Below are 72089 nucleotides of genomic sequence, written 5' to 3'. Positions count from 1 at the left end.
CCATCAGGTTCTGGTGGGCAACCAAGAACCAGAGGCAAGGGCCTTACTGCTTAAAACAAAATCTTTATGGCCCAGTTTTCTAAGAAACTCCTTTTTAATATGTTCTGCCTCGGTGTCAGACCATATTTTAAACAAGTGCTGCTATCAGAATTATGCCCTGGGAAATTTACAGCAGGCTACCGAGCAGGCCTGGACTAATTTTATATATAAGGTAAGCAGGGCTTGCAAGTCCCTAATGGGAATTTTCTGGAGAGTTATCCAACAGTGATTCATTCTGAGGGAATAAAAGGCATGGAGTGAGGGAAGAGCTGAGAAGACATTTAAAGTTCTACCGAAAGGAGAGTTTTCATGAGCAAACATTAGCAGGTTTACCTACTGTAGCCACAGGGGGGTGGGGGGTGGGTTCCACATCTGGAGCAACTCAGTCTGTAGACACCCTGTCCCCCCCCCCCCCACACACACACAGTGGCTGGTCACACTGTGGTGGAGGACAGAAAGCAATGAGCTCAGGCAGGAAAGGAGGCAGGCATAATCCTCAAAGTCCCGTTCTTACCCTCCTCTGCCAACCATGCATCCCGCCCCAAATACTCGGCAACCTTTCCCTAATTGAGCCTGGAACCAAGAAGTGTCCAAATGCGATGAACCTGGGGTGAATGTGATTTCATAATTCAAACTCCAACAGGCAGCACACTTTGTAATTTGATTAAAAAAATAATTTTGACAATTCCTATTCCAGTGTGATTAGAATGACAAAGAAACTAATTAAGTAAGAATCATAGGAATTATGCACTTGTTATTTTAGGCATCTTTATTTCTACCCTACCTACACCCCTTATTTTAATTAAAAAAAAGTTATTTTCTGTTTAAGTGGTAAATCCCATGGCTCAAAATTCAGAAGCACAAAGGCTAGCCGTGACAGATTTTTCTCTCCTAACTCTTTTCCTTTGGCTAAGCAACTGACAATGTAATAAGATAATGCTTTTGGCATCTTATGTTTCCTTTGCTTATTCTTGGGTGTCTTAGTCAGTTTTGGGTTGTAGCAAGTCTCACAGCTGAGCTCATGTTTGAACAGCAGAGATTCACTTCTCACAGTGCTTGAGATTGGAAGTCACATGGGTTATGGTGAGGCTTTCTGGTTTCAGAGCTCTAGAGTTCTGATGAGGCAAGACGGTAGCTAGCTCTTTGTCTCTTCTTTAAGAAATCCCACTCATGAGGTACTTAATTATCTCTTGACAGAAGTTAAGGTCATCTGGAAAGAGTGGTCCACAATTAAGTAAATGCCTCCTTAAGAATAGCCTCTAAGAAAGTCTGTGGGGGATATTTTCTTGCTTAATGATTGATGGGGGTAGACCCAGGACACTGTGGGTGGTTCTGTCCCTAGGCAGGTAATATGGGTTGTGTAAAATAGTAAGAAATTGAACAAGCCATGTAGGCCAGCAAGAAAAGTTACTCTCTGACTCTGCTTTAGCTCCTGCCTCCAGGTCTTTGGTTGTGTGCCCCAAAAATGGACTTTAATTTGGAAGCCAAATAAATCATTTTCTAAGTTGCATTTGATTTGATTGTGTTTTTATCACACAATAAAACAAATTAGAACACCTCTCAAAGGTTTCTTGTTCAAGTACTACCACAGTGGAAATCAGAGATGAACATGTGAATTTTAGAGAGCAGAGTAGGGGACCACAAGAATCCAGACCACTACCTTGAATATATTTGCAATCAAATCCCTCTTATTTAGACAAACATTTGCATCTCTTACTATGCATAATGGCTTTAGGCTGACAGGACATATTGAAAATGGACATATTTTAAAATGGTAAGAGTGTCTTTCACTCTTTAAAAAAAATGCCTGCATAGAATTTTCAGTATGTTTCTTGATATATCCAGCAAACCTACATCTGTGAACATTTTGGCTGTTTGTTCACTTAAAAATCTTATAATGCTTTTTTCTAAGATGACTGAATATATAGAATAGAGTTCTAATAGTAGAATTTCTCCATTCTTTATGTTTATTTGTAAGTTTCCTGCACAGAAGGTCTTGTTCTGAAGTGTCCCTATAGTATGTTAGCAAGCCTCAAGGCTGTGCTGCTCTACTAACAAGTTCGGCCATTTTGCTACCACTGTGCTTCTATTCTGAGTGATTTTGAGCATCATTTCAGTCGGCTAGCTCCCTAACTTTTTATGTAGACCATGTGTTCATACTCTTGGCTATTTTCTGAGTGTGTTGCTAGACTTTGAAGTCTTTATATATTGTGAAAACTGTCAGCTTGCCTGGACTGAGATACTAAGGGATGAGGAGAGCCCACCTTCTGGTGTCTCCATGAGGGTGTTTCTAGATACAAATGCTATGTGACAGCAGCAAGGGAAGACTCTCATGAAAATGGCCTCAGTAGGCTGGGGACAGAGGCAGGACCAAGGGATAAAGGAAAGAAAGCCAGCTGACGTGTGCAAGGTCCCTTCTTCTTGACTCACCAGTGAATCGAATGCTGCTTCTATGGTTTTCTTTGAACTTGCTATGTAGGTCACATTGGTTGTAATGTTTCTGCTGCAGCTTCTCAGCCTGGCACTGTAGGTATGTGTTACTATGTGTGCAGACCTACATACATTGTCTGTGCTTAATTTCTGAATCTCTCTCTCTCTGTCTCTCTGTCTCTGTCTCTGTCTCTCTGTCTCTCTCTGTCTGTCTCTGTCTCTCTCTCTCTGTCTCTGTCTCTGTCTGTCTGTCTGTCTCTGTCTGTCTCTGTCTCTCTGCCTCTCTGTCTCTGTCTCTGTTTCTGTCTCTGTCTCTCTGTCTGTCTGTCTGTCTGTCTGTCTGTCTGTCTGTCTCTCTCTCTCTCTCTCTCTCTCTCTCTCTCTCTCTCTCTCACACACACACACACACACACACACACACACTCATGATGGAGTCCAGGCCTTTCCTTGAAAATATTGAACATGTGTTCTGCCACCAAGTTGTACCCAACTCAGTTTTCTGTCTCTCTCTCTTTTTTTTTTTAAATAAGAGAAAGGCCTTTCTCTTTTGGAATGATGACAAATTCTAAAGTGTTCTAGCATGTATATACTTTGTTTCTCCCTTAAAAATCACCCAAACAATCCTACCTTATCTTTCTATAGAATCATATCTACCTGCCGCACTTAAGATGTATATTCTTGGGGTAAAAGTAGACTAGTAATTGACATGACCATGATTTGATCAACTAAATATTAACTTGTATACCTTACTTACACTAAATAGCCTGTAATAGCACTTTCAAAGTATTGGAAGTAAACCTTGTATTATAATTGAGTTATATGGGTACAATACCTCATATTAGAGTGTATATATAGTGTGTGTGTGTGTGAAAAATAATCTTACATTTGAATTCTATACTACTGTGTCTAGAACTAAACTTATTTTGCATCTATATACAAAATTCCACACCAGTGTATTAAAAATAACCTTGTGAGTGACAACTGAGGCATTAAGTTGAGGAGTAGACCACTAATCTACTTTTTGTTCTATCTTCCCTATATATGTCTATATTTCCCATTCTTTCTTTTCAACCCCTATCTCTAAGGGGTAAGCTAGAGGAAAAGAGAGACACCACTGAGTCTAACCTTGTTTTCTCTCTAAATAAGATCAATAATAACTTGTAACCCACTGCCATTGATAATAACCCTCTATAGCCCAAGAAAGCAACCAAAAACCTACCCAACTCCCCTTAAAGGCAAGGGGCATCATTCTCTTAAGGTTTCTTCTGGTTGATTTGGGCTGAATAGTACCTTTGTAGGGGCCCAAATAAAATTGGGGAAATGGTAGTCCAGCATTTGCGATCCAGTTTCTAAATGTTGAGAAAGTACAGGCTTAGTTAGAGTCCTGTGTGGGATAGTTTGGAATGCTGGACCAATTGTTCTGATGTGGAACAGCAATTGAAGAACTTGGTGCTGGAACATGAAGGCTACAGGATTTCAGTATAGTTAGATAAGGTCTTCAAAAACCTCAGAGACATGCAGAATATGGCATTTAGATTTAAAAATAAATTATTTTAAAGATTCATTGACAATGAGACAGGTTAATTCCTGACATCACCTCAAAAAGGATAATGAGCATCAAAGAACCTCCTTAAGGAGATGGCTTCAAATGGCAAACAAGCTACTGGGAAAAATGTCCTCATTTGTACCACAGACAGAATTCTGGCTAAAAAAGGGCAAGCTTGGATGCAGGCCGAGTCAACAGCCAAACTCTTCCTAGACAGGGTAAGCAAGTCCTCAACAGTTCCTGTCCCACAAAGATGTCTGTCAGATATATTGGGCCAGAAGGCTGAAGATGATGCTCAAACATTATAGAGAGTTTTGGGTGACTATTCAGGTAGCAAACTGTCTTTGTCATCTTCTCATTTGGAAAGCTACTAACTTGCACTCTTGGCATACTAAGGTAATCAAGTATATTCCTTCTCAAATCTCTGATGGAGTTGAAGATCAGGTAACTTAGTTTTACACTGAAGCTTATTTGTTTAGAGGCTATGATGTTTTTAGGTCTAGATAGATGTTTTAAGTTGATAATGAGAAGATATGATGGAGATTGATTTACATTCAGAATTTTACACACACCAAGATAAGAAAGATGTTTTCTTCAAGGCTGTCAAATACAAATAGCCAAAACACTAAGAATGTAACATTTATATAATGCCTAATAGTGTCATGGTTCTGCTTGCTATAGATAATCTATTGTATATATGTGTAATAATATAAATGTATATGTAAAAAAAGGAAGAAAGAAAAAACCATCCAAACAGACCTATAATTATATCAAAGATGGTCAAGGCATAAATATTTAACAGTTAAGATCTATCTGGACTGAACATGCTTAAAAGAGATGTTCGTGCTCCGTGCCATGAAGGTTTCTCCTTGAATCTAGCTTCAGAGGTCATCTGTGGTGGACTGAGTCCTCCCCCTTTCCTGCTTCCTCTTCTACTGCTCTTGGACTGGAAAGCATCTGAAGTTGACAAAGTTGTTAGGTAGATATAATTGAGGATAATGTCTCCCTCCTGCCTACGAATATTACTAAAATGAGAACTTAATATTAGTTTGTGCAGCGCCGTAGAAAGCAATTGAAGGCACATGTACTAGAATAGATCTGATATCATTAACTTTAAGGTTAAATGCCTTCTCAGTGAGCTACCTGCACAAGTAAATGAAATCAAACGTTTAATGTTAGCGATGCAGGTTACTTCACTTATGAAGGTTAAATAGCTGAATTTCAATTTAATTTAATTTTTTTTTTTTTTAGCTCTGCAATGGTGGAAGAATTCCTGTTGTAAACACCCTTCTAAATTGCAAAAGGAAAACATCTATGAATATTAATGATTTATTTTCTCACCTTTTCAGTGTGGTAATGAAATGATGACAGGTGGCACGTACTATAAATTAACTACATGAGTGTTAAAATATATAAAACAAAAGTTAATGTGGGAATAGCATAAGCGACACAAAGAATCCTAAATGGATTGCCTATTAGCAATCGCCAAGATTCACATGGTTGGGATTTTACACTGTAGGGAAACACTCAGTATTTCAAGATGTGGAGAAGACCAGATTGCAGAGAGGGCTTTTCTGTCTGGGCTCAGGGTTTCAGCCCAGGGTTTGTTATGTGCTGCTTTGCCTGTGATGAAGCTGAGTGTCAGGATGGGGCCGGTGTATGTGTGTGTGTCGGAACAGCAGAGCAAAGTTGCTTGGCTCATAGTTGCTATATGTGCTTGGTTTCTAATAGCCTCTTACTCTTTGGTGAACTGACTTCCTTTTCTAGGCTCCACCTTCTAAAGATTCCTTTGTCTCTCAAATTCATTGGTTAGAAATCAAATCTTCAACACGTGAACTACAGGGAACATTTAAAGTCCAACCCATACAGCCAAAATGTATGAAAAAGATGGGCTAGCAATATGGCTGTCTGCCAAAGGCTCTCACTTCCAAGCCTGATGAGCAGTTTGTTCTCAACCACATGGTAGAAGGAAAAATAAAATGGTCTTTAGGTAAATTGTCCTCTGATTTCTGTAAGTGTGAATACCACTTGAGGTCTCTCTCGCTGTCTCTCTCTGTCTCTCTGTCTCTGTCTCTCTCTGTCTGTCTCTCTGTCTCTGTCTCTCTCTCTCTTTCTCTCTCTCTCTCTCTCACACACACACACTGCAAAGAATGATTTTTCAAACAATGAAGATTTTCAGAGAAAAGCATATTTAAATTTTAGCTGGTGTTAAATATTTACATCAGTTAGGTTTAAATAGTCATTATTAAGACGGTCATGATCATATGATAATAAGTTTAAGGTTGTATTTTTCTTTTTAAAAGAGTTTTGGGCAGATGGCTCAACTGTTTAGCATATTTGTTGAGGCCTGGGGTTATCACGTGGTGGTTAAGAATGCTGGCTGCTCTTCCAGAGCACCAGGATTCAATTCCCAGCACCCACATGGTGGTGCACAACAATCTAGCCTCCAGTCCCAGGCAATCTGTTGCTCTTTTCTGGCTTTGGAAGGCCCTGCACACATGTGGTGCATAGACATTCATGCAGGCAAAAAGCACCCATATGCACAAAATAATAACTGTGTTTATAAATGACGAAAAATGCACTTGCTGCTCTTGCAGAATACTGGGTTTGGTCCTGGGACTCACATGGTGGCTCATAACCATCTCTAACTCCAGTTCTTTTCTGATCTCCACAGGCACCAGGCATGTGCGTACATGCAGACAAACAGATCCACATGTAAGATAAATAACCTTCTACATAAATTTTTATTAGCATGAATTAATTATACAAAATAGGTTTCACTGTATTATTATATGTGTGTGATGTATTTTTATTTATTTACTTATTCTCTAATATAAAACAATATGTAATATGTGTTGCTCATAGTCACATGGTCATTGTTTTCTCATGCTCCTCCCACTCCTGATGACCCCATTCTTTTTTCCAATTGGTCCTGATTTTACTTTCATGTTCTTTTTGTGGTTAACTAGAGGAATTTAGTTAGGGTTCCTTGTAGGAGAATGGATGAGAGCTTATTTACAGGAGGAGTGACTACATCACTAAAGAAAATACATTTTTTCCCCAGCATCCATTGTCTATTGATCCCTGGGAAGGGATGAGGGCATATGTAGACCCCTCCAACAACCAGAACTTCCTACAAATATCCAGGGAAGAGTGAGCCTTTGTGAACAGCATGTATCTTTATGACAAAAGGTTGGGCCAGTCTTGTACAGCTCTTGACTAGGTAACTAACCACTATTAGGTAACCACTTAAGCTATTGAGAGCTCAAGACTGAAGTAGCTGTGCTAGGCCCATAGGATAGCATCCTGCAACACTCCACTCCTTCTTCCAGATCTTATGGTCTTCCCAGTCCCTTTTCTGCAATTTCACCCTAGCCATAGAGGAAGTGACATAGGTGTTGTGTTTATGGCTGAGCATTTAACAGTACTTATTCTCAGCATTCTGACAAGTTACAAGCCCCTAGAATATTTGCCCACCAATAGCAAAAACAAGCTTCTCTGCATAAAGTGGAGAGAAGCACTGATCTATGGGTAAAACCATAAGTATTTAGAAGGCAGTTTGACAGAAACATCATGTCTATTTAGCAGCATAACAGCAGTAGCTTCCCCCTTGACAGATTCACTATACCAGATATGAATTCTGTCCCATGGAGTGGGCTTCAAATTCAACCCAAAAGTGGTTGGTTATCCCCAAATTAGTCATGCTGCTATTGTACCAGTGAAAATATCTTGCCTGGCAGATTCATACTATGTCACTTATGGTACACAGGTGAGAATGGATGTTCTGAAGCAGTTTGAAAAGCACCTCTGGCACTAGGTAAGCTAGCCACGAGGGGGAGTGTGTTCAGTTCAGTTCTAGCAATGGTTTCTTCAAGTCCTGCAACTAAAGTATGTGGTGTCATCAGCACTATGATCTAATCATGGAGTTCCAGACAGCAAAGGTGCCAGTATTATACAGCAGTGCTAAGATTCAACACCACACTCAGTGAAATTCAGCAATGTCTTGCTGGCAAGTATTAACCTGGCTTAGCATGAGACATAAAATGTCATCATAATACACCAGATCAGCCCAGGGGTATCGGTCTGCCTGTGTGAAAAATTGGTGGGTTACTGAGAATGCATATATGGTGTGTGTAACTCAGGTGGTGCCTGTATGAGGGTAGAATTCTCTTTTCTATAGAGCTCTTATAGGACAACTTTAAATTAAAAAGAACAGAATTCTCTCTCTCTCTCTCTCTCTCTCTCTCTCTCTCTCTCTCTCTCTCTCTCTCTTGTGTGTGTGTCTGTCTGTCTGTCTGTCTCCGTCTCTCTCTCTCCCTCTCTCTCTCCCTCTCCCTCTCTCTCTCCCTCTCCCTCTCCCTCTCCCTCTCTCTCTCTCTCTCTCTCTCTCTCTCTGTGTGTGTGTGTGTGTGTGTCTGTCTGTCTGTCTGTCTCCGTCTCTCTCTCTCTCTCTCTCTCTCTCTCTCTCTCTCTCTCTCTCACACACACACACACACACACTGTTCTTAGCTATTGCTTTTTAAAAGGTATGTGGGCAGACATATGCAGGAAATACTATTCACAGCTCCATAAATTGAACCGCTTTCTAGATATTGAGAAATTAAAGTTGGTACAAAACCATTCCAACCTCCAGATAACAGGAGAACTAAGGAGAGAAGATGATCTGAAGTGGGACCGTGTTAATAGTGCGGGTGGAGATTAGATTGGAGTAAAGCAGTGGAGAGAGACAAGCGGAGAGCCAAGACAAGCCTGTTGAGCATGGGTGTGTGCCTGTGCTCAGGTTTCTCACTGAAGGCAGAAAGAACTAGAAGGTAGTCTTTATGGCTTGCTGAAAAACTTAGCATCATCTCTGCCTAGTACTTGGCAAGTAATGGCTTACAAGCTCCCCGAGAGCACTGGGGTACAGCCCAGGAAATTTAACTACAGTATTTTCAGCTCACACATCATAGAAGCTATCTTTGTAGTGTAAGGTCTGTGCCATGGGATTTCGCCCATAACTGTGGGCTCTGCACTTTGGAGTCATTCAAAGTTGTTGAGGAGGCTTGGAGAGGTACAGGAGGTAGGCAGGAACAGTTGGGCAGTGGTAGATATGACAAGGAAGCCTCCGTAGTCTCTTCTCTAGTTCCAGCCTTCAGGTTCCTGCTTTGAGTTCTTGTCCTGACTTTCCTCCCCCCCATGGAGGGAGCTAAAACAAGCTTTTTTCTTCCTAAGTTGCTTTTGGTCCCTGTCTTGACATAGCAACAAAGAGCAAACTAGAACAGGTGGAAGCAATGCGGAATGTGTATAAACCATCTGATTTAATAGTGAATAGGTTCAACTGTGCTCATAGAAATGAAAGTTAACTTGGAAGAGCTTGGGTTCATCTATAGGACAGGTGTAGTCTCATCATTGACATGCCTTGTGCAAAGCTTTTAACCACGGATCTCGAATTTCTTGCTAGTATGGTCTTCCTGAACAGTCTTACTTGCTATAAGTGAGTAAAGCATTTAATTCCTTTCCTCTGACCTCTTCAGGGAAAAGTCTCCTGATTAACATGTCACAATCCTTACAAGGTCCAACCCAACCATCTTTAAAAGTAATAGGCCTGAGCAAGGACTTACTGTTAGAAGAGAAGAGATGAAGTGAAGTTTCTACACTCAGTGCATTAAAACAGGGTCAAACTTTCATCAATGTCTTAAATTCAAGAGTTAACTTACTATTAACATTTTGTAGTCACCTTAAATTACACACGTACGTTATTGCCACATGTTAAATAAGCATATAAATAACTTTTAATGTGTGCAAAAACCTTTTATTAAGTCATCTAGCGACAGGAACAAGCTTTTTCTTGAAAGGGCAAAAGAGTCGGCTAGGTTTTATGTGGCTTAATCAGCCATATTCTGGATGTGATTTTAAAGATGCATTTCATTATCCCAGCCGAATGTGATTCTGGGTCCCCCACTTGATGTAGGAGAGGACTAGGGGCATTCCTTCCCACCGCAGTGTGGACAGAGTGAAAACGTGCTCTTTATTCCTTATAATTTCATTCTTCACGATGTCTAAGACTCACCAACGGAAAAAAATTAAGTCCTAGATTTGAATTTTTTTAAATTAATGCAGCAGAAAAATCTGGAATAAAGAGTGTCCATTGGACTCAGTGTACGGACACTGACTTCAGGCACACCCAAATTCTCAGTCACTCTGGTGAAACCTCCATGACAAGGTTTGTCTAGAGTTAGTCTTTGGCTGTGTGGTGCATATGCAGGTTGGATGTTTGTTTTTGATGTGTGATAACTTAAGTTAGAAAAATGACTATTCTTCGAGGACTAGGCTCTACCTTCCAGGCCATAGTATAGGCTACACAAGCCATTTTAAGATTTGTGTGGTTGCTTTCACCTGTAAAAGTACTGCACGTCAGTGGGACACAGCAAAGCTATGTGGTCCAGTCACACTCACTCTTAGAGAAACATTAGATTGTCGAGAGACAAACTGGAGGGCAAGGTGCTGGAGAGATGGTTTCTTGGGTAAGAGCACTTGCTGCACAATCATGAGGAGCAGAGTTTGGATGCCAGCATTCGTGTGACAAGACAGACAGATGTCCTAAGAATGTCTGCAACTCTAGCTCCAAGGGATGCGATGTCCTTTTTTGTTCTCCATCTTCACACATTCCATGTTGCAGCCCACTCCATACATGCGTACGGACAGAAGTGGACATAGACACATCAAACAAAGAGACAAACAAACAAATGCATGAATGAATGTATGTGAAAATCCGGGAGGGCAATAGTTTGCTTTCTGACACTTCTTCAGAGGTCTTTGATTTAGTTTGTCACGAGGTTTGATTATACTTAAATCCTTTTGTATTATTCCTCCTTTATGACTGAGCTGTTCGGTGGCTTTCTGTTCCTCACAACCAAGAGAAACTTGAGCAGAGGAATGATGACAGTGTTTACACTGGGCCTTTTTAGTGATTTTTCCTTCCTCCTTATCCAGGCCCAGCATCCATGGTAAGAGAACAGGGTGTGTTGCTGGGTTGTTTCTAGAAGACTTCCTGATGCAGTCTTTCTACACCAGTGTTCCTATGATGAAAACCTTACAGGAAAGGGATATCCCAGCAGATTTCCAAGGGGTGTTTGGCTCTGATGGGGCCTAAGACACGTTAGCCAACAAACATCACCTTGGCATTGAGAAAATCACACAATGAACAGAAATAAGTTCCTTGCCTCCCCCACTCCACAAGGCACACAGTAAAAATGTAAAACTACATTACTGAACAGCACAGCTAAGAAGAGGCCAGAAAGATCTTTTTTGCAAAGTAGTACCCCTGCCTCCTGCCCATCCCCCCCAATAAAGGAAGCACAGGGTTTCTCAGGAAACCCATACATGGTCAGCGAGTGAAGCACTTTAGGGGCAGCCACCTTTCTGAGCATGCTGTTTGTGGCCATTGTGTAAGCAAAAAGAAGACACATTTTGAGCATACTTAGCTCTAAGTAGACAGAATGCCTCTGCAAATTCTCAACCTACGTCATCAAGTTTTAACTGAAAATAAAAGGAAAGGACACCAGTTTGCCCCTGAATGTGCCTGCTTTGCCCAGCAGGTAACACATCCTCCAATGTAGATAATAAACTTTTATTCTAAGGAGATCCTCTCTGGTCACGCGCGAAAGAGTGTCCATCTTCAAAGACACAGAGGCCCCAAGAAGAATCTGGACTAACTGCCCTTGTAAATTCCTCCCCTTTGTACAGTCAGTCCTGGGATACCCAAAAAGGTCTCATTGCCTGACGTGCACAGAGTATTAAAGAACCATTTTTAAAAATGATTTATTTATTTATTATTTATTGTGCATTGGTGTTTTGTCTGCATGTATGTCTGTGTGAGGGTGTTGAATTCCCTGGAACTGGATTTACAGATAGTTGTGAGCTGCCATATAGGTGCTGGAAGTTGAAGCCAGTTCCTCTAGAAGATCAGGCTGTGTTTGTTTGTTTGTTTTTTTTTGGTTTTTTCAAGACAGGTTTTCTCTCTGTGTAGCCTCAGCTGTCCTGGACTTGCTTTGTCGACCAGACTGGCCTCGAACTCATAAAGATCTGCCTGCCTCTGCCTCCCAAGTGCTGGGATTACAAGTGTACGTCATCACTCCCCGCCAGCCAGTGCTCTTAACCACTGAGCCATCTCTCTAGCCCCAGCACAAAGGATTTGTAAAAACAAATTATATCTGATTGAAAGTGACTGACAAGGTTATAAAAGTCTTTCTTAGATTTATCTCCCATATTAGTAGACTGGGAAGAATTCACAGGGATAAGTGAGAGGTGTCATGGGTGGTGAGAAGGCAGTTTCGGGTTGTTTTGTGTGCAGGTGGTATTTATGTCTCTCTTCAGGGCTTTTTGGGGGGTGGGTGGGATTACCATGTTCTGCTGTTCTGTGGTGGAGAATTTGAACTTGTGACACTGGCATGTCATTTACAGGTGTCAGGAGCAGTACTTTCTGAACGGTATTTGCAATGCTACTGTTAAACCATCATTGTTTAGGTTCAAGAGCCATTTTCAGAAAACACTTACATGGTATGTTCTTCATTGAATTTAGGTCCCTGTGTGCCCCAGTCTTAACATTTTTACCTTTAACAGTTTTCCCTAATTCTTTAGTCTTTATTTTCTTAAAAAGATTCCCAAGCCAGATTAAACACATCAAATAATTTAACATTCTTCTCTCTGCTTAATCTGCTTTTTGACATATGGGTCTCATATATGAACCTAGCTATGAATGAGAAAAGAAATAAAACATATTTACATACTTTAATCCTTTTTCATTTTCAGGTTTTTACTAATTAAATTTGTTTTTAGACATAAGTACCAACCACTCTAATCTCCCGTCTTCCTACAACTTCTGTCAACTCCCCGTCTTTCCCGCAAATCTCTCCCTTATACTCATCACTATTTGCTTTGTTTCTGGCCCATTGGGCTTAACCAGGGTCTCCTATGTGCCATGGAGCTATGCACTGGAACCCAGCGGGCTCAGCAGTGGGTATACACCTAACAGCAGTGATTCTGTCTTTTCCAGAGCCTATCTCTAGTCAATATTTCAGAGGCTAAGTCCTATAAGGGCCTTTGCTTTCCTTGACGTGTTGTGCTAATGATCAGTTTTGTATGGGCCCAAGACCTTGTCTTAGTCTGGTACTGTCTATGCAGTTGAATGTCTAGTTCTCCTTATCTTTGAAGACAGAATGCCCAAAGATGAGAAGTCTCTTTTTAGTTGGTTGGCTGCCAGAATGGCAAAGAGACAGCTTCTAATTTGATTATAAACTCATCTCTGCGTTCAGTGACAACCCTAGAGCCATGGTGGCTGACAACTGCCATGAAGACAATTAGAAAGAATCAGAAAAGACGGGAAATAAGGCCAGTGAGATGACTCAGTGAGCAAAATTGCCTGCTGTCAACCCCGATGACCTGAGGCTGACTCGTGGAGTCCATATGGAGGATGGAGAGAGATGATTCCTGCTACTTGTTCTCTGAACCCTGAACATACTGTCTTGCATATGCCTGTCCCAGTGCACATGCACACACACACACACACACACACACACACACACACACACACACACACACAGACACACACATACACACAGACACACACAGACACACACAGACACACACAGACACTCACAAATAAATAACTTGGAAAAGTAACTGCATGTGCGATCTCCTAAAATATCTGCCCCTTCCCAGAAAAGACAGTCTCTCTCCATGATTAGTCTGTTCCTTCCTTCAAGGCTGAGGCGTGTACTAGCTGGTTCATCTGTGCTTTTCTTTTTCACTAAGAATAAAGTTTTCTTCCCTGTTCATTAGCTGCTGGGGTGGTGGTACTGGTTTCACAATTCTGAGAGAGGAGAGGGCTCAGTTTGGAAGTGGTTTCATCCTTACTTTGTGTTGCATAAGAAGTTGAGAGAAAGCTACTATCAAAGACTAAGCCACAAAGCAAGGCAGAGATGATAGGCATTTGTTGTAAAGGTTAGGAACTTGTTATACAGAACCTTATAGAAAACTTCCTAATCATCTCCAAGTTAAATTTTTGAAGATTTAATTTTTATCTGTATGTGTGGTGGTTTGTATGTAATTAGTCACCATACGCTCATATATTTGCATGCTTGGTTCCTATTTGGTAGAACTATTTGGGAAGGTTGAGGAGGTGTTGCCTCGTTGGAGAAGCTGTGTCACCTGGGATGGGCTTTGAAGTTTCAAAATCGCATGCCATTCCCAGTCTCTCTCTCTCTCTCTGCCTCCTACTTGAGGTTCAGGATATAAACTTTTAGCTATTGCTTCAATGCTATGTCTGCCTGTCCATCTATTGTCATGTTCTCCAAAATAATGATCATATATAATTTATATGATCATGATCATAACCCTCTAGAACCCTTAGCCCCAAATTAAATACTTTCTTATATAAGTTACCCTCATCATGATGTCTTATTGCAGTAATATCCAAATAGCTAAGACAGTATCTGTATCTATATCTATATATCTATATCTATATCTGTCTGTCTCTGTGTATGTGTGTGTGCGTGTGTCCAAGAGCATGTGGGTACATGTGGAGGCATGAAGTGGGCATTGGATACCCTGGATCTGGAGTTACAGTGCTTGTAAGGCACCTGGAAACCAAACCCTAGTGCTCTTGAAGAATAGCAAGTTCTCATAACCTCTGACCCATCTCTCAAGTCTGCCAGGTAAAATTTGAATGAAACTAGAACATGTCAAGATGCCAAGTGGATGAAACTGCACCATGGAGTCTTCTCAGGGTCTTTATTTTTGTATGTTATCCAAATCTGAATCTGGTTAGGCTGTTTTAGGTTGAAAAGAAAGTCTGAGATGTGTGTAAGTATATATATACATACTTATATACATAATTCATAATACATACATATATAGTTATCCACATATATTCATATATATTCTATTATCCCCCCAATGCGGCTAAAGCAAACTCATTAATTTTTAATCTGAAAATGCCTTAATTAATTCAGGATGTGAAAGGTTAGTTTGAATGTAAGGTATGCTACAGAGGGGATAGCAGGCACCCTGGTGTGCAGCAGATTGCCTCTGATCTTTTGCAATCCAAGTGAGAGGCTGTTGTTCTGTTATGGATGAAAAGGCTCATTATTTCAAAGATAATTGCTCGGATGCCATACCAGTGAGGTCACACTGCACAGAGCTATGGTTTCGAAACCAGAGACATGAGCTAATTAACAGTTAAAGGGATAGAGAAGCAATTTTCTATTATTTATTTATTTATTTATTTATTTACTTATTTGTTCACTTTACATCCTGATCGTAGCCTGATCCCTCCTCACCTCCCAGTCCTACCTTCCCTCACAATCTCATATCCCCTTCCCCTATTCCTCAGAAAAGGGGAGACCCCTTCCCATCCATTCCAGCTCATCACGTCAAATCAGGACTGAGTATGTTCTCTTCTCCTGTGGCCTGGCAAGGCAGTCCCACCAGGGGGAAGTAATATGAAAAGCTGGCAAGAGAGGCCATGTCCGAGAGAGCCTACCCATCCTTTTACTAGGAGACCCACATGAAACCTGAGCTGCCCATTGGCTACATCTTTGTAGGGGACCTAGGTCCAGTTCAAGGAAGGTCCTTGGTTGGTGCTTCAGTCTCTGCAGGGTCCTCTGGGCCCTGGGAAGTTGGCTCTTTTGGTCTTTTTTTTTTTGGAGCTTCTATCACCTCCATGCCTTTTTCTCCTGCCCCCCACATTTTCACAAGGCCCTCTACACATTACCCAATGTTTGGCTGTGAGTCTCATCATGTTTTGAGGCACTGCTGGGCGGAGCCTCTCAGAGGACAACTCTGTTCGACTCTTGTCTGCGAGCATAGCAGAGTATTGGTAATATTGTTAGGGGTTGGTGCTCTCCCATGAGGTTGGTCCTGGGTTGGGCCAGGCATTGCGTGGACATCCCCTCAATCTCTGCTGTATCTGCCCTATTTTTTATCCTTGTACATCTTGTAAGCAGGGCGAGTTTAGAGTAAAGGTGTTGTGGGTGGGTTGGTGTTCTTCTCCCTCTACTAGAAGACCTATCTGGTTAGAGGATGCCCTTTTCAGTTTCTATGACCCCTGCTATGAGGAGTCTCTGCTAGAGTCCATCTCATACACCAGCTAGGAACCTACCCTGACTTAGGTCTCCAGCTTGTTACAGAGATGCCCTCCTGGTTTGCCTTTTCTCTACAGGCTTTTTGTGCCCCTGCTCCCACTCTCCCCAGGTCTGATCTCCACCCTTATACTTTTCTGTGTTTCCTCTCCTTCCTTGTTCCCTCTCTTCAACCACTACCACTGTCTATTCTATTTCCCCCGTCTGAGTGAAATTTAAGCATCCTTTCTTGCATCTTCCTTGTTACTTATCTTTTCTGGGTCTGTGCATTGTAGTACATTTATCCTATACTAGACAGCTAAACTCCACTTTTAAGTGAGTCTTTCGGTCTGGGCCTCACTCAGGATGAGCTTTTCTAGTTCCATCCATTTCCTGCAAATTTTATGATTTCTCTGTTTTTAATAGTTGAGTAGTATTCCATTGTGTAAATGGACCACAGTTTCTTTATCCAGTTTTCAGTTGAGGCACATCTAAGTTGTTTCCAGCTTTTGGCTATTACAAAAAAGGCTGCTATGAATATAGTTGAGTAAATGTCCTTGTTGTAAGGTGGAGTATCTTTTGGATGTATGTCCAGGAATGGTAACGTTGGGTCTTGAGATAGAGCTATTCCTAATATTTTGAGAAAGTTGCAGATTGATTTCCAAAGTGGTTGTAGAAATTTTCACTCTTACCAGCAAGGGAGGAGTGCTCTCTTTCTCCACATCTTCGCCATCATGTGCTGTCACTTGAGTTTTTTATTTTAGCCATTTTGATAGGCGTAAGATGGAATCTCAAGAGTTGTTTTGATTTACATTTCCCTGATGATAAGGATATTGAACATTTCTTTAAGTGCTTGTCAGTCATTTGAGATTCTTCTGTTAAGAATTCTATGTTTAGCTCTGTGCCCCATTTTCCAATTGGATTATTTTGTTTGTTGGTATTTAACGGTTTTGAGTTCTTTATATATTTCAGTTATTAGCACTTTGTTGGATGTAGGGTTGGTGAAGATATTTTTCCAGTCTGTTGACTGCTGTTTTGTTCTATTGACATAGTCCTTTGCCTTACAGGAGCTTTTCAGTTTCATGAGGTCCTATTTATTAATTGTTGGTCTTATAGCCTAAGCTTTGGTGTTCTGTTCAGGAAGTTGTCTCCTGTGTCAATGAGTTCAAGGTTTTCCCCACTTTCTCTTCTAATAGGTTTAGTGTATAGGTGTTATATTGAGATCTTTGATCCACTTGGACTTGAGTTTTATGCAGGGTAATAAATATGGCTCTATTTGTATTTTTCTACATGTAGACATCCAGTTGGATCAGCACCATTTGTTGAAGATAATGCCTTTTTTCCTTTGTATGGTTTTGGCTACTTTCTCAAAAAATCAAGTGTCCATAGGTATGTGGGTTGATTTCTGCCTTTCTGATTGGATTCCATGGAACAACCAGTCTATTTCTATGCCAGTATTATGCAGATTTTATTACTATTGCCCTGTAGTATAGCTTGAAGTCAGGGATGGCAATACCTCCACAAATTTTCTTATTTGTATAGGGTTGTTTTATTTTTTTTCCATTTGAAGCATTTTTAAGTTGTGTAGCGAGCAACCTATAAACACTTCCTTTAGCCAAAATATGTAAGCACCTATTTTAGGTATGGTGGTGTTAGAAACTGTAAAAACTAGAAAGAAAGGACAACCAATTTTTCTTTCTATTCAATAATCACATGCTTTCTGTATTGTACATTTTGTTTGAGGTCTCTTTTGATGATACCGAACTCAAGGGAGATTCCATCCCTGTGACTCAGAAATAAAGAGATGCACAGAGTGAACTCACGGGCTAACCTTTTAATTGGATATTTTGATGGCTGCCCTTGCTGGGAAAAATAATTCACCTTTGGGACCTACCTGGAGTGCCTTGATATCTATAACTATTCTCCAGGCCAGAGATTGTACTTTACAAATCTCTTCCTCTTGGTTTCTCCATGTAAGATATAGCTTAATGGCTAGCTGTTCCTGAAAGACATCATGGCACAACTTTGCACCTGGTGGGTTTTGGTTTGTGGTTTTGTTTAGTTGCTTTTCCCCCCTTGCTATGAAAAAGGATGAAGGACAGGTACATGTATTCACAAGGCAGGAGAGAGAATCTTGGGCAACAGATTATGGATTGGGCCTTGAAGACCTGTGCCTCCTGTCCTTGGGAGGGTCCCTATCCCTTCTCCAGATGTGTAAATTATCTTGGTGACATTTAAAGGAAGATGCACAACACAACGATAACTAACAGTACTTTAATAGCTTTGTAACTATTGTAAAATTTTAACCTTGATCCTCAGGTTTTGAATATAATTGAAATCTTGGAGGCTTAGGCGTTGAAATTCTCTAGAAAATACACTTACAGTTGAGTGGTATAGTGAGCCAAGGTAGAAAGAGGGAAACACAATGTGACCTGGCCTCTTTGTTCCGTTCCCCATTCTTTCAAATGAATGCCATGCTTGCTTGGGTTTCTGAACTGCAACATTGCATAATGGCTCTGCAGGTGGTGCTGTTGGAACTAAAGCTGGATTTTATAGTGAGCCCCCAGGTCTTTTCCTATTAGAAAAACTATGAACACCTCCTTATCAAAACTAAGGATGGACTATATGCTTTGTGAAAAGATCAAGGCTGGCTGTTGCTGGGTTTCTTAGTTTATTTTTTGCCCTGTTTTACCTTTGCAGATTTCTGTGGTGTGGAGCATAGAGTGAAAAAGTAAGGTGAAATTTGAACACTGGCAAATGGATAGAGGGAAGGAACACACATTGTAACTGGCTTACCATGGAACGTGTAACCAGCCTGAACACAAAGTGAGGAGAGCCCGTTCAGAACCAGCACAGGTCTTCAGGCTGCGACTGGCTTACAGCTGTTTGAATTTTCCCTTTGTAAATGCATTGCATATTTAACTGCCAGCCATGCATGTGTGTGTGTGTGTGTGTGTGTGTGTGTGTGTGTGTGTGTGTGTGTGTGTGTTTAGGAATTTGGCGACTACAGATTCTTTCAACAGGACACAGGATCAGTGCAGTACTCTGTTCTCCCATCCACAGTGACTGACTTTCAAAGATACGCTAGGCTGGCCTTCTGCTATTTACTTTGAGTGTAAGAATAGGGAATCTTAGGCTTTCTTTCTTTTGGAACTAGAAGCCGTTGCCTGCAGAGCTGCCTACAGCAATGCCACGCTTCACAGGAGGAAAGCCCGAGAGAGAGAGCAAGGCTGATACCCAGGGGTCAGGCAAACCAGAGGAGCTTTTAAGTTCCTAGCTTTGTGGCTGGGCTCCTCGGGGGGGGGGGGGCGGTCCTGGGTGCCAGCAGCACTTCAGTTCTGCACCCAGCACAGGGGATTGACAACACCTGCCCCACCTCTCAACAGTTTCTTTTGGGCTCCAGTCATTGGCAACTTACTGAGACCCCACGTGAGTGTGTTATTTTAGTCAAAAGACAGCCTATTTGAAGGAGAGCCCTCACCTTGCTGACAGTTGTCTGCATGTGGAACCATGTGCAGAGGATTCTCTTGAGGTAGAGGAAGAAATGATGTTTCTCAAACCTGATGTCCACCATCTTACCAGGACACACTTTTATATTTCTCTTGTGTGCAGGGGGCTACCTCTTCCCGTCTTTCTTTTGTACTTCAGGTTTCATGTTGGCTCCCCAGAGTAGGCTAACTACTGAATTCATGTGCATCCTGGCATATTAATGTCACACTACACTGAATTTGATCTTTCAGAACACTTAATTCCAACAAAGGCAGTAGATGCCTTTGTCATTAGCTAACATTGGTCTGTGTTCTCTATTACAGCAGAGATTCCATACTAGCACGAACCACGTGTGTTAGATATTCTATTCTTTTCTTGTTTCCATGTTTATTTTCCTTTTTCTGTTCTTTTTCCTTGAAATTCTGGGCTCAAGCGATAATCTTCCTTCAGCCTCCAGAGTAGCTTGGAACATACATTCATGTTGCTGCTTCTGCTTTTCTCGTCTCTTCTCCCCAGTATGACCCTCTGCCTACCAAGTATGATCGCTAACCATTCATTAAAATTGGAAAGTTAAAGGAAAAAAAAAACACCTTTACTCATGGGACTGATGCATGTAGTCAATCATGGAATTCCTATTTCTCCAATCTTTCTCAATAATAGACTGGTGAAATTTCCTAGATGTTAGAATCCTGTTCCCTCAGGGGCCAGGGAAGAAGTAGTTTGTTGATCGGTCATCATTATGATGAATACTGCAGCCCAGAAACCCCCTCTCCTTTGCTGAGGTTTTATTGGGAAGTAGCATCACGGGGTAGAGGCTGCTGGGGTTTTTTTCCCCTTTCAAGAAAAGAGTGTTAGGCTGGGCGTGATGGTGCACGCCTTTAATCCCAGCACTCGGGAGGCAGAAGCAGGAGGATTGCTGTGAGTTTGAGGCCAGCCTGGTGGTCTACAAAGTGAGTCCAGGACAGCCAAGGCTACACAGAGAGATCCTGCCTCGAAAAACAAACAAACAAACCAACAAACCAACAAACCAACAAACAAACCAACAAACAAGAGTGTTGGGGAGTGAAGCTTCTCTCTTATGGCCCGCAGAGGTTATTGACTGAGGATGTGATTGTAAAGTTACCTGGAGACTTTGAGGTAGACATCTGTGAGACATTGAAGAGTCTTACTCCTACCCAACCGAGAAAGCATTCCAACTCTAGCTTCCGGTCACATGGACTGAATCCGATCTACTTCTTGCTGTTCAACTGCTATTCATAAAAAGGGATTTTGAAAGAGCTGTGATAGTGAACTATATGGCAATCTGTACAGCCATAGGGATTTGAAGTTATGTCTTCTTAGAAAAAGGCCATTGGAAGTAAAGTCACAGTCAATGCCTGGATGTTAATGAGATGTTTACTTGCATTTTGACTGAATTGAGAAAAATGTTCTTCCCTGATAATGGGGCAAGGAATTCTGATCATTGCTCTGGACAAGATGTATCAGGAAGGATTTCAATGTAAGATAATGTTCTCACCTATTTTTTTGTTTTACTGGTACAAAATAAATGCCTATCTCAAGAGCACTGGAGAATTAAAATGACTGCTGTTATAGCTCTAAAGCTGAGATCTTTTCAAGAAAGTAACATTTCTTTTAAACAATTACATCTAATTATACTTAAGAAATAAAATAGTTCTTAGTATTTATGAATCAATAAGTTTTCTTTCTGTTTTCCAGCTGTGTTTTCTCTCTCAGAGGTCTATTAAATGAAGAAAGAAAAGTGTTTATTATTGAGATTTAAATCTTTTTATTTTTAATTTAAAAAGTTTTACAGTATAACAAATCCTTATAAACTACAGTTTACAAGTTGACTAACTTAGAATAATGGAAAGAGGTGTGTCTTACAACTTAGAACACAATCTTAGTTTCCATTTGTACCAGTTCATGTTTATCATTCCATCTCTGATCTCTCATGAATAGCTTGAGTAGAAGAATGGGCAGACTACATCATAGAATAAGCAAATACTTGCTAAGCACTTTTTTTCATGAACAAAAGGCTAAGAATGACTCTGTTTTCAATGAGGTTTTGGGACAAGTAGAGATGGAAGGACAGCTATTAAACCAATGTTTCCCTAAGGGAGGGAAGTGTCAGGGTAGGGAAAATACTGTGTACATAAGCAAAGGGACTTGACTTTCCCTTGAGACCTGCAAGACCTCTCTAGGGACACTTACATACACAGATCTAAGGAAAGTGGGAGATAGCATCAAAATATTTTTAAAATTTAATTTAGGCTACCAGAGGGTAGAACATCATATCGAGAGTAGCATTTCCTATGTTCTAACACTTGCTTTTGTTAAAAAAAATCTGAACAATCAGCAACATCAAATGTGTACACTTGAAGCATTCAGAGGTAAATTGTTTTAATTTGAGATGAAAAGTAAATTACTACAGATAAAAAACATCCTGGGAAATAAATACATAAGTAGCATCTAAAATATAAAAAATAATATGAGAAAAGGCTACATAAACTCTAGTTACAATGTGAAATATTGAGGTTAAGCACTACTGAGAGCTTCTGGGAAGTTCTTTGGTTCCCTTCTATGAACCAGAATTAGGTTAAAGAGTGTACTTGTCAAGACAGCATCTTTCTTAGATTATGTCATACATTCAAAGAATGATGGCAAAATCCTTTAGGCTTCTGAATTACTTTGTACATTTGTAGCATCCTGTTAGGTTGGTTTGTCCAGGGTCCCACTTTTTCCTTGTTTGTCCTCTTAGCTTCCACCTGAATCTGCTCTTTGGCCAAGAGTACCCACTTGCCTATCATGTATTCAGAGTCAAGCTGACTCTCTCTTGTAGTTCCCAGTCCTGTATCCTTGTCCTATCATGGCTTTTTGACAAGTATCACTGAATAGCCTTCTCTTTATCCTAATTCTGGTATATGGAGGAGAAAGTTTAGTTGCTGATTCTTCCTTATTGTTTGGTCCATCTTAAGTGTTATGCTACTAAGCTCTTTAGCGTCTCCCATGAAGATGCTAAAACTCTTGCCTGAGAGTTTTAGAGAACAGAGTGCTGTCTCTTTGTCATGAAAATCCAAGGACAATACAGAAGTGCTGACTGTTTGGCTATAGATCAAGATATTTATGAGAGTGTGTAAGTACTTTGTTTGGATGGTGAGGTGCATGGGGTTGTAAATTTTAGGGTATAACTCAGGTAAGGAACATCTGTTTATAGACAGGGAATGTCTTACCTCTACTCTGCTGTCTTACCTCTTCTCACCTGCACTGCTACAATAAAATTTAACTCCCTTTCTTCTGTCTAATTTGTCCTCTTTAAATGTGTATTTCACCCTGCTTCTCAGAAAGAATTATCTTCATAAAGATTTAAAGATAGCCCATTCTATTGTAATGGCTAAGTCCAACCATTGCACTTTGGTGCTTAGAGCCCTTTGGTCATAGCTCATAATCCTGAGGATTTCAGTGAGCATCATTGGGAGCTTGGCCAAGTGGCTCTTGACTCTTTCCAAAGTTTCCACCTTGCTACTGCTTTATGCTGAACTTATTACTTTGCCAGATGGAGTAGCATCAGTTCCTTGATAAATACAGGCATCCCTTGGCTGGTGTTGTTTTCCCTTCCCAGTGTGCCCCATTTGTTGTCTACTGCTCCATTAGAGTATTGCACTGCTAGATTTCTAGCTGCATTGTTTTGTTTTGACTCAGTTTCCCTAATACCTTGCACTTACGTCCCATAGATTACTAGTCTTATTGTTGCATCTCTTTTTTCTATTAATCTACCATCAAGTCCTAGGTCATTAGTATGCCTTGTTTGATTTTTGTATACAAAGAGCTTAACGTTATTTCTGGAAAATGGGGTGGGGTACATGTGATGGGCAGAACTTATCATCATAAATAAGGTTTACATTGTTGCTGTTGTGAATCTTGTTCATATAGTGTATTAGTCAGCATCCTGTTACCATAATAAATACCCAAGGTAATCAACTTATGAAGAGAAAAGATGTATTTTGGCTCCTTGCTTTGGGGATTTTAGGACATGTTTTGTTGTCCTAATGGCTTTAGGATGTTGGTGATGGAATCGTCATGGAACAAAACCGATCAACTCTTTTTTTTTTAATCGATCAACTCTTAATCAGGAAGTAAAAGGGAGTGAGGAGAGGACTGGAACTTCATACTTCCCTTCAGTTCATACCCCAGTGTCTCCAGGCCTCCCACGACAACCGAGCTTTTAAAGTTTTTACCATCTGCCTATAGTTATCAGTCTGGGGAGTGAGGCTATCCACGGGCAATCAAAGGTCACTTCCTACCTATTATACTATCTGGTAAAACACTGGGAAAGAACTGTTTTCCAACATTTGCTTGCTTTAACTTAAAAGAGTGCTTTTCTTAATTTTGTGACCACAGATCACTGGAGTCTGACTTCTCTAATTGACTGATGTATAATTTTGAACAGATGACTTAACATCTTTGAAGACTCAGTTTCCTACCTGTGAAATAACAGTGTTTTCCATACAGGGAGGCAGGAGGATTAGCTCATAAAGCATTTAGGGAACCTAGGAGAGAAAGGGCATTTACTAAATTTAGGCATTGCCATTCCAAGAGTGTCTGTATTTTTCTGTCCTAGGACCTGCTGGCAAGAGTTCAAGATAATATGTAAAACACTTTTACAAGATTGCAAATCAAATGTCCTGGGGTCTTTTCAAGTCTGTGTAATAGAAGAAGCCCTTACCAGACAGGTATATATTCAGAACCTTGAAAATGGGTGGAATTTATGAGAAACAGGTGATATGTTTGTCCCACAAACTGAGCAAAGCCCTGGTCAGTGGGACTGCTCAATTACAGAGTGAGTGGAGAACACACGCAGGAAGAGGAAGCTTCTACAAGCTCAGGAGTAGGTGGGGCTTTTTGGAGATGTTTGGATTCTTTTTAGTCAGAAGCCGATTCCTCTTCACTTATACAAACATTAGTAGAGTGTTTGGTGCCTTTACTACAATGTATGTGTCATAAGCTACCTCTTGGATTTCAGGTGGGACCAAGTTACTGGCTAATTGCTGCTCCAGTCAAGCTCACTGGGTTGTTCCAAGGTATGCTGGCCACTAGTCTAGGGAATGCTTTTTATATCTATAAAGATATTTTTATAGGAAATCATGCCTCTTATGCACATGGAAAGAGTTTAAATATTTAAAATACTCTCTCTGCTCTCAGGTCCCTGTGGGTTGCATGGGTAAGACAGCTTTGTCCCCCCCCCCTTAAATTTTTACTTTTATTTTCTTTTTTCCCTCAATACATTCTGACTTCAGTTTCCTTTTCTTCTACTCCTTCTCCATTTTCCTTCAGAAAAGAGCAGATTTCCCAGGGATATCAGCTGAACATGGCAAACAAGATACAATAAGACTAGGTACATACCCTCAAATCAATGCTGGGTAAGGCAATCCAATAGGAGGAAAAGGGTCCCAAGAGCAGGTAAAAGAGTTAGAGATATCCCCACTCCTGTTGTTAGGAGTCCTACAAATGTACCAATCTAACACCATAACATATATGTAGAGGACCTAGCACAGACCCATGCAGGCTCAGTGAGTTTTGTTCTGGTCTTCATGAGTCCCTATGAGCCCTGCTTAGTTGATTTTGTGGGCTGCATACTTCTGGTGTTCTTGATCCCTCTGGCTCCTACAATTCTTCTTCCCTCTGAGTTCCCAAAGCTCTAAGAGGAGGGACCTGATGGAGATCTCTAGTTTGTTTTCTCTCTCTCTCTCTCTCTCTCTCTCTCTCTCTCTCTCTCTCTCTCTCTCTCTCCTCTCTCCTCTCTTCATCCTTTCCTTCCCCTCTCTTTTGGCCAGTGGAGGTCTCTCTGAGATTTATTGGTCTAGGTACCAATCTATGAGTATAGCAAAATACCATTAGGAATCATTATATTGGTTGCCACAGCTGCTTGATCTTAGGTCTATAGGCTACTCAGCCTCCTGCTTCTGGTCATCCCTGCAGTGTTGGCTATGGGTTCCATTTCATAGCATAGTCCTCAAATTAGACCAGTCATTGGTTAGCCCCTCCCACAAGTTCTATATCCTCATTATTCCAACATATCTTGCAGGCAGGATAGATTGTAGGGAGAAGCTTTTGTGGTGTCTTGGTGTCCCAGGGCAACCACTGGAAGCCTTGCCTGGTTACAGAAGACGGCTAGTTCAGGCTGCATATTCTCCATTACTAGGTGTCCTCACTAGGGTCACCCTCATAGACTTCTGGGAGTTTCTACTGCACTAGGTTTTCACATCACCTCCCCCTCCCCCACCAAATGCCCTCCAATTCCAATCCCTTCTCCCTGGACTCTCTCTCTCTATCCCTCCCCAACATCTGATCCTTCCTGATCCCATCTCTACCCACCTCTAGTCCATTCACAAATCTGATTTCTCTTCCCAGGGCGATCCATGAGCCGCCCTTGTTACTTAGTCTTTCTGGATGTGTGGATTGTAGCATGATTATCATTTACTTAACAGCAAATATACTTATAAGTAAGTACATATCATATTTGCCTTTCTGGGTCTAGGTTACCTCATTCAACATGATTTTTTTTCTAGTTCTATCCACTTGCCTGCAAATTTCATGATGCCATTGCTTTTAACAGCTGAGTAATATTCTATGATGTAAATGCATCACATTAAAATACATCCTTAAAATAAATAAATAATTAATTAAAATACATTCTTTTATTCACAGACACCTAGGTTGTTTTCAGTTTCTGGTTATTATGAACAGTGCTGCTATTAACATAGTTAAGCAACTGTCTTTGTCGTAGAATGGAGTGTCTCTTTTGAATATGCCCAAGAATGGTATAACTGAGTATTTATTTATTTGTTTATTATTTAAGTAATTTATTCAGATCACATCTAAATTGTTATCTCCTCACTTGTATCTTCACATTCCCCCTCCCTCCCTCCCTCTTTTATTTCATTTCCCTCCCCTAGGTCTGTGACAGAAGAGGACCTACTCCCTTACTATATGATCACAGCCTATCAGGTCTCCTCCAGGTAGCCTGCTTACTTTTCCTCTTAGTGCCACCAAGTCTCCCCACCAAGGAGAAGTGGTCCAATAGGGGGCACCAGAGTTCATGTCAGAGTCAGTCCCTGTTCTCCACGCAACTGTGGAGAATGTGCTGTCCATTGGCTAGGTCTAGATAGGGGTTCTAGGTTTACTGAGTGCATTGTCCTTGGTTGGTACAGTAGTTTGTGCAAACCCCCTGGGTCTAGATCTGCCAGCCTTAATGGTCTTCTTGTAGGTTTCTAGGACCCTCTGGATCCTTCTAGTTCCCCATTATCACTTAACTCTTAGCTGGGTCTTAAGGTAGGTGGATTCCCAGTTTCCTGAGGAACAGCCATACTGATTTCCAAAGTGGTTGTACAAGTTTGTACTCCCACTAACAAGGGAAGAGTGGATTCCTTGTTTTATATCCTTGTCAGCATGAATTGTCACTTGTGTTATTGATCTTAGCTGCTCTGACAGATGTAACATGGAATCTCTAAGTAGTGTTGATTTGCATTTTCCTAATGGTTAAGGATGTTGTACATTCTTTTAAGTATTTCTAAGCCATTTGAGATTTCTATATTGAGGATTCTGTTTAGATCTATATCCAATTTTATTTGGATTATTTGGTTTGTTGAAGTCTAGCTCTGTGTGTTCTTTGTATGTTTTGGACATTAGCCTTCTATGGAATATGGAGTTGGTAAATACTTTCCCATACTGTAGGCTGCCAGTTTGTCCTATTGATGGTGTCCTTCACCTTAGAGAAGCATTTTAGTTTCATGAAGTCACATCTATTAATTGTTGATCTTAGTGCCTGTGCTGCTCATGTTCTGTTCAGGAAGCTGTCTCTTGTGCCATTGTGTTCAAGGTGATTCACCACTTTCTTTTCTATCAGGTTCAGTGTATATGGTTTTATGTTGAGGTCTTTGATCCATTTGTACTTGAGTTTTCAGCAGGGTGATACATATGAATCTATTTGCATTCTTCTATATGCAGATACCCAGTTAGACCAGCACCATTTGTTGAAGATGCTTTCTTTTGCCCCATTGTGCCTTTTTGGTTGGCATCTGTGGTGTCTAAGAGTCTACAGGATATCTTTCTAGACCCTTCTGGTTTTTAGAATCTCCATTGGGAAGTCAGGTATAATTTTAATTGGTTAGTCTTTATATATTACTTGGTCTTATTCTCCTGTAGCATTTAACATTTTTTTGTTGTTATGCTGCAGGATTAGTGTTTTTTATTATTATGTGGTAAGGGTACTTTCTTTTCTGGTCCAATCTAATTGGTGTTCTGTAAGCTTCTTTTACATTTATGGGCATTCCCTTCTTTAGGTTAGGAAAACTCTCTTCTATGATTTTGTTGAAAATAATTTCTGGGCCTTCGATCTGAGTTCATTTCCTTCCTCTATTCCTATAGTTCATATGTTTGGTCTTTTTACAGTGTTCGAGATTTTCTGGATGATGTGTGTCAGAAATTTTTTCATTTAACATTTTCTTTTACTGATATATCTATTTCTTCTATTGTATATTCAATGCCTGAGATTTTCTCTCTCCTCTTTTGTATTCTGTGGGTGATGCTTGTGCTTGTAGATCCTGTTTCCTCACCTAGACTTTTGATTTCTAGGATTCCCTCAGTTTGTGTTTTCTTTATTGCTTCTATTTTCATTTTCAAGTCTTAAATAGTTTAATTTGCTTCCTTTAACTGCTTTTTCTCTTGGCTTTCTTTAAGGGAATTGTTTATTTCCTCCATGTTTTTGTTTTTCCTTTTCTTCAGTTTCTTTAGGATATTTATTAATTTCTTCTTTATGGACTTCAATCATCTTTATAAAGTTTGTTTAAAGTCTTTTTATTGTGATTTTGCTGTGTTTATATATTGAGAGACTGCTGTTGTAGAATAACTGGGCCCTGGAAGCGACATATTGCATTGGCTGTTGTTGATTTTGTACTTATCCTGGTGTTCAGGCATCTGGCTTAGGTGTGATTATAGGTCTAGGTGCTGATTTCTGGGGCTATCTTGTTTGGATTTTTTCCCTTCGTTTCTCTTTCCTTTCTAGTCTTCTGGCTGGAGTGGCTTATAGTTGAGCTTGGGGTTTCCACCTAAGTTGGGGGCTAGGACTTGGTGACATGGAAGGTGTGGAGATTGGGGTTAGGTTTGTGCAGCACTGCAAGGGTCAGTGCATGTCCATAGGCAGACAACCTACTTTGACTTCTGACAGTTGGTGTGGCCTCTGGCAGAGCAGGGTATCTCTATCAGAGTTGGGGGCTGGGATATGGTGATACAGAGGGTAGGAAATTGGAAATAGGGAGTAGGGGCACCAAGAGAGTTGGGGGAGGTCTATGGCTGGGCCACCTACCTGGCCTTCTGACAGCCAGAGTGGACCCTGCTATAGCAGAGAGTCTCCCTTGCCATCTTAACAAGGCTAAGGATTCTGGGCCACAGTTGGGGCAATGGTAATAAACAGAGTTACTTCAACCTGATGTTTCCTCCACTGGAGTGTCTGTTATGTTCCTATGCTTATTTCTTTCAGTACAGGACAGAAAATTCTAGAAGCCGCAAACAGAAACCACAGTGCATCAGCATTCAAACACGCTCAGCTTGCACACAGACAACCCAAGCCTCTGTCTTTTGTGTTCTTAAGAAATGGTATTATATTGGAGGAAATAGATAGGCTGACCTGATTTAAATATTGCACTATGTGTACTTGTACTGAAATACATCTAAATATATCAGTTAAAATATAAAAATAAAGAAAATATGTCTTTCACATTTAAGTCAAAGTAATTTTTTCATTCTTTTTTTTTTTTTTGTCTGTAATCTGTTTTATTGGCATATCAGTGGACAATTGGGGAGCAGTGCTTACACAACATTGAGACAGAGCCTCTACAAGCAGATATGGGGAAGGGCACAGATATCAGCATTTGAATTATACAATAACCTTATGCTGACAAGTGCATACAATGTGCGTCTTTCCAGAAGTGGGTTACCACACTCAGGATGATATCTTTTGTTCCATCCAATTGCCTGCAAATTTCATGATGTCCTTGTTTTTAATAGTTGAGTAGTATGCCATTGTGTAAATGTACCACATTTTCTTTATTCATTCTTTGGTCGAGGGAGATCTAGATTGTTTCCAGATTCTGGCCATTACGAATAAAACTGCTTTGAACATAGTTGAGCAGGTATCTTTTAGGTATATGCCTAAGACCAGTGTACCTGGCTATTGAGGTAGCACTATTCCCAATTTTCTGAGAAAGCACCAAATTGATTTCCAAAGTGGTTGTACAAGTTTGCATTCCCATCAGAAATGGAGGAGTGTTGTCCTTTTTCCACATGCTTGCAAGCATGTGCTGTATTGAGTTTTTTATCTTAGCCATTCTGATGGGTGTGAAATAGAATGTCAGAGTCATTTTATTTGTATTTTCCCGATAACTTAGAACATTTATTTAAGTGCTTCTCAGCTATTCAGTATTCAAGAAATTAAACACCAAAAAACCCAAAATAATCCAATTTAAAAATTGGGTACAGAATTAAACAGAGAATTCTCAATAGCAGAATACTGAATAGCTGAGAAGCAATTTTTTCATTCTTAAGAGGGAAAGACAGTATCACATTTAAAATTAAGAGACCACAATTAAAGCCTAGACTGAAAGATCTTGAAAGACTTTCTGCTGTGATATCACTTGAATACAGAGTTCTGTAAGGAGCACACCACACAGTCAGGCTCTGAATGTTTCATTCCCACTCCTTTAAATTTGGGTGTGGAAATTCCTATGTTCCCAGAGAGGTAAACACAAGTTTTTTTTGCTAAATTTGTATTCTCCAGTGAATGAGCAAGTGGGGAGATCTCTTTTTATACAAAGATAAACTCTTGCTTAGAGGTACATTGAGAGCTCTTAAAGAAAACTTTGTTAATTATGATAGTAGATTACCCTTGAAAATTCATGTTTTGTATTTATCTGTAGTGAGATGTAAATTCTGATTATTCCTACTCTGGTTTCTTAAAAAGAAAGAGATCAGCTTTTCCTTAGTACCCGTGTCTCTAAATGCTGAAAGTGAGTTTTCCCTTGTGTCATCAAATTGTCATTATGTCTCATCATCCAAGATTCAGAATTCTGGGTATCATTTTCCTGCAATGGAATGGGACTCAAGTGGCGTATTCCTCCTCAGAACCAGAGACTTGAGTGCTGGGTTTGTCCTGCTCTGGTTTTAATTTCTTCTCCTTCTCCTTCTCCTTCTCCTTCTCCTCCTCCTCCTCCTCCTCCTCCTCCTCCTCCTCCTCCTCCTCCTCCTTCTTCTTCTTCTTCTTCTTCTTCTTCTTCTTCTGGCTTCCTCAGCAGGATGTGAGTCACTCCCTGGCTGCAGTTTGTTATGGACTCTGTGATGGTTCACAGACATCTACACCATTGAGTTTTTACTCACCCATTGTGGACCATGCCTGTATGGCAGCTTCTCTTATGTCTTCAACAGAAGACACAGAGTGCCTTCCAACCAGCTCAGAAAAAGCATTTCCCTTGAACGGTGCCAAGATCACCTGGGCACTGACTGTATCAATGCAGTGGTCGAGTACGCTAAACTCAGGTCCAGACAATACATTGACTGTTCTTTTTCTCTGATGGGATAACCAGCATTTTCTCTCATAGCTTTCTATTTCCTTGAGCATTCCCCAGTTTGTCAAACCCAGGTCTGCATGCCCAAAGTTCCCATTTAATTCTCACCACTTGCCCTCTACCACTTGGCCTGTCTAAATGAGGGTTACTTCACATTCTGACATGATAATTACCTTCAAATGATGTGATGCTTGAATGTAGTCTGAACAGTTGCGCAAAGGAGCCCAAAGGCCATTTTTTTTTCTAAATTCAGAGGCTGCCTGGTCTCTGGTGTTGTCCAGATAACCCTGCTACATAAATGTAAATATATTTATTTAACGAATAAATTCACTGTCAATCTCAGTGGCTCAAAAATGTCTAGGTAATACTTTCAAGCAATTAGATTACTACTGTGTATAAAATAAAAGTTTGTATTCAACTCCCTTCTCAAGTCATATGCCTATGTCCTAGTGGCTGATGTGATGGTCTTTGGAGGTAGGATTTTTTTTTAGAGGCTCATGAAGCTTAGGTGACATCATAATTTGGAAGCTCCTGGACTTGGGTTCATCTGTTTTTAAGAATAGAGAAGATGCGCTAGTTTGGTTCCCATTGCTGTGATAAAACACCATGACTGAAGGCAGCTCATGGAGGAAAGGGTTTATTTCAGCTTATAGTTAATGCTACATTATGAAGAGAAGTGAGGCATGAGCTCAAGCTAGACACTTGAATGTAGGAGTTGAAGCAAAGACCATGGACGAATGCTGCTTAGTGGTTTGCAATGTGTAGCTTGTTCAGCCCGCTTTAATATACACCCCTGAGAATCTTGGCCAGGGGTGGGACCACCCACATCAATCATCATCAAGACAGTGCCCCACAGATTAGCCCAAAGGCTAATTTGATGGAGGCATTTTCATAGTCAAAATTCTTCTCCTGGACTGTATCAAGCTGAAACAACAACAACCAACAACAACAATAACAACAACAACAAAACCAACAACTTCCCAAAATAAGAAGGCAATCTCTGAAATCCTGGAAGAGAGCACTCACAAGAAACAGATTGCCTTCACCTTGGCCTAGAACTCCTTGAACTCCAGACTAGCAGGTATAAAGCTTTTGTGTATTCAAGGGTGTGATCTTCATTATGGCAAACCCATGCTGACTAATGCATACTGCACAAACAGACCTCTAAGTATTTCTTGTATTCGTTAGAATACTCTAGTCACGGAAGCACAGAGGCTTATTCAAAACAGTCACACCGCTTTAGAACTGAGAAAGGAGTATATAGTGATTAATGAGATACAGGCAATGCAAGGAACATATAGCAATTATGCACCTGAAATGTTTGGCCCAGGGCCACATCCGAAATGAGCTCTCAGTAATTTTGGATGATGATGCTACCCCCCTCTGCCCAGGATGCTCCTATGCTTTGCTTCTCCCAACATGACTGGACTTCAAATAGGCTTCTTCCCAGGCTTGGTTGCCCTGATTTCCCTTTTTTTATTCTTTAGAAAGTAAATTCTTTCTTTGCCCCTCTGAAGTGTCAATATTTACAAAAGCCTCCTGCTGTGTTCACATCTCACTCACGTTTTCTCCAGCACTCGCTGAAATGTGCTTATCATCATAAGTAATGCCCTTCTTCCTGTTCTCCATGGGAAGACACTTCCTTTTCCAGCTCTTATAACTGCCTCCTGCTGTAAATATAGGAGTTTGCCTTTTCTTTTGATAATTTAGATCACAAACACAGATGACCTATTATTTTACACATCATCCTCCAGCACTTTTCTAATTGCTCCCACCAGTGCATAGAGCCTGGCCACCTTTTGTTTCGGATGCCTTGAGGTCAGATTGAAGTTCAGGCTCCTCTCCCCTAGTGTGGTAGCCTTTAGTAAAGCTGTGTGTTCCTGCTTTGTTTTGTCTAGCGTAATTTTGCTTTGAAGAGGATGATACTTTTCACAGGTTTGAAAACTTGGAGCCCAGAGGTCAAAGGAAAAAGAGGAGGATGAAGGAGTCTATTTATAACAATGGCAAATGTTGAGATGGTGAGTGACATTCAGGCAAAGCAATGATGCCGTGGCTTGGATAGGATGAGTACTTAAAGAGACACCTGCACCATGCAATGTGTTAAGTTCTGGATGCAGTGTTATTCTTATGGAAAAGCAAACTGGTGATCAGAGGTGTGGGGTGGAAGTTATGTTAAATATGGAGGAGAAGTGCCAAGAGAGAAGATGGAAGGGCAACAGTAGGCACAGAACCAGAATGAGGAAAGGAACCTAGGTTTTTAGCTAACCCCATTGGTAAAGTCCAAAAGGAGCATTAGAGTGGCGGTGGGGTGACAGGGAAATCTTTTTGTTTCATTTGGTTTGGTTTGGTTTTTTGAGACAGGGTTATTCTGTGTAAAAGCTCTGGCCATCCTGGACCCACTTTGTAGACCAGGATGGCCTCGAACTCACATCGATCCACCTGCCTCTGCCTCCCAAATGCTGGGATTAAAGGCGTGTGCCACCACACCTGGCTCTGACAGGGAAATCTTAGAGGGAGAATTCAAAGTTACTAATAAGTACAAAAAGTGAGTACAAGTCACTTGAGACTGTGTATAGGAAGAAGAGGAGAAGAGGAGGAGGGGAAGAGGAGAAATAGAAGAGTGGAGGAGGAGGAAGAGGAGGAGGAGGAGAGGAGTTGATCTGCACCATAGGGTTAGACTAAGTAGACATCTATAGAATATTCTAGCTAAGAGCTATAGAATACACATTCTTGTCAACAGCTTGTGCATGCAGTTTTCTCTAAAATAGATCACATTTCATGCTAAAAATAAATAATTAACAAGTTTAAAAGAGTCAGTATACTGGCTTGTGGCTAATAAATTCAAAGTGTGATAAAATTAGAATGAAAAGCAAGAGCGACTGCAGAAGCTATAAGATACATGGAAACCCAACAATGTACTCTTGTGTAATTGGACATTGAAGAAATCTTGGAGTAAAATTAAAAATTCTTTCAATCAAAAAAAAAATGAAAGTACAACTATTCAGAGCCATTGGGAAATAATAATAGCTGTGTGAAATGGAAAGTTTGTAGCTATGAGTGAGTACATTAAAAATTCAATGACACTACCAAGGTCTTAGCAAAACAAGAACAATCCTCAAAAGCAGTAGATGGAAAGAACTAATAACATTAAAGCAGTATTTTTTTTTTAAATCATAACAAAATGTATATTCCTCAAGTGATAAGCATCTACAGATAGGAATCTAAGTGGTCTTCTTACATTATCTCATTTATTTAATTAAAAAAACTGGGTGAAAGGGGGTTTATAATTCTAATTTGTGTGTGTGTGTGTATGTGTGTGTGTGTGTAATAAGCAGTTGAGAAACTCTGGAAACCCGCTGCTTTAAGTCTTTTAGCAGCATGCCACTCTTGTTAGAGTTCCTAAATATTTCATTCCCAGTCTCAGCTCAGTTTTGATTTTCTTTACTGATTCTATTTCTTTTTTTTGTTTTTGATTTTTGATTTATTTTGTATTACTGATTCCATTTCTAATTTCATGTCATGCAGTGTTTTCTTTATTTCACTTCATTGTTTGTGTTTTCTGTTTTCATAGATGTCATTCATGCATTTATTTATGTTCTCTTTAAGGACTACGATATTCATAATAGATATTTTGAAGTTCTTGCCTCGTGTTCATCAATGTGTTTCTCAAGGTGTAGCATAGCTGGACTGTAGGGAGGCATATTGTCCTGCCTGTTATCGGTTGGGTGTTAACACTGGCATCTAAATATCTTGTGTTTGGGATGACTGTAAATTTTAGGTGTTTGATGGGTAGATGTTTTCATTCCCTGGTTTCTATTTTCCTCTCTGGATCTTAGGAGAGTTTGTGGGCTGTAGGATTCCTGGTAGGAAGTGCTTATGAGACTCTGAAAGGTGTGGTCACTGGGGTCCAAAAAAGGACATCTGTCTAGGTACAGGTAGCTGACATGGAGGATTAGGGGTGAGCTAGAATGGTGGTGGGCTGAAAAGGTGCACAGGAGGGAAGAAAGCTGGGTGTGCCTGGAGGATCTCAGTAGTCCTCTGGTGGGGGCAGAAGGGATGGAGGGGCTGCAGCATGTAGTCTGCTACAAAGTTAGAGATAAAACTGGACAACGAGTATTTGTGAACAGGAGGGAGAGTGAATATTACCTACCTGTTCCATGTCAGGCATGGCCAGCAGGTCTCTAGGCTGAGAGTGCCTCCTGGTACTGGAGTTTGAGGCACAGGGATAGAGTGGAGGAGGAAGGCTGAAGGAGTCTCCTGGGAGTGGGGGTAGAGAGGAAAGAGAGGCTGCACCGTATGACCTGCTCCAAAGCCGGGAATAACACTGGGGGACCAATTAGAGAAGATATTAATGACCTGGAGACCAAAAGAAAAATAGAAGGACTCAATGAAACAAATGGTTGGCACTTAAAAAAAAGGCTTTTGCAGAGAACAGGAAATAATATAGAATGGAAAAATCAGCCTATGTCTTACAGAAAAATATTTGCTGAGTTCATGCATGCATGCGTGTGTGTGTGTCTGGGTGTGTGTCTATGTATGTGTGTGATAGAGGATTATTATCTATACTATCCAAAGAACTTTTAAAACTTAAACACCAAAACATAAATAATCTGGTCATCAGCTGAGCAGATGAATTGAACAGGCAGTTCTCAAAAAAAGGAATATAAGAAAACAAGGCCAATGAATAGATGAAAGCTTTAACAACCTTAGAGAATTACACCTACATTAGATTATATCTTATCCCCATCAAAATGGCTATCGCCACGAAAGCAAATGACAAGTGTTAATGAGGATATGGGAAAAAGGAATCTGTAGTCCTGGTCTCAAAGTAAACTAGTGCATCCATGATGAAGATCAACATGAAGGCCCTTTAAAATACAACGAAAGTTAGAGTTAATTTGTGATCCAGCTCCTGTGTCTAAGTGAATATACCACAGCCATATTTGCACATCATACTTATTTCTGTATTGTTCATGGCAGTCAAGAAATGAATCAACCTAGAAGCCCATAGATAGATGTTTGGACAAAACAAACATGGTATATATAAATGATGGATTTTATTCAGCAGCAAAGAATAAATTTTGTAATTTGAAAGAAAAATAGATACAACTGTGGATCATCATGGTAAGTGAAATATGACAGACCCCAAAAGACAAAAATACATATTTTTTCTCTCATAGGTGAACTCCAGATTTAAACACACACACACACACACACACACACACACGACGTGAAAGGTATGTATGAGGAGAGTGTAGTTTAAAGAGATGGAAACAGGAGTGGATAACTGGAGTATGCAAAAGAATGGGAAATGATCCGCATTTTTCTCTCAAATACAATCTACATTAGACTCAATGAATACAGGAACAAAATAATCTTTGGGGAGGAAAAGCAAAGAGAGTGGGAAAAGAGAGTAGGGAAGGGTAATGGGGGTGAAGGAAAATGAATTATGAAACCCAAAACTTAAAAAATTACTTAGTAGAATAAGCCTCTTCAGGAAGTAGCAGTTTCCTCGGAGCAAAGCAAGACACCCTTTTTTCTTAATTTGTTATAATTTATTCAGATTACATCCTTACCCCTTCACTTGTATCTTTCAGTTCCTACTCTTCCTCCCTCCATCTTCTGCCCAATTCTCCTCCCCTAGACCTCTGACAGAAGGGGACCTCCTCCCCCACCGTCTGACCCTAGACTATCAGGTCTCATTAGGATAGCCTGCTCCCCTTTCTTTGCGTGCCCACCAGGCCTTCCCACCCAGGGGAAGCTGTCAAATCGAGGGCACCAGAGTTTATGTCAGAGCCAGTCCCCGCTCCTCCCCCCACCCCCCACCCCCCCACCCCCACCCCCCCACCCCCCAGCCCCCTCCCCCCACTTCAAAACTGCGGAGAATGAAAAGCAAGACAGCTTGCATCAGAAGAAAACATCTGAGGCTTGCATTAACTATTTTTCTTGAGACCTAAAATTTTTACATTTAACAAACCCTTTCACATGGCAATCAGTTCAACTGAGAACAGTCTGACTTGCTGTAACTAATATTTAATTTTTCTTAGCAGCATTCCTCAGGCACGATCATTGAATGCTGTTGACCTTTATGTCAGGGTTTGACTGAGACAAAGTGTTATCCCAGATCAGTGTTAGTGTCAATCTGCTTCTCTCTCTCTCTCTCTCTCTCTCTCTGGAGTGCCCTCATTCTGAAAATAATTTCTATGATCACGGGGTCAATAGCTAAACATGTCTGTCACTCTTGGTTTTTTATTAAAGCCAATAGAACTTCCTGGATAGGACTTTGAAACTAAGAAACAAGGAGCTTAGAGTGTCAGGCCAAGGAGGGCAAATTTTTAAAGAGCCCACTGTGTCAGTATACACTACGAATATGTGATATCAAAAGATGAAATAAACGTGTCTCTAGAGTCCTCTGTGATGGCTGTAAAGGTGTCAGCTTGTGGTGAAGGATATCCCCATCCCCCACCTCCCACTCATCCTCCCTAATAGACGTCCATGGACCCAATTTTCTAAGTTCTCTCTTTTTCTTTGCATGAGACTTTTCAAAAATTGCACTCTCATTTTTATTTTGTGTGCATGTGCCTACATGTGTGAGGGGTCATGCTACAGTGACCAGGCAGTGACCAAAGGACGACCTGTAAGAGTCCTTCGTTCCTTTTACTGTGTGAATGTAGGTCGTTAGGGTGGGCAGCAAATGCCTTTACCTGCTGACCCATCTCACTGGTCCACAATGAAGTTGCTATCACATCAGAAATAAGTACCTCACATGCTTTGAAATGGCAAAAACAATAATTTCTGTATTGTTGTATTAAATATTTGTCAATGAAATCATCTAAATGCTCACACAGTTTCACTTGTTGACGGCATCCCCAATTACTCGTGTGTCAAAAATCTTACAAGTATCACAATAAAGCTAAGTAATTGTGTGTTCAGGAGAGAGAAAATTCTGCTTCTCTATTACACTTCTCCATCAGGTATTTTCCTCATCTCCAATATAAGCCACAAATGGGCCTTTCTGACAAAGCCTTCAGACTCAAGGATATGAGTAAAGAGTGCATGTATTCAAGTAGACACTCCATAAATCTTTGCCAAGCTCAGTAACTATGAACACGTTGTTTGTGGTTTTGAAATAAGCAATAAATTTGATCCTTGAAGTGTTTTATCTTGGCAATAGTTTCAACAGCATTTTTAAAAAGTAGATTCAAAAGCAAAACTCACATATACATAGTTCCAGTGGGATTAACATTTGAGGCTGTCCTAATAATGAATGAACATTGCAGTCAGAGCTCTGAGAGGCAGAGCTGGGTGACATGTGCCTCTCAAAGACTGGTAAAAAAGCAGTGATCTCACGTGTTTCACATTCTCAGATGTCAGCCCCTGTCTAGCCACATCGATATAGTCCTAAGCATTTGAAAACAATAATAACAAACAGACAAATAAAAGTAACTCCCCCAAAACAACGAAACAGAACAATAGGAAACAAAAACAAAATCCACCAAATCCAAAACTACCCATGACTTTTGACTTTCCTCTGTGATATATATGCCATGTATAACACAACTTAAAGTAGTCTATACCTCCCAAATATTCAGAAAAACAGCTTGCTAAGTTTTACTCCACTAATTAGTTAAAAGACAGATTAACTATTTAAATTCTCAGAACACAGATCTTAGTTTTCACTTTCCTTAAGCATTTTAAAATTACTCAAATATGACAGCTGGAAATACAATGTATCTACTTGGAAAGGAAATTGAAGTAAATTTTCCGGAAGAGAGAGGTCTGAAGGGCTGCCAGTACTGGGACATTCAAAACATGATGACATGTTCCATGTCTTCTAAACATCAATGACATCATTTTTGCAGGTGGTAGTGGAGAGTGGACACTCAGCATCTAACTGACAGGGTCATATTTCTGAGAGCCACGCCCTGGTCTGTTTCTTCATGTTTGGCTACTTTCTGAGTATTGTTCCAAAGGAATCGTTCGTCATATGGCACCAACCAGGACAGCATGGCACTAGCCACGTGGGACAGTGGAAGAAATGTGGAGCCCAGCGAGGACCCAAAGGCAGGTCCACTCTCAAGGGTGCTCTTGTGTTTATAGACTTGTCACTGGGCATGTGCTTTGCCATGGTGAAAGGCCTTCTACTGGACTCCCAGTTTGCCCTGGGGCTCTGATGAGAGAAAGCCCCATAAAATCTGCAAGATGTACCGCAGCATCTACCACACCAGAATGTAGCACCCAAGCAAGATGCTCCACAGCTGGGATAGACTAACATCCCGGCTCCAGTCATGACTACAGTACTTTGTCAACAAGAGGCATTCCCTTATGAATATCTTGAAAATAGGGCTGGTTACTTTTAAGGCAGACAAAGCAGTTAAAACAATGCTTCCTTCTAAGAAAATTTAGGTAGAAAGAGTTCTGTCCTTCACACACTGAGCCACAACTGATAACCCTCCTATCAGCAACGATCTCAGACAGCAAAGCCTTCTGAGAGCAAAGACAGCCCCTTCAACAAGTTTCTGGCCCATCATTGTAAGTACTGTTGCCATCAACAGGTCCTGTGCTTCTCCTTTTCATCTCTTGGCAAATTCTCTCTCTCTCTCTCTCTCTCTCTCTCTCTCTCTCTCTCTCTCTCTCTTGTTTGTTTGTTTCTGTGACATATTCCCTGCTTGGTGTGAAGAGCCTCGGAGCCTTCATAATGGACTGTTTCATGATGAAGCGTTGGTGAAAACTACTGTGGGGGCCCTAGAAGGCAGTGTCTGGAGACACACAAGCCTCACTGCCAGTGGAGGATGCCTTGAGCCTGCTAAGCTGATTAGAAAGGTTCAGTCCCCTGCCAGCTTCATCATGGGTGAAATTAGGGAGGCACCACTTCTACAGTTCCCTTTCTAGTCATGTTACCATTTACCTGGCTGCCCTCTCTGCCCATTTTACTACCCAGTGCCCTAATTCGGTCCCTTACGATGCTTTCTCAGTTTAAAATCCTTTCAATGTGATATTTCGTGAAACATTCTCTACTACAGCGACTCTTGGTGACATCACTTTCTCTTGAGTCATTTAACCAATGGCCATGTTGGAGAAGAAGATGGTTTGAGGAAACAAGAAATCTGATGACTTGTGTTACCGCCCCCCCCCCCTTTTCCACTTAAGCCAGAATCTTCTAAGATGGTGTTGGTTTTTCCTTGCTAAATGTTGAAGTCAAGTTGTACCAGATGGATTTAAATAGGTGTAGAAGGATCGTAGGTATTATCCCAGGTGAAGGCAGTCTTGGAGGGTTTTGCCTAGGGCTGGGTCGCTTAGAAACATCAAGGAGATGGACATTGTTGCAGACTGGGAGGAACCATCCTGGGTCAGGACTTCTGGGAACAGATGGAAGAGGCTCCAGCCAGGTAAACCAAGAAACAGGATCATGCATGCACAGCACTGGCTTTAATTGATACAGTCTTTTGAAGTCACGTTAAATCCCGTTTGGGTCATTTGAAAGCACTGCTCTCTCTCTCTCTCTCTCTTTTTTTTCTTCCTGTCTCTTTTCATTCCCGAGGAACATTAATGAAATGGTGAAAACTTGCCTGTATGAAAAGCTGGCTTACAGCCCAGGGCTGAACCATTTTGCTGATATTCACTATTTGCAGAAATGTATAGCTCCTTAGCTGGCTGGAACTGTTCTTGTGATAGAGAGCAGGTGTGACGCAGTTGGGAGGTGAGGGTTGCCATAACCACAGCAATAGCTCCTACATGGCTCAGGTGCTTCTCAAGTGGTGACCCAGCACTCGTGAGAGAACATTCTCTAGGAAAGCTGCAGCGTGGATGAGGTGTGAGGGACATTCACTGTTCATGGACTCAGGCTTGATTTGACAACCCAATCCAGGAGTGTTCCTTTATACCTCTGTGTTTTGGTGTCATAGCAACTGACACAGTGAAGAATATTTGCCATGTTTGGAGGTTTGGAATAAATTAGTTGTTCTCACTGGTTCTGTGCTCCAGAAACAGTATTATCTAGTTATTAGACTTGGATTGTGGCAGGGTTTCAGCATAAGCAGTCGTCTTGTTTAGCTTGTCTAATTCTGAGGAGGCTCCTTTATTTCTGTGAGCTTTGTTTCCACCTCTGCAGGGTGCAGGTAGCTAATTGATGGTAATCGAGCCTCCCCTCTAGTAGGCTTTCCTGAGGCTTAGATGGGGGTAATTCATGCAAGGCATTTGAAAAGGTGCCAATTGGCACATGTTTGTACCTGGGAAAGGTTAGTATTTTATGAAATGAGCAACAAATTGAGCTATTTTCATTAAATGGAAGAGTTCATTTGAAGTAATGTGTAATTGCTAAGTGATAAAGGTTTTAGGATATGTGAGCCCAGTGTCGGTGTGTGTGTGTGTGTGTGTGTGTATGTGTGTGTGTGTGTGTGTTACGAATGCAGTACAGGGGTGAACAATGTAAACCCATTTTCTTTCAATTAAAAAATTATTCACTTTACATCCACATCGTAGCCCCCTTCCTCATCTCTTTCTCATCCCACCCTCCCTACCTCTACCCCACATGTCCCTCCCCTAGTCCTCTGAGAGGGGGAGCCCTCCCCCACAAACTGACCCTAGCCTATCAAGTCTCATCAGGACTGCCGGGATCCTCTTTGCCTGTGACCTGGTAAGGCACCCCACTAGGTGATCAAAGAACAGGCAGCAGAGTCCATGGCAGAGATAGCCCCTGCTCTCATTAGTAGGAGACCCGTATAGATGCTGAGCTGCCTGTCTACTACATATGAGTAGGAGGCCCAGGTCCTCTCCATGCATGGTCCTTGTTTGGTGCATCAGTCTCTGCAGGGCCCGTTGGGCCTAGATTTGTTGGCTCTGTTGGTCTTCTTGTGTAGCACCTGTCCTCTCTAGGTCCTTCCATTTCTCCCCTCTTCCATAAGACTTCCTGCACTCTGCTGAATGCTTGGTGTCTCAGCATCTGCTTTGGTCCCCTGCTGGGTGGAATCTTTTAGAGGGCATCTATGGCTAGCTTCTCTTATCCTGTTTCCTTTCTTTAACTGCTTTTAGTGTCTACTTTATCTGCCCTTCTGAATGAGAATTAAGCATCTTCTCTAGGGGTCCTCCTTGTTACTTAGTTTCATTAAGTCTGTGAATTTGCAGTGTGGTTATCCTGTATTATTTGGCTAATATTCTCTTATAAGTGAGTTCATACCGTGCTTGTCCTTCTGGATATGGGGTCCCTCTCTCAGGACTATCTTTTCTAGTTCCATCTATTGGCCTGCAAATTTCATGATGCCCTTGTGGAGTAGTGGAACAGTATTCCATGGTATATATGGACCACAGTTTCTTTATCCTTTATTCTTCAGTTGAGGCACATCTAGGTTGTTTCTAGATTCTGGCTATTATAAATAAAGCTGCCATGAACATAGATGAGCAAATGTACTTGTTATGTGGTGGAGCATCTTTTCAGTATATGCTCAGGAGTGGTATAGCTGGGTAATGAAGTAGAGCTACTCCCTATTTTCTGAGAAATCACCAGATTGATTTCCAAAGTGGTTGTACATGTTTGCACTCCCTCCAGGAATTGAGGGGTGTTCCTCTTTCTCTACATTTTCACTAGCATGTTCTGTCACTTGAGTTTTTGATCTTACCCATTCTGCTAGGTGTAAGACAGAATCTCAGAGTAATTTTGACTTACATTTTTCTGATGGCTAAGGACATTGAGCATTTCCTTAAGTGCTCTTCAGCCATTGGAGATTCCTCTGTTGGGAATTCTCTGTTTAGCTCTGTATCCCATTTTAAAACTGGACTATTAGGTTTGTTGGTATGTAGTTTCTTGAGTTCTTTATATACATTGGATATTAGCACTCTTTCCGATGGTTTGTAAAGATATTTGTTGGCTCTGTTTCTTAACAATTAAACTTTATTATACAACCCAACTAGCATACACAAGAAGGAAAAAAAGGTTAAAAGGACAAAAGAGTGACCCTTCCGGTATCCGTTCCATGGGACGGGTCCTTAGTTGTCTCTCTGTCCCGCTGGCCAGGTTGCTCCCCCACCCCCAACTCTCTCCTCACCTCAACTTGTTGTTTTTCCTCTCCCCACCTTCCCAGTCACATGCAAAGGGCGGTCTCCTTCTCCCTTTGAGGGTCCATTAGGAAAACAATAGCCACGGTGGGGTTCTCAGGTCGACTTCCTGAATTCCAAGCCCAGGAAGGCTCCAAACAGTCTGTCACAAGGTATTCATGGGGTGCCCCAAGGGTAAAGCCCGCTAAGATTGCTTCTACCTGTGACAAAGCTTAATCTTTCCCACAGATATTTCCCCACTCTGTAGGCTATTTTGTTTTGTTGACAGTGTCCTTTGCTTTACAGAAACTTTTTCATTTCATGAGGTCTCATTTATTAGTTGTTGATCTTAGAGCCTGAGCTGTTGGTGTTCTGTTCAGGAAGTTGTCTCCTGTGCCAATGAGCTCAAGGCTCTTCTCCACTTTCTCTTCTTATAGACTTAGTATTTCTCATTTTGTGTTATGGTCCTTGATCCACTTGGATGTTTTGTGTCAGGGACTTTTTTAGATTCAACATTTTCTTTGACAGATGGAACTTCTACACCTGGGATTCTTTCCTCCATCTCTTGTAGTCTGTTGTCCATGCTTACCTCTCTAGTGTCTGTTTTCTTTCTAAAGTTCTCCATCTGAGGGATTATTTTTTTCAGTTTGTGGTTATTTATTGTTTCTATTTCTATCTTCAGATCTTGAACCATTTTATCAAATTTCTTTGCTTGTTTGTTCATATTTTCCTGTATCTTTAAATGATTTGTTCAAGTCCTTCACCTATTTGTTTGTGTTTTCCTGTATTTTTTTTTTTTTTGAGTGACTTACTCATTTCTTCCTTTAAGGCATCATTCTGCTTGACTATATTTTCCTTTATTTCTTTAAGAGTTTCCTCTTAAAGGCTGTTATCATCTTCATTAGCCTAGCTTAAAGGTAATGTTCTTGTGTTCCAGTTGTGCTAGTGTATCCAGGGCTGCTTGCCTTTGGATAACTGGGTTCTGGAAATGCCATAATGTTCTGGATTTTGTTGATTTTGTTTTTATACTGGCCTTTAGCTATCTGGTTGTATCTGGCATTGGCTGGTAGTTTCTGGTGCTCACTGGAGTTCTTGGGGGTGTGGGAAGAGCCCTGGGCAGGAAGCTGTATGTTCCTGCAGGAGCCCTTCTTGGACTGGTGGGTATGGTCTCTGACTGGCAGGTGGTTCTTAGGGAATTGTCCTAGGCTCTTCACAAATGTGTGATCCTTAAGACTGACTAGGCTCCTCAGGAGCCTGGGGCCCTCCTCTCACCAATTTGTGATTCTTACCTTTGGTGACTTTTAATTAGAGGCTTGGAGTTATGTTACTTTCCACTGTAGCAAGGGGATGGGAGGGAGGTACTCTTTGGGAGACATTGTTATTTGTCATATTTATGTCCTGATAAGGTTATGTAAGGAAAGCTTAGTTCATTTGACATGTGTTCTCCCTGGAATGATGCAGAGACAGGAAGAAAGGAAGGGCAGGCCTTATGTGGCTTGATGAGGTACTCAGAGAACTCAAAGTCTTTGGACTACAGGTCCCTTCTTTCTGTCCCAGGAGAGATTAGGTATATCTTGCTTTGGTGCTCTGAATGAGAATGACTTTCTTAGGCTTACATGTTTCAATACTTGGTCCTCAGTTGGTAGAACTGTTTGGGAAGGATTAGAAAGTATGGCTTATTGGAGGAGCCATATTTGTCACTAGGGGAAGTCTTTGAGGTTTCAAATGCCCATGCTATTCCCAGGTTCTCTCTGTCTTGTCCTTGTGCTCCTAGACGTGAGCTCTCAGCTGCTACTCCAGTGCCATGCCTGTCTGCCTCCTGACATATCCCTCAACATGGTGATCATGGACGTTAGTCCCCTGAAACTGTAAGCTCCCAACAAATTCTTTCTTTTATATGTTACTTTTGTCATAGTGTCCTATATCAGCAATAGAAAATAAGTAACTGATACACTTGCCAAGGACTTGCTTCTTCCTTTCCCAACCATGTTTTAGCTCATAATGGCTGGGGCCCAGAGATCAATCAGTACTCTTATTAGTGACTGTGGTGATGAGCCTCTCCTGTGTGGTTACCCAAAGCAGCAATGGGAACCCTTGTGGGTGATTCCAGCCTGTCTTTTTCTATAAGAAATTCAGCTTCCCTCTGAACTTAAAGACGCTTACAGCTTGCCCTTCTCTAGTGTGTCTGTCCTGGCCTGTCACGTTCTCCAGGGTCTTACTCTGTAATACTAGTGTACCTCTCAGTCACGCTAGTTGACACACAGCAGTTCACGCTGCATTCTGATCTGGTTCTCTGGTGAGCTAAGTGACTGGCAACTCTGTTAGGGCATCTTGTTGATGCTATATTATTTTTAAGCATCTATTGCCTTACTCTCATTTGAAGAACTTTTGTATTCTACATGTCATTCATTTCTAGAGACACAGCTTCATATATTGTCTCTTAACCTCTGACATGCTTTTTCATTTTCTTAATAGTATCATACGAAGAACAAGTTCTTTGGTATTAATTAATTCTCCCTTATTGTTTTCTTTAACATTTTTGCAGTAAAATTTAAAATATCATTTCTAAATGCAAAATTACTAATATTTTTTATTCTATGCTTCCTTCTAAAATTTTTATAACGGCAACCTCTTCATTTTAGTTTGGTTTACCTTCAATTTTCTTCTTGTGTGTGCTTTAATTTTTTTAATTGAAATTTTTTTCATACAGTATATTCTGATCACAGTTTCCGTTCCTTCATTTCTTCTCAGATCCTTCCCACTTGCCCACCCATCCAATTCTAGTCCCTCTTTCTCTTCCTCTTTAGAAAACAAACAAGCAACAACAAAAACAAAACAAAACAAAAACAAAAAACAAAACGAAAAACTCAAATGAACAAACCAAACAAACCAGAATTTGAAAAATTCACACACACACACACACACACACACACACACACACACACACACCTTATAAAAATGTAAAATATGAAACCATACAAAAGACCTGCAAGGTAAAAATGCCCAAATAAAGCAATAGGAGTAAAAAATCTGCAAAAATAACACTGAGTTTCTTTTGTGCTACCTGTCTGCTACTGGGTGTGAGGTCTGGCCTTAAGTATTTTGTATATCCAGTGAGACACAAAATCATTTTTATTCTTTTAAAAATGAAGTTATTCAAGACCATGGTTCCATTTGTTGAAAGATGATCATTTTTTCATTGATTGCCTTGCACTTTTTAAAAACCTCAATTGATTATATACATACAGAATTATTTCTGGGCTTTATTTAGTTTCACTAAATTATATGCCTATCTTTATGCCAATAATACACTTTCTTGATTGATGTAGTTTTATGATATATTATGACATCAAGTAGTGTAAGTCCTCCAACTTTGCTCTTTCATAAAGAATCGTTTTGGCCTTTCTAGGTCTTATGAATTTACATATAAATTTTATAGTCGTATGGTCAATTTTTTAAAAAAAACCTGAAAGAATTATAACTGAGATTGGTATAAACTTACACATCAATATAGAAAGAGAAATATGTTTCTGATAATTGATTTGACCTATGAAGATGTGTCTCTTCATTTTATACTTTCAAGAATTTTTAAGCAATGTTTCAGTGTGATGGGTCTTATAGATGTTTTGTCAAATTTATCCGCAATTATTTCAAAAGTTCTATTATAAGTAGCATAGTTTAAAAATTTTAATTTCTCGTTACTTATTGCAGGTTAATAAAAATTTTATTAAAGTAAAATGTATTAATTTTTATAGAAATACTAATTTTTACCTATTGACTTTTTAAGCCCTGCTAAACTCTATAATTATTTCTAGCATTTTTTTTGGCACATATCTTGAGAGTTTTTCTATATATCAGCTAATGTCAATGGTGAATAATAACAATTTAATATATTTTTCCTTAAGCTGATCTTATAAATATTCACACTCAGGAGGCAGAGAATGCTGAGGATTTAGCTCATATCTTCTTCTTATGGAGCCCAGGACCCCAGCCTGTGGGATGCTACTACCCACAGTAGGTAGGGTTTTCTCACCTTAATTCAGCCTGATCACAGGTTGCTCATAGACTCAATCAGCTTAATGATTCTAGATCCCACCAAGGTGACAAGATCCTTCATCAAAATGTTTAACTGTTGTTTGAGATTGCGCTAGCTATAGTTTGTACTATAAGTTACCACAAGACTTAGCAGTTTAAAACAACAGACATTTATCACCTCATAACTTCTGTAAGGTATGAATTTCAAAACACCTTAGTTGGCTGGTTCTAGCTGAGTCTCTTGAGTTTTCAGTCAATTAAAATAGTTTACCCATATCCAGGATTCTTATTTTGTAGTTTCGTAAACGCAGAGTGATGTTCAGCCTACTAAATTTGGTTTTATTCAAGAATGAAATAAAAGTCCATACAGATTGCAAAGTAGAGAGGAAGGTTTATTTAAAGTGAAGCCACAGTGCAAATTAGAAAGACATGCACTGTCAAGATCGACACTGGGACACTTGAACGAAAATAGTCAAGGCCCTGATAATTGTTTGGCTGGTTCTTTTTATGGAGTTCACAGGAAGGAGAAGTTTGTTGTAGGGGGCTAATTTGGTGATTGTTTATTTTGATTGACAGGCATAAGTGTTATACATCTTTGCTCTGTACATATTCCTTCTTAATGATATACATATCCAAATACGCATAGGCATATCATGGATTTTTTACCTTAAAAGTTCATATAGGGACACAGTTTTGCCATATTTTGCTCACATTCAAAATGAGTACAGGCTGAACAGGCTGATTTAGTCCTCCAATGTTCAGTCCAAGATGTATTATGAATATTTTGAATAGAAACTATTCAAGATTGACGGTCATTAAGATCACAGAGGAGGTAAAACCTATTTCATTGTTTGGAGTGGGATGTGCATATAGCTCCTTGATAGTAGTGGTCTTGCTAACAAGTTCTTCTAGGTTCATTGGTTAGAGAGGGTTGTAAGTGCATAGTGCCTGCGGGCAAGGCTGCCAAATGCATTATTGAAAGAGGTATATATGTGCAGCCTAAAGCAAGTAGAGTCCCTGATTTTTCTAAATGATCTCTTATACCTTCCTGCCTCCGTCTGATTTCTACTACCAATGAAAATTGCTGGCCAAGACAGAAAGTCATTGATTCTGTCAGTATAAGACATTAAGCTGACAATCTTACCAATGATCATCTCTTTCACCAGGAGCACAGAACCATAGGCTTTAGTACTGTCCAGGGTTTTAGGCATTCACTAGAGTTTTGGTACATTCACACTACAGAGAAGGCCTTCTGTATTGTCCAAGGCTGCACTCCTTGCCAATAACAAAGGTAAGGATCCAATTCTTTCCTCACTCAATCTCACTTGCCTCTGTCAGGCTCCATTTCTCTGCCAAATGTTTGCTGAAAACTTCAGTTTCTTACCACATGTATCTCTCTACAGGTTCCCAAATGTCCTCACAGCATGCTAGCTGAATGCTCCAGATTGAAATATCTGAAAAGGATATATATTTTTATGTGTTAACATAGATGGTAGCTGTAGTCTTTTTTGTAAAATACTGTCAGAAATACAAGCACATAGCTTCCAAGACAGTCTATTCATTAGATGTGAGTCACTGAACCCTTTAAGAAGGGATACCTATTGGGCATGCTATGGATATATTTTAGAAATCACCACAAGACTTTTATAAGTAACCCATGAAGACCACAAAGACTTTTTTCTTCATATAAAAATTTACCTAATATGGTCTGAAAAACTGAAGATAATTTTGTTATCATGTCAAAAAGAAAATCATACTATCATGGAGAACTAACTTTCATATATTTTTTTGTAATGTGATATTAATTGGTTTATGTTTTGGGGTGCTTTAGAAATGAAAAGCTTCTAAGGAAATAACTATAGACTATATTTAAAGCATTTTAAAAAATATTTCATACAATTTAAAGAAATATTATGGAGTATAACTTTAACCATTGCCTTCAGATACTTAAAAAAAATAACACTTATTTATTTGTGTATATGAGTGCTCTACCTGTATGTAGACATGCATGGCAGAAGAGGGCATCAGATCCCAGTATAAAAGGTTGTGAGCCATATGTGGTTGTTGGGAATTGAACTCAGGACCTTTAGAAGAGGAGCCAGTGCTCTTGTCTCTTGAGTCACCTCTCCAGGTACTGATAAGTTTGTCTTGAGAGCATCAGTTGAGGTGCCTGCCAGGATCAGTGCAAGGGAAAGGGGATGGATTATGGATTATATTTTAAAAACTGTAGACATCCACTTGGATTAAGTTTTATGTCTAATTTTCTACATTATACAGACATTTCTGGAAGGGTCACATACAGGAGGGTTCTAGCCTGACAGCGAACATGACCACAGGTAACTCCCTCCATTCCAAGTTCCTAACAGAAGAGTATGCACCATGCCGGAGATCTGTTACTTTTCCTCAAACTTAATGTGTCTACTGTACTTAAAATCTCTCCCTTTTATTTGCCTGACTTTAGCTTCATTTAGACATGGGGAACTTAGAAAGCTTATCCTTATAAATGTTGGCTTCACATAGTTACAGCCTTGAGCTTTAAGATTATTGTTGAGAATGTATTTTTAAGTTTATTTTATATTGCTTGATGCCTAGGTATTAGAGGATAAGAGGACCTAGAGTTGACAAGAACTCCACAAGAAGACCAACAGATCCAACTAACCAGGGCCCAGAGGGGCCTGTGGTGTCTGAAGCATCAACCAAGGACCATGCATGGACTGGACCTAGGTCCTCTACATAGATGTAGCCGGTGGGCACATCAAGCTTCATCTGGGTCCTCTAGTAAGGGGAGCGGGGGATATCTCTGACATGGACTCTGTTGCCTGCTTTCTGATCTCTTTCCTCTGATGGGACTGCCTTGCTAGGACACTGGGGAAGAGGACAGATTCAGCTCTGATGTGACTTGATATGCTGTGGTAGCTAGGTGGGGTAGTAGGGTGCTCCTATTCTTAGGAATAGGGGAACGGAGAGGGTGAAGGGAGGGTGGGACTGGGAAGAGAGGAGAGGGAGGCTACAATTGGGCTGTAAAGTGAGTAAATAAGTAAATTAAGAAAAAAGAAAAATGTTTTTATATTTATATTTTCAAACTTAATATAGTTATTTCATTTTCTTCTTTCCTTTTTCTCACTCTAACTTCTCATGTACCTGTTCCACTTTCTTTCAAATTTTTGGTCTCTAGCTTCTTTTTCTTTAATTGTTGTCACATAGATGAACACACACACACACACACACACACACACACACACACACACACACACACTCAAATAAGGACAAAACTCACAGACATGTTAACACGGGCAGGGAAAAGCTCATGAGGTCCCCAGCCTTAGAGAAAGAAGCATAGGCAACTAAGGAATGCGGGGAGTAGGAGAAATAGTTTTCTCCACAGTAGAGCTCCCAATTCATTACACCGTGGTCAGCCCTGAATTGTTCGTTTGTTTGTTTGTTTTTCTTGAGGTGGGCAAAGGTGTCTGCAGAAAAACAATTAGAATAATACAGAAATAGAATATTGTGTACTTTAAATTCTTTCCCATTCTAGGCCCCTTGTACGTCTTGTCTAGAAGAATAACTGGATTCATCTGCAATTTCGATCCCAGCCTATGTATCTGGAAGGACGTTAGCACATTCAGTGTATATGTGTGCGTGCATACATAAGTGTTGTTTATTTAGCTATGCAGTGGTACTTCTAACTTCAACATGCCTCATAATCACCCCTCGGGTTTGCTAAAATCCAGATCACCAGCCCTTCTCTGCCCAGAGAGATTCAGAATGTTAGTTAGGACAGAAGCCTGAGAATCTGCCTTTCCACCAAGTGCTTCATGATGCTGGTCCAGAGCTCACATTTGAGCATATTATTATATCCTTTATTAAAACAAAAGCAAACTTGCATACTAATTACATGAGTATGCTTGTTTGTTTTTACCAAAGAACTAAATCTTAGCCAAATATTTGGTCCTAGAACGTCTTCTGCATTTTTCAGAACTGAGTGATAGGTTATATTTTACTTCTTGAAAATCTCACTCATATATACAATGTATCTTGGTGAGATACATCTTCCACTCCTTCCTCCAGAGCTCCTTGCCCCTTAACATATCCCCCTTGTCCTTTCTAGCATCATGTCATTTTTATAATAACTGACTAAGGCCAATTAGTGCTGTCCATATGTGGCTGTCCGTCCACTGGGGTGTGGGCCACCTATCAATGAGAAAAGTCACTCTCTCTCCCTCCCTCAGTAGCCATAAACTGCCAAAGCTTCTCAGCTGGGCTGGGGCATCAGGAAGCCCCGTCTTTTCCATCCTGGGCTTCTAAACTCGTCATCTTGTGGAGGTGGTGCTTGGGTACTTACAGAAAGGAATTAGTTGGTGATACTTTGATTTTGATCATTATTGATTGTGAGAAGACTAAGTCACAGAAGTGCATAGTAAAAGTGCCAGAAGCATATTTCAGAAATTGTTGGAAATTCTGTTCTAATCCAGAGCCAAAATTTACTCAATAATTCTTTTCGAAAAAATGGAACTCAATTTAGCAACTCAGACAGCAATTAAAAAAAAGCAAATGCTTAAACACAGTAAAATACAGAGGCACACTACTTTTATCCTTACTGTAGAGGAATGCCAGTAAAAAGAAATGTTAAAAGTCTGTGTTCCATAATTAATCCATTATGTTTCTCTAAGAGCAGGATGTTGTATGTACAGTAAAAAAATGCTACAAATTCATGGTACATGGTAGTCACAGTTCTGAGCTGAGTTGCTTTAGGCAGCCATTTACTGGCATTGGATGGTGTGAATTCATATCTGGTGATAAGTACACATGCCATGTGCTCAGAATCGACTACAGCGGAATTCTGCAGTGTAATGTGGGCAAATGTTGCCAGGAGTCATGCGCTTAATTTCTTTATGAAGTTTTTATTATTTTTTCATACAAGTTTTGATCATATTTTCCCCTTCCCCACTGCCTTAACCACCAAATTTATGTTCTCTCTCTCTCTCTCTCTCTCTCTCTCTCAACCCTCCCAAATGAAAAATTCAAACCCTGATGAGTCAAAACAGAAAAATAAACTAAACAATAACAACCAAAACAAAACTAATAAGACAAAAATACCAAAACAATACAAAAATTTCAAAAAACATGGAGTGTGCTTTGTATCGGTGAGCTACTCCTGGGCATGGGACTGTCCCAGAGTGTGGTTGATATGCCCAGACACTCCATTGGAGAAATTCCTTTTCTGTTTCCCAGCAGATATCAACTGGATATAAGTTCTTGGGTAGGAGTAGACCTTTGTGTCTACTTTCCATTCCCAAAGGATTGTTGTCTGGTTTGAACCTGTGTCGGTTTTGTGAGTGCTGCCACAGTGTCTGTGAGTTCACATGTATATCAGTCCTGTTTTGTCTGGAAGGCCCTATTTCCTTAGAGTCACCCACCACCTCTACCTCTCACAGTCTTTGCACCTGTACTACACAGACCCCCAAGCCTTAATGGGGTAGGCATGATGAAGACATCCCATTTATGGGTGGGTTGATGTCCTTACCCCTCCACCGGAAAGTCCTGCCTGGTAATAGAAAGGGTCACTTCAGGCTCCATATGCCTTGCTGCGAAGAATCCAAGCTAGGGTGACCTTCATAGACTTCCTGGGGCCTCCCTTATGCCAAGCTTTTGGCAAGTTTCAGATATGACCCCCACCTCAGATGTCTGTTCTCTCATCTGCCCACTCTCCCCTACTCTCTCTACTCCTAATTCCCACTCTTCTTCCCTTCCTCATTTTCTTTCCTACCCAGTTCCCTCCTTCCATCTATTGCCTATTTTATTTCCCTTTCTGTGTGAGATTCAAGGATCCTCCCTTGGACCCTCCTTGTAGCTTAGCTTCTTTGGGTCTGTGGATTGTAGCATGGTTATCCTGTACTTTGTGACTAATATCCACTTATAAGTAAATGCATACCATGCATGTCTTTTCAGTTTGGGTTATCAGCCCTTAGGGTGATATTTTCTAATTCTATCCATTTTCCTGCAAATTTCAAGATGTCCTTGTTTTTTCAATAGCTGAGTAATATTCCTTTATGTTAATACACTGTATTTTCTTTATCCAATCCTCAGTTGAAGGATATCTAGGTTGTTTCTAATTTCTGGTGATTACAAATAAAACTGCTATGAACATAGTTGAGCAAATGTCCTTATGGTATGGTGGAGCGTTTTTTAGGTATATGCTAGGTCTTGAGGTAGAACTATTCTCAACTTTCTAAGAAAATGCCAGATTGACTTGCAATGTGGTTGCACAAGTTTGCACTTCCACAAGCAATGACAGAGTGTTCCTCTTTCTCCACATCCTTGACAGAATGTGCTGTTGTTTGAGATTTTGATCGCAGCCATTCTGAGAGTTGTAAGATGGAATCTCAGAGCTGGTTTGAATTGTATTTCCCTGATGATTAGGAACGCTGAGCATTTCTTTAAGTGTTTCTCAGCCTTTCTGGATTCCTCTGTTGAGGCTTCTCTGTTTAGCTCTGTACCCCATTTTTAAATTGGATTATTTGGTTTGTTGGTGTCTGATTTCTTGAGTTCTTTATATATTTTGGTTATTAGCCCTTTGTCAGATGTAAACCTTTGACTCATAATTTGTCCTGGCTACAAGATGTGATGGGCTAAGATAAAGCAAAGATTAAGTGAACAACCAACCAAAGACTGGCCCTACTTGAGACCCATCCCATGGGGGAGAATCAATCCCTGAAAAAAAATTAATATTACTCTGCTATGCTTGTAGACAGAGCCTAGAATAAATCCTCTTAGAGGCTTCACCCAGCAGCTAATGAAAACTGATGCAGAGACCCACAGCCAAGCATTAGACAAAGCTTGGGGAGTCCTATGGAAGAGTTGGGGAAATGATTAAGGGAGCTGGAGGGGTCAAGGACTCCACAAAAAGACCTACAGAGTCAACTAACCTGGGCACATGGGGGCTCACAGAGACTGAGCTACCAACCAAAGTACATTCATGGACTGGTCCTAGGTCTCCTGCACATATGTAGCAAATACATCACTTGGTCTTCATGTGGGTACCCCAGCCACTGGAGCATGGACTCTCTCTGCCTCTGATGCCTCCCTTTGGATCCTGCCCTTCTAACTGGGCTGCCTTGTCTGTCCTCAATGGGAGATGTGTTTAGCCCTGTAGTGACTTAATGTGCCATGGTGGGTTGATAGCCATGAAGGACCTATCCCTTCACTGAGGAGAAGAAAAGAGGAGACTGTGTGGTGGTGGTAAGGAGTGGGAGGAGGGGAAGGGGGCTGCAATGAGGATGCAAAGTGAGTAAAATGAATCTTAAAAAAGAGACATCCCAGCCAGGCGTGGTGGTACATGCCTTTAATTGCAGCACTCAGGAGGCAGAGGCAGTTGGACCTCTGTGAGTTTGAAGCCAGCCTGGTCGTCAAAGTGAGTCCAAGACAGCCAAGATAACATAGAAAAACCCTGTCTCAAAAAGCCAAAAAGCCAAAAAGCCAAAAATAAATAAATAAATAAAAAAGAAAGAAAGAAAGGAGAGAGAGAGAGAGAGAGAGAGAGAGAGAGAGAGAGAGAGAGAGAGAGAGACATACACACATACACATTCTATTTAGGTCTGAATGCTCCAGAGTCTCTCATTTTCTGTGCATTGTCCATTTGTGGATTTTTGTGTGAATTATCATCTCCTGCAAGAAGAAACTTCTCTGATTAAGGACGAGTGAATATATTTGCTTTTTTAAAAGTTTGTTTGTTTATTTATTTATTTATTTATTGTGTGTGTGTGTGTGTGTGTGTGTGTATGTGTGTGTGTGTGTGTGTGTGTGTGTGTGTGTGTGTGTGTGTGTATGTGTGTGTTTCCAGGTGCAAGGACAACTTTTTGGAGTTGATTTTCTCCTTCCACCTCGTTGAGCCAGGGTCTATTCCTGTTGCTGCAGTGTAGTTCAGGTCAGCTAGCCTAGTGAGTTGTGAGTTTCCCTCTGGTTCTCCTGCAGCATCAATAGGGTGCTGGGACTGCAAATGTGGGCACCATATCCAGCTCTTTATGTGAGTTGAGTTCAGGGTGTTGAGTACAAGCACTCAGGCTCTCTTGGCAGGTGTGTTTGTCTGCTGATCTGTCTCTCTGGTGACTTTGTATTTGATTTCTAATCATATTTCAGTCACACATTCAGAAGGCATTTTCTTCTGAGGCTGCAGAAGGTTCCATGACCTCCACAGTAGTCTCGTGATCACACATGGGGTCACAACCTTCAGGTTAAGGCTTTGTGGTACCAAACATCATTTAGGTGTGTTTTCAAGTTAGGTTGGCCAGGAACACACCGTTCTCAGCTTGTCACATGAATAGATTTTGATTTCGCCTTCATTACTGAAATTTTTTTTTTCTGGATGTATGACTTTTCTTTCAGAACTTGAAAAGGTTTATGTTTCTTCCTCCTGATCCCTAGCTACTCAAGAAAATTCAGGGATTCGTTTGAATTATTATTTTTCTATATGTAATTGAGTTGTATTTTTTTTGTAATCATCCAAAAGACTTTCCATTTAATTATTGCCACATATTTGTAATCTTAGCACCTGGAAGTGGAGGCAGGAGGATCACAGTTTGAGATCACACATAGTAAGAGTAAAGTAGGGGATAACATGGTCTGTGCAGGGAGACAATGTCTTAAACAAACAAAAAACCAAACCCACAGTAGTCAACAAAGACATTTAATTATGCTTTATTATGGCATTTTTTGGGGCTTAGGCTATTTGAGACTTGTTTTTAGTTTGATATCTATAGTCCCACCTCCTCCAAACTTGGGTGGTTTTCTCTCAGTATTTCTTTGAATGTACGTACAGTTCTTTGTGATATTTCTGTTCTTTCCACACTCTTCTGGCATGTGTGTTTTACCTCTTGTTGTATTCTTCATGTGTCTGGGTCTCTGTTCTTTTAGTTTATTTTCCCCTGTTGTTGAATCATTATTATTGTTTTTATTTTAAGTTTGCTGTATATGGGGGAAAAGTCTGCATCAATGGGTGGCTGTGGCTGTGTGTGCCTATGTGTAAGGCAGTGGATGGCACTGGGTTTTTCTGTATTATTTTATGCTTTATCCCCTTGGTTCAGGGTCTCTCACTCGCAGTATATTTGGATAAGGTGGCCATCCAGCTAATTCTAATGCTGCCATTACCTACTTCTACGCAGTGTTGGGGTTACAGGCATGCAGCCATGCATCGTTTTATGTGAGCATCAGGGATCTGAACTCAGGTTTGCAACCTTGCCTGCCAAGCACTCTTACACACTGACTCCTCTCTTGGTCCCTCCATCCACTTATTTTCTGTCCTTTTCTTCCATTCCACTCCTGATTCTACCTATTGGATATTTTATTTAGGTCATATTTTTCTATTTTTAAAATTTTCATTTTTTTCCCTGTATTTTATTTCCTTGTCGATATTATACTTTCTCGTTGAAGTATCTGTTTTTTTTTTTAATGCAATTTTAGCTTTTTTTTTTGTAATTTGCTTTTGAAGCATTTTTATGATGGCTACTTTTAAATATTTGCCAGATTACTATACCAACTCTACCAACCTTATGTTGGCATGTATTGATTTATATTTTTATTCAGTTTGTCAATTTTGACGCATGGTATGACAAGTGAATTTTACTTGATACTTTGAAATATTGTGCCTTGTAGGAGACACCATCTTCTATCTAAAAATGTGTCTTCTGGGATTTATATGATTCTACTGTAGCAGTAAAAGCTTCATGCTACTGCCAGATGGGGGGAGAACCATGACTCCCTCACCCTCCTGTACTCTGCAGCCAGTCTCATTGCTTCATAGGGTAGGTAGTTGGAGAACTCTGGGTCACCTATGGTCCCCCCTAACACTTCATGAAGAATTTCCCATTGCTGGAATTGAAATGATAGGGTTCACATTTCACCACCTCTGAAACAATCTAGTAATAACAATTTAGAGCCAGGCATGGTGGTGCATGCCTTTAATCCCAGCACTTGGGAGGCAGAGACAGGCAGATCTTTTTGGGTTCGAAGCCAGCTTGGTCTACAAAGCAAGTTCTAGGGCAGCCAGGGTGGTGTACTGAAAGACCCCATTTCTAAATGTTGTTTAGTCAAATAGTTTAAGGCTTGTGTAATGCTATTTTGTAAGGCTTGTACAATGGTTCAGGGAGGTCACCTAAAAGGCCCAGTCAGACTGGAAAAATACCACCATGTCACAAGGCGCCAGTCAGACTGGAAAAATACCACAAGGCTCGCAGATGTCACAAGACTCGTGGTCACCCACCATTTCACAAGGCCTGAACAAACGGTTCAGGGAAGCTGTTATTAGGAAAACAGGATGTATAATCTATGAGTAGGCTACTGGTAAAAATAGCCCAACCATTTCCTGATTCCAAAGCCCTAACCAGAACTAAATCTAGCCGCATTAAATTAGCCAATCAAGACCCTGTACTATGCTTCTCGCCTCTGTAACTCTGCTTCCTGCTTTCCACCCTATAAAAGGGTCTCCTCCCCTTCACTCGGTGCACCAGTCATCCGATAGACTGAGTCGCCCGGGTACCCGTGTATTCAATAAAGCCTCTTGCGTTTGCAACCGGACTTTGGTTTCGCTGGTTCTTGGGGAGGGTCTCCCTGACGAAGGACACTCCGTGAGGAGGGTCTCTCAGTACAAACTCTGTCTTTAAAAAAAAAAATTGAAAAAGCAAAAAAGAAACTTAGAGAGTCTTGCTAGACTCCATTCAAGAATGACATTCAAGGGTTTTGTGTAATAAGTTCCCCCTGGGAAGACAGGAACAAATGTCTAGTTATCCAAGACAACACCAACAACAAACCAAAGAATTGTTTCTATTCAATTGTTTTGTAAACCAATGAAATTTTGTTGTTGTTGTTGTTGTGATTTTTTTTTAAAGGTTAACTTACAAGAGTAGGCGTGGCTTGAAATGCCCTCCCCAGCATCAGCGATGGGTAGTGAGTAGCTGCATTCCTGAGCTCCCTGCATAACTTGCAGGCAGATCCATCAGAATCTCTATTCCCTCCTTTCAATTGCTTTAGCTCATGTAACCTTGGAGAGGATTCTTGTGAGTCTTGCAATGCTCTGAGCCTTGTAATGCTTTTGGCCTTCCTCTATCTTAGGATTCTACGGGACAGAATGTGCTTAGAGGAAATAGCTAAGAAACTGCTTCTTACTCACTTTGTTAGCATGGCTGAGGTGGGTCAGGATGTTTATCATCCTGCAATGGAATGGCGTACTCTCCAAATATGGCCAGCCGTGCTTTGGCTGGAGAGGCTTCTGTTGAGGCTTCTTTTTGTGTGGCATTTACAATTTACCAGACTCATCAGTGTCAAGTTTGTAATATTTGACCAAGAAGAAAACCTAAGGGACTCACCACTGTATCTAGGAGACTATGACCCTTAGATCTTTTACATCTTTTGGACTCATCTAGTGGGCTGTCTGTGCACAATAGCAAAACCTTAGTTCTTGCTGGACAGAATAAGGAAAATTATGTGTGTGTACTTTGTATTCAACTAAAAGCTTCTTTATCTTTTATAATTTTGTCACTAACATTTTTGTGTTTATTTTTAAAAAAACTTTATAACTTAGTGTAGTAATTTTTACTGAAGAGCAGAGATAGTTTCGAGTGTGGCAAACAAGCCACTGGACAAAACTGTCCTTCTACCTGCCACAGACAAAATTCTGCCTAAAATGGGCAAGCTTGGATGCAGGCAGAGTTGAAGGCCAGACTCTGCTAAGACAGGGTAAGCAAGTCCTCAATAGTTCCTGTCTCACAAATATGTCTGTCAGATATATTGGACCAAAAGGATGAAGATGGTGTTCCGACATTATAGAGAGTTTTGGGTGACTGTTCAGGTAGCAAACTGTCATTTTTTTCATTTTGGAAGTACTTCCTGTTTACTCAGATAGTGAACTTTGTAGGCTCTGTTTCTTAACAATTAAACTTTATTATACAACCCAACTATCTTACACAAGAGGGAAAAAAGGTTAAAGGGAAACAATAGTGAACCTTCTGGTATCCGTTCCATGGGACGAGTCCCTAGGTGTCTCTGGCCTGTGTGCTGGTCCGGCCTGTTCACTGATCCTTTTCCCCATCCACGTGCGCTAGAGCTTGGTCTGAACCTGCTGCTTCCTCTTGTCCTCTCTGTCTGTCTGTCTCACTGCAAGGGCTGGTCTCCTCCCCCATTGAGGGTCAATTAGAAACACAATAATCCAGGTAGAGTCCAGGCTCAGGATGGCTCTACCCAGTCTGTGTCAAGGTTAATCCCAGGGAGTATCAGTGATGTATCCAAGGGCCAAGCCCCCCAAGACTGCTTTCACCTGTGACAAAGCCTGCAGTCCTTCCACAAACTTTATTCCTTCTCAAGTCTCTGATGGGGTTGAAGACCACGTAGTTTTAAAATTAAGCTTAGTAGTTTAGGAGTTAAGAAGATACTTTTAGGTTGATAGATTTGAGCTTTGATAGATATTGATTTAGTTCAAAACTTTAGACTCACCAAGATAGAATAGATAGTATTTCTTCAAGGTTGCCAATATTATGTGTATGTAAGTCTTACCTATTGGTTTTTATAATTTTCATAATTGTTCTTACTGTATATAAAAAGAATGGCCTTTTTATTTAGACAGAAAAGGGGAATTGTTAGGGGGTTGGTCTGAAGTATTCTGATGCTAATTACTGCTTGCTGTTTCTGTGATTTACCCTGCCTAGAGCTTAAACTGTCTGACTAATAAAAGACCTTCACACCTGGGTAGGGCAAATGGGGTAGCCATGGCTAAGGTTCCTGGGCTTGGGGGAGGGGGGAGGGGAAGAGAATCTTGGCAAGAAGACAGATCGGGGAAGAAGAGAGGAGAAGACGGCTGCTATGGGAACTAGAGGAGAAGCCCATGGTCAGCATGGATGGAGATTTGTCCCAGATGAAGAACATTAGCAAGTATTTGGGATTATGGATGGGAGGTGGCTTGATAGACATTATTAGAACTAGATGCCATGGGATTGGGACAGGTATTCCATACCTGCCACACTATGGCAAGTAGTTTAGAGAATTAATATCTGCCCTGCTCCAGGTTAACTAAGGCTATTTAAAATATAACGGGTGTCGGTGTCTTGATTGGTTGCTAGCAGGTTAGAAAATACTGTCATAATAATAATTATAGGCGTGATAATAAACGTTATTAGGCAATACTGGTAAATTAACAACAACACATTTCCTCCAAGAAGACCACACCTCCTAATCTCTCTCAGGTCTTGCCATGTCTTGCCATTTGCCATTTGCTAATGACCAAGCATTCAAATACTTGAGATTATATGGTCCATTTTTTATTTAAACCACCAGAAGCACTCAGTCCTCTGTGATAATACAATTTGGGAAACTTTAGGAGGTGGTTATGGCCACTAGGGACATGTAGTTGCTAACCGCAGTATATGCCCAGTCCCTATTAACTCTTTGCTTCCTTTCTGTCATGAAGTAAGTGGCTTCTTCCATGTGCTCCAGTTGGGAAGTTTGGCCTCACTGTGGACCCAGAATTAATGGAATCAATACCCATGTCCTGAGACCCATGCAGCTACAATTCCAAGTGGTCTGTTCCTTTATCTTGCTTATATCAGGCGCATTATCATAGTCACACAAAACTAAGAAACACACCTAACACTAGGGGAGTGACTCTGTCTAATAACCCATTGAAGTCCAAGACTCATAAACCTTTTATTGTAGAGACAGAGAGGGAGAAAGAGAGACTTTTAAAGGACAATTAATGATCTTGAATGAGTGAATTTGTACAATGCTCAAATAATAATTAGTAAATGATTTTATGTGGTAGTTGAGGATCGACTGTGATAAAATCTATGAGGCATGATTATGTTTTTTAGTCTTCTGTCTTTCCGATATGAGTTTAGAGGATGAAAACTGAGAGGAGGAAAGAAGGGAAATTATTTTTTTCCCTAGAGGATCCAGTCTTTAGTCTGAAGAGAGTTATTAAATCCTTTCCCAGCATGCTCTACCTTTCCAATATATTTGATTTAATTTAATATAATCAGCATACCAGTGTGCTATATTATAAGGTAACATTTCCTTAGATTGTAACTATCTTAGGAGGGGTTAAGATAGTCTAAAGAAGGAGGCTTATACTCCTCTTTTGCCTCTTAGACTTTTGAGACAATGGTCCAGATAAATTGGATACTTCAGGAATCTCATGATAGTGGAAAAAGACTGAAGGCTGGTGACAGCTAAAGGAAGAAGTTGTTTCCCAGGGAGGGATTTCCTGCAGTTCTAATAACTTTCCAACCCATTTTACAGGACAAACAGGACAGAATGATGAGTAAATGATGGGGAGGGAGGGTCCACACCTTGGTAAGCACTATTTAGTTGTACACCCTCCTTGCTCTTCCTTTAATGTAAACCTCATATCAGTGTGCTAAAGAGAAGATTTGGGGATCAGTTGGACCGCACTGCTGGTGCCTCTTCCCACTGTCACTATATTGGAAAGCAAGCAAACAAACAAAAACAACCTTTCACTGTGTTTTACTATTACTCATCTTTTTAATTGGCTTACTGAGCATGACTGGTGAGCCCAGTTGTTCAGCCTGGCAGGACTCAGCCTTTGACCATAAAAACACCGGCTAATGTAACTCATTGTATTTCTCTATTCATAATTTCTTCTCTTTTGATATAGTAATTACAGTGAAGGTGCCTATGTGCTTCATCAGTTAATTTCTTGTTTTTAGACATGGTAGCAGGAACTACAGCAATATCTCCCCACTCTCCCGTATGGATTTTCTACACACATGGTGCTGCTTTTATATTTTCATTCCGTCCACTTGGGATCTGTTTTTGGCAAATGGCATCTCTCTTTTGTCACTTTTCATTCTGGTATATGTTTTTACCCCAGGGGAATTCTTCTTCATTTGTGTTGAACTTGGCTTTAGAAATATTTATTAGTATCATTCAAGACAGAATTTCCAAGTTTTTTTTTCTCTCTTGCCCTACTTTCAATTTGTTTCAGAAAGAAAATGTCAGCCAAGAGTTTTTGACATCTAAGCTTGATGCATCAAGTCACTAAAATAATTTCTATGCCAGGTTCGTCTTTGATCAATATCAAATGCTGGAAATTACAGAGAGGGAAAAACTCTAATCATATAGGCTATGAAAAAGTTTAATAGTGCATATAATATAATCACAAGTGTAGAAGAAAGAAGTGTATTTTCAGATTTTGCTTGTCTCTCAAATGAGCTTTGTAAGACTAAGTAAAGTATATTGTTACATTTCTGAAACCCACAAATACCTCCTGCTGCTGTGTATTAGCCTTGTTTCAGTTCCTGGACCACACCTCACAAGCCTTTTGGAGTCTCTGGAGTGATGAATGTCCTTCATATGCTAATGGAGTTGTTCAGGGTCTGGGACCCATGAAGCTTGCAGCCAGAGGCCCAGAGCTAGAAAGATCAAGGCATGATTAGAGGAGTGGAGATGTAGCCCCGCTTTCCTAAACTCTAGAGTGATGGAAGATTGGTTGACACCTGAATCCATCCCTCATCAATGGCAAGTTATATAAACAATCGTTCCTTTGTAGCTGATTTTCTGTAAAAGTCCTTAAATAGTGGTGTTTGGAGAACTTGTATGTGAGGGAAGGGTGGTGCTTTCTGAAGCAGCTTGAGAGTTTCCTCACTCCTTGCCTTACAACATCTTCCATTTGGCTGCTATTCAGTTGTATATAGTGGGTGATATTAAACTAACAGACCAGATGGGACATTAAGTGACAACTTGGAGCTTCAACTATCATGAGAAGTAGACATAGTTTTATGGTAAGGAATGCTTAAGTCATGGGATTGGAAGCTACTTTAGTGTCAGAATTGAGGAAGAGGGGATGTAGTGAGAATTCTGGAATTGTGGTTTCTTTAAGAACCACAGAAATATTATTAGAATGTGTTTTCATTTTAAATCCTAGGTGTGGGGATATAGGGCTGTTTTGGACTGTCTGTAGCAACTGATTGGGATTTGTCCCATGCTCTAGCAGAGACATGGCTTTGCTAGCTGCAGATAGTTTCTGTGATTGTGTGACCTTTGGCATTCCTAGAACTTTTCGTAGAGTTTATAAATGGGAGGGCCCTAGGAGGTGGGGTTAGTGGCTGTTGGTTGTTTAGAGAGTTAGCCTTGGCCAAAGAAGAAAGGAAAGAAATTAGGTTCAGAGATTTTCCTAATTCTTTCTCCTTTCTGTCCTTGTTTCTCTCCTATCTAGTATTAGTGGGTGAAAAGGGGGGACAAGGAAGTAAAGAGTGGAAAAATAAGACTGGCTACAGTGGGATTTTACATAAGACACCATAATTTGGATGTCTAAGATATTATAAATAAATTCAGCTCTCTAGTGCATTTATTGAAGAAAATCTAATTGATTATTTTCCATTGTAAGACCATAAGCAGAAAATATTCATTATTCTTGAATGATATGTAAATAGTGTTGAGAATGTGACTTTCTAGTTCCAAGAGAATTACTAACCATGAATAGCATTTATTACAAATGACAAAAATACCACCGCCACCAACCAACACCACCAAAACACTAGAGATTTTCATGTATGTGTTTCCAAATGTCTCACTTGCAAGTACTGAGTTCAACAAAGTAGTAGAACATTTGTAGATCTGACCACACTGAAAACTTCTGATTTCAAATGCTACTCATGGTAAGCTTATGCAACTACAAACAATAAAGTAATTTAAAAAACAAATGTTTATTTTTTGTTTTTTTGGGGGGGGTAGGTATGTTCTAAATTAAAAAGTATACCTCAATCCCTAAGATGAATTGCCTTGGAAAGCACAAGTTCTTTTATTTTTTTTATTTTTTTAATTTTTTCTCTTTTATTAATTTATTCTTGTTACATCTCAATGGTTATCCCATCCCTTGTATCCTCCCATTCTTCCCTCCCTCCCATTTTCCCCTTATTCCCCTCCCCTATGACTGTTCCTGAGGGGGATTACCTCCCCCTGTATATGTTCATAGGGTATCAAGTCTCTTCTTGGTAACCTGCTGTCCTTTCTCTGTGTGCCACCAGGTCTCCCCCTCCAGGGGACATGGTCAAAGGTGAGGCACCAGAGTATGTGAGAAAGTAACATCCCACTCTCCACTCTACTGTGGAGAGTGTTCTGTCCATTGTCTAGATCTGGGTAGGGGTTTAAAGTTTACCGCCTATATTGTCCTTGGCTGGTGCCTTAGTTTGAATGGGACCCCTGTGCCCAAATCTGCCTACCATAATGTTCTACTTGTAGGCTTCTAGGACCCTCTGGATCCTTCTACTTTGCCATTCTCCCAAGGGTATAGCTGAAGCACGACCACAGACTTTAGAATATCCCTCATCTCCCCTGAATTCATACTTCTTCTTTACCCTGAGTTAGCAATTCTATTTTTTCTTTCATTTCTTTAATGTCTTACTTTTCTTATTTTGAATTATCTTCTCTACTAATACTGACTATGAGTGTCTTATTAGAGCTTATAAGTTTTAGAATTTTATTGGTGATCTACCCCAAACAAAACTCTAGGGGTCTTTCCATGTTGAACACAGATATAAAAATTCTCAATGGAATACATGTAAATCAAATTCAATAGCACATTAAAATGATCACTGTATGATTTTTAGTCCCAGGATGCAAGAGAGCTCAATATATAAACCAGGAAATGTAATAGGACGTGTAAATAGACTCAGGCTCAGAAATTACATGATTGTCTCCAAAGATTCAGAAAAAGACTTTGACAAGTTTCAGTACCTCATCATGATAAGAATCACTTAAAAACCTAGAAATAGAAGGAACATGCTAACATAATAAAAGGTATACACAGTAAATCTAAAACCAACATTATACTAAATGGAGAAAATCTGAAGTCATTTTCTTTAAAATCAGCAATTTGATAAGGGTGTCCTCCATCTCTTCTCCTATTGGAAATGAATTCTGAGGTTTCATCAAGAGCCACAAGGTAGGAGAAAGGTATAAAATGCATAAAAATAGAAAAAGAGAGAGGAAAAGTATCACTTTATGAAGATGATACAGCCCTTTCATTAAAAGATCCCAGGGACTCTTCTAGGGAGCTATTAAATGTGATATACTTTAGCAAATAAATACCTTAAATAAATACCTTAGCAAGGCAGAAGTACACAAAGCCCACATACAAATACTAACAAATTTTTATGCACCAAGAACAAACATGATAAGAAAGAAGTAAAAAAAAAAAATCTCATTCACAATAACCTAAAAAAAATTAGGAATAAGCCTACAAGGACATGAATGATTTCTATAATAAATAATGATTTCTATAATAAAAATCCAACATAGAAAGTGAGGACTCTACAATAGTGGTTCTCCACCTTCCTAATCCTGTGACCCTTTAATACAGTTCATCTTTCCAACCATAAATTACTTTCATTGCTACTTCATAACTGTAATTTTGCTACTGTTATTTACTACTGACTCATAATGTAAATATCTAATATGTGACCATGTAAAAGGATCCTTTAATCCCAAAGGGGTTTTATACAACGTATAGGTTATGTAAAAAGTTGGCCTAGAAGATGGAAACATTTCTTATTGTCATGGATTAGAAGAACTAATAAGGTGAAAATGGCTAAATGACCAAAAGTGTTCTACAGGTTCAATGTAGTTTCTAAGAAGATTCCAGTGACATTCTTCACAGAAACAGAAGAAGTAGCCTAAAGTCCATTTGAAATACAGAAGGCTTCGTATAGTCAAGTCAGTTACAAACAAAACAAAACAAAACGATGCTAGAGGTATTGTCATGCATGATTTCAAGTTATGGTGCAGAGGAGACTGTAACAAAATAGCACCACATTCATGTACAAACAAATGTGCAGACCAAAAGTCAAGAATAGAAAGCCCATATTTACACCCAGGCAACTAGCACCATCTCATTTTGGACAAAATATACGTATTTGAGAAAAGACAGCTTCTTCAACAATGGTGCTGAGAAAACTAGATACCTACATGTAAAAGAAAGCAACTAAATATTTCACAATGCACAAAAACCATCTTCACATGGGTTAAAGTCCTGAATGAAGACCTGAAACTGCTACTACTGTTAGGTAAAAAGTAGGGGAAACACCTCAAGATATGGGCACGGGCAAGGACTTTCTGAATCAGGTTGCAGTAGCTCAAGAAATGCGAGTGCATCCACAAATGGCATTGCATGAAACTAGACAGATTCCGCACAACAAAGGAAGCAACTGACAGGAAGATAAACTACAGAGTGGAGGAAAATCGTTGCCAGACATATACACAAAAGGGACTTAATACTTAGACTATCCAAAGAACTAAGAAAACTCCCATCAATCTAATTATGAAATGCGTTGAACAGATAGTGCTAAATAGATGCCAAGGATGCAAAAACCCTCTCTCACCTTGGGCACCTTAGAAATGCAAATCAAAACTTCATTGAAATTCCACACCACTGCAGTAACAGTCACAAGGATATGAGGAATGAAGACCTCTATACATTGCTAATGGGAATGCGAATTAGTGCAGCCACTATGGAGATTAACATTTAGATTCCTCAACACCAGCCCAACAAACAAAAAAAACCAAGCCCCCTCAAAACCACCATCACCAAAACACCCAGTAATTCTGCTCCTGCGTATACAGCTGAAGGAAACACATTTAGCACACCACAAGGACACTTGCATATCCATGTTTATCATGGCACCGTTCACAACAGGTTAGCACAATGGGAGTCAAGCTAGATGTCCATCAACAGATGAATGCATACATGAAATATTGTACACATCCACAATGGAGTTTTATTAATCCATAAGGAAGAATGAGATTGAGTCTAAAAGTGGAGATCGTTACATTAAGCAAAAATAAGCTAGACGTAGGAAGACAAGTATTACAAGTTTTCTTCTCTGTGCAGAATCTAAACATGAAAGGATAAGAATGACTGTTGGGGACAAAGAATTGGCCTGAAGTGTTAGAATAGAGGGGACAAAAGAGGATAGATAGTAAGAGAGAGAAGGACAAATGTCCTATGTTTTCTTTCATATGCAGAATCTAGATCTAAATATGCACATGCATTAAATGTATCCTTTCAAGCCAAGCTCATTCAACATGCTGGCTATTGTGACTAGTGAGACAGAGAACGTGGGCGTACAATTATCTCTGTGGTACGTTGACTTAGAGTCCTATGGGGACACATCCAAGAGTGTTAGAGGTGGGTTACTTTACTAGTCACTTTTTAGCTTTTCTGGAGCATCTTCACAGTGATTGCCAGAGTAGCTGCCTCAGTTTATATCCCCACCAGCAATGGAAAATGTTCTTCTTTCACATCTTCACCTGCCCTTTGTTTTCTTGCTGGTAGCTATTCTGATTGGGTGAGATAGAATCTCAAAGTATTTTAACTTGCATTTGCACAATGGCTAAAGATGTTCACCACCTTTTCAAGTATACATTATAATCATCTATTTGAGCCTTTTAGATAAACTGCTGACTATTGCTGAGGACTTCGACTTTCTTGGTGTCTGCATACTGAGTCCCTTTGCAATTACATTATTTCTTATAGTCAGGTCTTCTGCAGATTCTTGAACTAACATTTCTAGTCATTAATAATTTATTGTGACAGAATTTGTGCATTTCAAAATGCTCTAGAATCATATCTCTAAACTTTATAAATAGCTTTAAGGTGAGTAATGAGATTGACATTTTGACTTAGCTATTTTTTGAGTGCTTATGAGTAAAACAAGTTACTAGAAAGAAGAGACTTATCAGTTACTAAAACAATCTTTTATCAGCTTTGATAATGTTTCATTTGGAAGTTCGACTATTACCAGTCTTTATTAACTCTTACCAAACTTGATTAACTTGTCTAATGTCTCTGGGATTTTAGCATATGGTTCCTGATAATAATAGAGTAACATCTGCCATATATTAATATTTACCACTTTCCTCATCTCCAGCCAAATAACAAATTCCAGAAAAAAATTAAGAGTAAAAGTGTGGTTTTCTTCTTTTCTCTTACATGTTTTCCCCTGGGCTTTCTATGAAGGCATAACATAAAGGTGTTTTCTCTTTATAAAGTAAAAACATTAAAGTCACCTAGTTACAAATTCAATAAGCCTGCTACCCTGCAGGGTATGATGATTGTGGACATGAGATCAAGTTCCTCTGTTTTGGGGAAAAAAGTAATAACAGCTCTTGGCTATTTAAGCTGGAAGGATATGTTTCTGTGACATTTAATCTAATAATGAAAGGCTGTGGTAACTCTTGAGGGAGGCAGGTAAATGAAATACACTAGGGATGTTCTGTCCTAATTACTGTGGCTCAAGGTTGAGTGACTCCCTATTAATATGGAAGGTGCTAGTTTTATCACTGTCAGATAAAAGAAGAATAATGTAGTGAAAATAGAATTTGATAAAAATTTGTGATTTTGCACTCATGTGTATAATACACATTGGAAACAGATTGGTGTTTGTTTTAGTTGGGTTAACTATTGCTGTGATGAAACTCCATGACCAAAAGCGACTTCGGGAGGGAAAGGTTTAATTTGTTTAAAGTTCCATTTCATAGTTCATCACCGAAAGAAGTCAGGACAGGAACGCAAACAGGGCAGGAACCTGGAGGTGGGGGCTGATGCAGAAGCCATTGAGGAGAGCTACTTACTGTCTTGCTCAGCCTGCTTTCTTGTAAAACTCAAGATCATCAAACAAGCATGACACCACCCACAATGGGTTGAGCCTTTCCCCATTAGTCACTAACTAAGAAAACGATCTATTTGTATTTGGTACCCTTGAAGAAAACATCTTTCCTATCTTGGAGAGTCTAATATTCTGAATGTAAATCAGTATCTACCAGCTCTCATCTCTATCAATTTAAAAGATCTATATAGACCCCAAAACATCTCAACCCCTAAACAACCAAGCTTAATTATAAAACTGAACTATCTGGTCTTCAACTCCATCAGAGAATTGAGAAGGAACAAAATTGGTTACTTTGAGTATACAGGGAGTGCAAGTTAGTAGCTTCCAAAGTGAAAAAAAATGACAGTTTGCTGCCTGAACAGTCATCCAAAACTCTCCATAATGTTGGACACTATGAATGTAACATTTATATAATTCTTGACTGCTTCATGGTTCTTCTTGCTGTATGTAGGTTATTATATATATGTGTAATAATATAAATGTATACGTAAAAAGAAGAAGAAGAAGAAGAAGAAGAAGAAGAAGAAGAAGAAGAAGAAGAAGAAGAAGAATGAACCAAACACACAATCCACTTCTTATAGACTCCATTGCTCTGTTATTGTTGTTGTCCCAAAGCTTGCCAGAGGCTGGGATATTTGTAGGTAGCAGAGGACACCTTGAGTCAGAGTATTGTTGACAAGGGCACAGCTGTGTCAAGAACCAAATATCTCAAACCCATGGAAATGGCAAAAGTATCCTCTCGTTTGAGCTCAAATGTTTATAGTGTATACAAATACAATTGTTTATGAACAACAACAAAAAAAAGAAAAGAAAAGAAAAGAAAAGAAAAAGAAAGAAAGAAAGAAAGAAAGAGAAAGAAAAAGAAAATGACCTATCAGCTTCCCCCCAGCCTGATCTTATGGAGGTGTTTTCTCAGTTGAGGCTCCCTCCTCTCTGTTGACTTTAGCTTACATCAAGTTGACATAACACTAGCCAGTGCAGTTACTATATCGTATTATATTTTGGGAACATTGAGCTTGAGCAAGTTGGTTTCATTCTTCATTGTGACTATCATGCTGCTTTATCCAATTTTGAGGAAGATTATTGACCCAAATTTGCTGGAGAAAATTATTTTCCACACTGTGAAGACTTAGGCAATTATCGTTCAAACAAACTCTAAAATGGCAAAATTTTTTTCCAAATAATTGAACAGCAGTGTAAAGAAAAGCTTATTTTTCTATTCTCCCTATGTGAAAATATATCCATGTAGTTACTGATTTAAAGACAATTTGATCGTGTTTATCAATGACATATTTGACTATAACTTTTTGTTTTGTATGAGATTTACAAAAGTTATTTTAAAAACATTATATTTAGTTTGAAAAGTGTTGGAAGGGAAAACTAGAATGAAATTCTCGCTGTCCTCTTCCATGTTCAAGTAATTCTTCTGGATCTCTTACCCATAACTGCAGATGAGCTGCTGCAGTAATTCTTGCTGCTACTTGCCCTCATATTCAAAGCAAGGAAACCCCATACGAATCATGTATTTTAGAAATAACTCATCAAGAGTTTGAAATTAGGCTCCATTATCTGCTAGTTATCTTACTTAACGGATATTTTTTAAAAAACTTTTTTTTGCATCTATTCAGGAAGCTAGTAATGCTACCTTATGATGACTGTCTGGAGAATGAGATGCCTTATATGTGGGGCTACTGCAGTACCCGATGCCTGCTGGGCTGTATATTTTTATGTAAAGAAAACACAAACCAAATCAAACCAAAAGTCCCAGAATACCTAAGAGGATCTTCAGTACTGTGACGAACAAAACTTGGAAAACATAAACTACTCAAATTACTTAGAGATCATGTGAAACTTATTAAAAAGCCACAGTAATCCAGTTAAGATGTTACTGGTAAGAACAGACAAATAAATCAGTGAAATAGAAAAAAATTCACACAAATATAATCACCAGATCTTTGGAAAGATAGCTTCTTCAATAAATGGTGCTGAGAAAACTGGGTATCCAGGTATTGAAGATTGAAACTAGAACCCTATTTTTCATTCTGAAAAAAAAAAAAAAAGAAAAAAAAAAGAAAAGAAAGAAAGAAAGAAAGGAAAAAAGAAAAAAATATTGTAAATGGACCAAGGATCTTAATGTAGGATCTGAAACTCTGATAGTCTCAGAGGACTAAGTGAGGCAAACACTTTAAGGTATAATTATAGGAGCCTGAATGAGAGTCCAGTTGCTTGCTAAGGAAATGAGCAAAATTTGATGAGTGAGACCACAGGTGCTGCTGTCTCTCAGCTCTGGCCACATGCCCAGCAGTCTCTCCACATTACGCTGTTTGCAAAGAGCTGATGTGATCCCCCAATTTTTTCCTTCTCTGCTCTCATGAGGGCCAAATCCCTCCCATTTCATCTGTTGCCTAGGAATTGAGCACAACCTGACTGATGTTGGAAGCTCCCTTACTGAGTATGCTTGTTGCCTCATAAAACAACACCCTCCCCCTCTGTCAGAATCATTTAAGGACAGACGTCTTGTCTGGTATGGCTGATGTTCCCTTTGCTTTGGAAGCCTGCTGGACTGCTTTGACTGATGTCCTTGCAGCACTAACAGCTCTCTTAATACAGTTCTCATTTGAAGGATGATTCATCTGCCCCCACCTCCTATAATCTCTTTCTAAAATATCTAACTTTGGTGAGTTTTAAAAGCTTTTATATAGCAAAAAACCAAACCAAACCAAACCAAAACAAAAACATGTTAATCAAGTGAAAAGCTAGCCTGCAAGATGGGAGAACATTTTTGCTGCTGTACATCTGAAAAATATACGTGGAATAGTTAAAGAACTAAAGAAAACAAACAAAAAAAAATCCCACAAGCCAAAAATCACAGTAAGAAAACCAATTAATGAGATGAGAAGATAGTTCTCAACATACAAAATTCAATTGGTTAATATACATATGAAAATATTTGGATAAATTTGAATCAAAATTATGTTAAGATTCTATCTTGCCCCCATCAGAACCCCACTTGTGATGGCTATTCTTGGTTGTGGACTTGACTACATCTGAAATAAATCCAAATCCAAATGGTTGTGCCCACCCTGAGGGAATTTTTTCTTTTTAATTAAATATTTTTTTTACATATACATTTATATTATCA

The 72089-nt window shown here is 40.0% G+C and overlaps 1 long non-coding RNA gene across 1 annotated transcript; it reads left to right on the top strand.

Annotated features, from left to right (window-relative positions):
• Nucleotides 1-26083: 26083 nt before the first annotated feature.
• On the top strand, nt 26084-49885 carry LOC311590059. Its single transcript, XR_014776748.1, has 3 exons — nt 26084-26102; nt 39080-39281; nt 49875-49885. It is a non-coding gene; the product is annotated as an uncharacterized lncRNA (long non-coding RNA).
• Nucleotides 49886-72089: the final 22204 nt, after the last annotated feature.

Source organism: Acomys minous (assembly GCF_964271855.1).
Source record: "Acomys minous genome assembly, chromosome: 19".
Taxonomy (NCBI): Eukaryota; Metazoa; Chordata; class Mammalia; order Rodentia; family Muridae; genus Acomys; species Acomys minous.
Note: the sequence above shows the minus strand (reverse complement) of the source record. Positions and strands in the feature narration are given on the sequence as shown.